Source organism: Pyrus communis, chromosome 12 (genome assembly GCF_041283825.1).
Source record: "Pyrus communis isolate YQ-2024b chromosome 12, ASM4128382v1, whole genome shotgun sequence".
NCBI classification, from domain to species: Eukaryota; Viridiplantae; Streptophyta; class Magnoliopsida; order Rosales; family Rosaceae; genus Pyrus; species Pyrus communis.
In genome coordinates, this window is record NC_142576.1 from 23235026 (window position 1) to 23305323 (window position 70298).

The window sequence follows — 70298 nt, forward strand, 5'->3', positions numbered from 1 at the left end:
TACTGCTCTCCTAATATCTCTCGAAGTAAGGCTATTGAAATTGCCAACATCTGTGGTTCTCCTCTCACTTCTGATCTAGGACACTACTTGGGTGTTCCGTTACTGCATTCTAGAGTCAATAAAGAGACGTATGGAAACATTGTGGAAAAAGTTCAACGACGACTTTCTGCGTGGAAGAGCAATACTCTCTCTATGGCAGGTAGGCTTGTCTACCTACAATCAGTTGCCTCAGCTATTCCAATCTACTCAATGCAATCTACTCGCCTCCCAGTTTCCATATGTGATAAAATTGATAAGTTGAACAGGAATTTCTTATGGGGTCACACTGAGGATAATTCCAAGGTTCACCTTGTTAAGTGGGAGGCAGTATCCACGCCTAAATTTATGGGTGGTTTAGGCTTGAAAGATACTCATTTTATGAACCAAGCCCTCCTTGCTAAAACTGGTTGGAAACTTATGCAAAGAGACCCGGGCCTCTGGGCTCAAGTTTTGAAAGGAAAATATCTCAAACACTACGACATGGTGGGTGCTTGCTCTGCTAAGTTCACTAATTGTTCTCATACTTGGCGTGGAATCCTCTTTGGTGCCCAAATCCTCCCTAATGGTATGAGATGGAGAGTCGGAACTGGAAACCAAATTCATTTTTGGACAGACAACTGGCTTGAGAGTGGCGTTCTTGAAAATTTTGCTACCATCCCTCTTTCAGCTGACATGCTTGAATGGACTGTTGAAGACTTTCTTACTGATGATGGTTGGAATGTAGACTTGTTATATTCCTGCCTTCCTCCTGATATTGTGGAACATATTTTCAGTTTACATGTTGGAACTGCGAATCATAGGGATGATAAGGTAATTTGGAGCCTCACTAAATCTGGAACCTTCTCCGTGAAAACTGCTTATCTCTCTCTCTTTGGCGATGATGATATCATTCCTTGGAATTGGAATTTCATTTGGAAACTCAAGCTCCCACCCAAATTAGTGACTTTTCTTTGGACTATCGGCCATGGGAAAATTCTCACCAATGTGCAGAGAGCTAGAAGAGGATTTACTAATAACCCGTGTTGCCCAATCTGCCCTAATATTGAGGAATCAATGGATCATATTTTCAGGTCTTGTAGGCATTCCCCTTCCTTTTGGAACGGTGTTGGAATCCCTTCTGAAGTTGCCCATTCCTTTGCTCTTGATTTCCAGAGTTGGATGGCCATAAACCTTAGGTCACACTGTTCTACCATTCATGGGTTACCCTGGAATCTAATCTTTGCTTCAACTCTCTGGTATTGCTGGAAAGGGAGGAACAATCTTGTCTTCAATGAGGGTCAACAACCGCCTGTCTCACCCCAGAAGTTCATTTTTCAATTTGCAAGGGATTGGTATAATGCCAACAAGTGCTCTTCTAGTAAGCCTCCTAGACAAATCATCTCAATCCATTGGATCCACCCGCCAATTGGTAGATATAAAATCAATACAGATGGGAGTTGTAAGGACCCATTTAGGCACATAAGTGCTGGAGGTTTGATTCGCAATTCTGAAGGGGATTGGATTAAGGGATTTGCTGCTAATTTGGGCAGAGGAACCATCATGGAAGCTGAGCTTTGGGGTGTTTTCATGGGCCTTTCTATAGCTTGGGATGAGGGATGCAGGGATGTAATCCTTGAATGTGATTCCTGGGATGCTGTTATTTTGATCCAAAAACCTATTTTGGATTCGCACCCGCTCTACAACCTCATTATTGACTGCAAAGAAGCCATCGGAAAAAATTGGAGATGTGAAGTCACTCATATCTATAGAGAAATGAATGCCTCAGCTGATCACATGGCTGACTTGGGTCATGGGCTATCTCTTGGCCTTCATGTTTTTGTTTCTCCTCCTACCACTGCTAGCAATTGTCTAGTTTCTGACTCTATTGGCAGGGCCCTCCCTAGGGCTGTTCTTGTCTGATTTTTTTCTGTTTTGTTTGCCGGGCTTTGCCCTCCCTTGTACCAAAAAAAAAAATAAGTGAACCTACACAATCCAATCAAATTGTGAATATATATTGGAACGTACTTTTTTTCTTTTCCAAGTGCTAATATTATATATACTATTTTATTTTATTTTTGAGTCATTAGGGAGACATGAAATCTGATTTAGTAATTAATTAATCTTGCTATGTTCCCTTGTTTTCTATAAGGTTCTTGGTCAGACGAGCATCTTTCACTGGAGTAAACCCAATCTTTGGAAGACGTTGACTTTCTCATCACGATTAATTAGACTTTGTAACTTAATGGCACGATGGTAGTAAAGAGAGATTAAAATGTTTCTGTGAGTCTTTTCGGCTCTCAAAGTGGTGGATTATCGTGACGAAACCACCAGCTGGTCCTCTATAAAAAATAAAATAAAATAAAATAAGAGACTTTGTAAGGTAATTGTTCTAACTGCATTCTCACCTTTAAAAATAACTCGAGGTTCTGAGTTCGGTTTTATCTTTCCCAACTATCACTTGTATAAAAAGTAAAATTTAAAATTTTCGAAGTAAAATTTAAAATTTTCAAAGAAAAAAAATCAAATTCGCCTAAAAGTAGTTTGAAGCATTGACCTCGATTAGCCAAGGCTCATCGACTGTGATGCATGGACACAATAGTATTCTCTTGTATCTCGTGTAGTGTCGTGTTGTGTTCTTTTGTGATCATACAACAATTTTTTTTATTAATTTGACATATCTCTGTGTCGTATCATGTCGCATTTCTGTATCTGTGACCATGCACCGTAGCTCTTCGGACTTGCGTACGCTTTAGGCTTCAGTCACTGCCTGCTGATGCTCAATTGCCTTGACGTTGGAATTGTTTACTTCTTGTTTGCTCTAGGGGCTTTTCCTTGTAAATGGCCAAACTCGCAGCGTCCAAAAGCCATTCTCTCCTAGTCCCATACGCCTACCCTGGAATTTTATCCTCTACCGCTTGTCTGAGCAAAGCAATGCCAGCACCAAAACCCAACGAACTAACAAATACAAGTAGAAAACCCCCACATAAAATAAGTTGAGCTCTCTCAATCAAAACTCACATCTCAACTAATCTCGAAAAATACTTGCTTTTTTACATATAAAGAGTTGTTCCTTATTGCACATATATTAGCGTTTAACCTTAGTGTGACATGAATTACGTTTGACTGTATATCATTAACTTAAAAGAATAAAGCTCGTTACATGTAAGAGCTTAGCATATAAAAATGAACTGATAAAATAAGGTAATAATTAAGCACAGTTCTTAAACTATTATAGCCGGTGTCAATTGACATCTGTTGTCTCCTTAATCTTATGTCGCGAGTTGATTATAGTAATTAAATTTAACAAATTCAGATCCTATCCAGATCTCGTAGTTCAATGTCGATGGACTGAGAAATCCGAACAGTTCAAGCGAAAGAGAAAGATCCGGACCTAGTTTGTGTGAAATGGGCCAAATGGGCTAATGGTGACCGTAGGATTTAAAATGAGTAGGTCTGAATTTCATGATGGAGAGAAATCATAATCAAGTGAGGAGATCCATTCAAATTTAACATAATTATTTTGTTCATGACGAAGAGGGGTCACAGTCAAGTGATTCATAATAAAGACGGCAGAGGTGGTGGTAGAGATGGTACCACCAACATATAACAAGGATATGTAAATCTCTATTAATTTGATAAACCACATGGATGGATATATAAATATGCACAAGTTTATTGACATTCAACCTGCACATGGATGTATCATATATTTACCACCGACCATAGCTGCGCTTATTATTTTCAGACACTTGACTGCCCACTTAATTAATTAATCATATGGGCGATACAAGTTCAATCCCAATTAATTCATGCCAATTTCATTGGAGGCACCTCAATCCCAAGTTGATTTGCTTAAAATAATAAGAGAAATGCTAAGAAGACTCTCAAAGTGGTATTTTTCGTTAACTCTCCATCATCTTATATTTTGTGTCAAAAATATGAGGTGACAGAGTGTAAGATCCTACATCGCCCAAGGGTGAGGATCCTGTAAGCCTTATATGTATATTCCTATCTCTAACCTAGCACGAGGCCTTTTGGGAGCTCATTGGCTTCAGGTTCCGTCGGAACTCCGAAGTTAAGCAAGTTCGTGTGAGAGCAATCCCATGATGGGTGATCCATTAGGAAGTTCTCGTGTGAGTTCCCATAAACAAAACCGTGAAGGCGTGGTCGGGGTCCAAAGCGGACAATATCGTGCTACGGTGGAGTTGAGCCCGGGATATGGTGGGGGCCCGGGCCGGGATGTGACAATTTGGTATCAGAGCCACTCTGCCGTATGGTGCGAGTGTGCTGACGAGCACGTCGGGCTCCTAAGGGGGGGTGGATTGTAAGATCCCACATCGCCCAGGGGTGAGGATCTTGTAAGCCTTATATGTATATTCCCATCTCTACCTAGCACGAAGCCTTTTGGGAGCTCACTGGCTTCGGGTTCCGTCAGAACTCCGAAGTTAAGCGAGTTCATGCGAGTGCAATCCCATGATGGGTGACCCACTGGGAAGTTCTCGTGTGAATTCCTAGAAACAAAATCGTGAGGGTGTGGTTGGGGCCCAAAGTGGATAATATCGTGCTATAGTGGAGTCAAGCCTGGGATGTGACACAGAGAGTTCCTAAAGTGTCCCACTTTTAGAAGTCTCCTTAGCATTTCTCAAATAATAATACACTTGATTTATAGAAGCAACGTTCCTTTTGAAAAAATGAAAATGAAGCGTCACTGTAAACACGAAATTTTATGCAATGAATAACATAAAAATACATTTATAAGAATAATATTTATATTGATGGATTGAGGGTTACAATATCTTTGGTTTATTCTTTTATACGAATATTCCTCTTATTTCGATCTCCAATACTGAGTTTGATCCAAGAGTGGTGAGCACTTGATCTTGAACCAGGATATAATTTGGTAAAGCGTTATCGAGGTTTGATCTTGAACAAATTGGGACGACAAGTAGTGTCGCGTGGGGGGTGATCTTCAGCTTTGGTGGTGGATGAATCGACCTGTATCTGTTACGTTTGTTGATTCTCCACGAGCTTGATGAAGAACAAAATAGTGTTTGTGTGTTTGGTGTTAGTTTTGGCTAGGGAGCTTTATGGTTTCTATTGAGCTTACTTTGTTTCTCCTCCCCCCTCCCTATGAATAAGTGCCTAGTATTTATAGGCAAAAAATTGAGCTTAGTTTGGAAGAACAAATTTCAATCCCATAATTTGTAGAATTAGATTTTTTTTTATTTGATTTAATTTGGACTAATTGATTTAATTTAGCTCTTAACTGAATTAGAATTTAGGAAATAAACCTACTTGATATAGTTTGATCGAATTAGGACTAATTTGTCACGTTTTGTACTTGATTTGGCCTGATATAATTTGATCAAATTGGTTGCAAATGTTCACACATGTCATTCTTGATAACTCATCCAGTTTTGATGAGTCACATGTTATGTGTGCAATTCTTGAAATTATTCTTGATAACTCATCCAGTTTTGATGAGTCACATATTATGTGTGCAATTCTTGAAATTCATAAAGTGCACCACATAAATTTTGTCAAGTCAAAATTTAATTTATCAGTAAACATTTATTTATGGAAATTTCAATGTCCACCTTTGTTGTTAAGACGTAAGAAAATTATACTTTGCATACAATCCTTAAACAAAATAACCTGAATAAAGTCAGAAAGTTCTTGAAACCTAATGTAAATTGAGTTTGCCATACTAATGTAGTTCAATTTCGCTTTTGGTAAGAATCAAAATAAAGACATCTTACTTACAAAAAAAATTATCGTTAAAATGTAGTACTAAATAATAAAGCCGATAAATTCTTGAAACCAAATGTAAATTGAGCTAGCATGTGACCAACAAGTAGGGTTAACACTCAGGATGTGACTAACGCCATCTCCATAGCAGTAAAGTGTGGTCATGATCAACTCACTCGGAAACATATTTCCACAGCCAATATGTCTCTTCATTTATATTAAGAGTTGTTGACTACGGAATAGTCTGGCTTTAGCAGGCACTCGATGTATTAACCAACTAATGCTTGACGACCGATAAAATTTGAAATTAAACAAAAAATTTGGTTTTAAAGTCCACTTTATCAAACAATCTCTAACCCTACACTCATGGGCAGATCCATATAGGGATCTGGGAGGTCCCAGGACCCTCCGAAAGTCCAAAGAAGTACTTGTGATCGACCTTCGAGACCCTCCAACAATTTGGGCAGGTGTAGCAGAGAGGCTTGTTGCCTCCATGGATGTGCATGCAGCAGTGCTTATAACGAAGAAGAAGAGGTTTCTAATTTTTGTTTTAATCCTCCAAACCGTCGCAACCTCCCAACTTTAAACTCAAGTTACCCCATCCCCTAGCACCATTTGTTGTTCCACTACCTCTAGATGCCTAATTTTATTTCTTCCAAATTCATTTAAGTTTTTTAATCCTAGACTCTAGTCTCAACTCCCAATTGTAATATATATGTTACATTAATAAATTTGATCTTTGTAGATTCATTAATTGATGCGTTATGTTGCCAAGGAGAATTTGTTGGTTTTATTACTTTTGAGATTAATCTTGATTATTATTATTTTTTTAAAGCAGGACAATTAGTGGCAAGTCACGGTTATCCACGCCTTCTAAGGGCCTAGAAGACTCATAGAGGCATTTCAGCTTTCTCCTGGTCACAATCAAGCAGCTCACAAGTTTGGAGCCTCGAATCCGGAACCTCCTTGTTTTTTGTATTTTGAGAGCCGAAATCTGCGCCCTTACCACTGGGCCACTTGATGTAGTTGATTAATTTTGATTATTCAATGAAATAAATTCAATAAAAAATAGTGATATGAAACCAAACTAGTCTAATTTTTTTTTTTTTTTAACTTTTATCTTGAGATCCCCCGATCTTGAAATCCTGGATTCGCCACTACACTACCGTGGAAAATGACTTGTTCATATATTTTAATGCAGAATGAATGATCAAGTTTGAACGTTCTGCTGCCTTTGTTCGACAACTCCCCGAAAGCGTGCTTCTTACCTATTGTCAATTAAGTATAAATATTAAAAAGTTACCACCAAAATGGAGCGATTACTTATAAAAATAAAGACGTGTTACTGACAATCTAAAAAAAAAATGTTATTCACTCTTATTTAGTAAAAATACAAAGAAGAAAACGAACACAAAAAAATACAAATTGATCATTTTGAAATGTCAATAACATCCTTTATTTATTTATTATTATTATTACAAACAAATAAATTAACTACAATATTTGTGTTCACCGTATGGTTGCATCCCTTTGTTTCCCCAAGTGTGTTTCACATATTAAAGCGTGGAAATGTCGCAAGCAAAACCGTTTATTCATTTCTTAATCATCTTTTAAAAATAATTTGAGCAAAAAGTTAATTAAAATATTGTTTAGTAATCCATATATGTATGGTACAAATGTAGAATTCTTTATGAGAATTTCAATTGTTATAAAACTCGCTTTATTTAATTTACACTAGCATATAGGCACACACAAAGTGCGTGAGAAATTTTTTTATCTTTGTTTTTGAAATAGAAGGAGAGAGGAAGTGAGTGATAGAGAATGGAGGAGTGAGAAGTGTTTTTTTTTATTATTTATTTTTATTTAGTTATTATAATTAGAGATATATTATGATCACATGTAGGTGAAATTTTGAAAAAAAAAAAACAGCAAAATTTAATTGTGTGGAATTATATTTTTGCCCCACATTTCTTATTCATGTTATGTTTTGATTAGAGGGTTAAACTGGTAATTTCATAGGGTTTTGGTTGACAATGCTTGTTTTATTAATTAATAGAGATATATAAATGAATAAACAATTGCTATTTTTTTTTTAACAATGTTACACTAAGGAGTGGAGGAACGGTTTAAGCCTCACAATAGACGAACCGTAATAAAGTGGTTTAAATTCACCTTTGGAGAGAATTGAACTTAAGACTTTTAGTTACAAGTAAAGAAAATTACTACTAAATCGTATTATTAAATTACAATAATCGTTAATTAATTTGGACAAAAAAAATACAATCGTTAATTAATTAGATTTTTGGGGAGAATTTTAAAATGATGAAGAAAATGATAGGGTGATTAAAGGCATAAACCATTCGTAGCTAAAAAAAAAAAAAAAAGTGTATTTGAATTAGATAAAGGTAATACGATGATAGGGTGATGTAGCCAGCCAACAATTATCAAATTATTATATTGTATTATTCAATATAATTGAATATACAAATCAATCAACCTCAGGAATTAATGGGGAGAATTTTAAAATGATGAAGAAAATGATAGGGTGATTAAAGGCATAAACCGTTCGTAGCTAAAAAAAAAAAAAAAGTGTATTTGAATTAGATAAGGGTAATACGATGATAGGGTGATGTAGCCAGCCTGCCAACAATTATCAAATTATTATATTGTATTATTCAATATAGTTGAATATACAAATCAATCAACCTCAGGAATTAAAAATCAATCTTACGTGCTTCTCAACCTATCCACTTATAAGAAGGATTAAATTAGGGAATTGCTATTAAGGCTTTAAATTTTTCATTTTGAATTTCCATTATAGCCTAACCACCGCAAGGTGCCTTAATTGTTGGGAATAAATTCTAGGCATGTATTACACATGACACGTCATGAGCTTGATTTTTGATGCTGAGAATCATACGATAGTGGCCAGAAGAAGTTGAAATGTCTCTGTGAATCTTCATGGTCCTCAAAAAATATGAAATGCTGTGGTGGAGCCACTAGTTGGTTCTTAAAAAAAAAAAAAAAAAAAAAAATTATGATTTATGATTTATGACATTGATAGAAAAAAATTAGTGTATAATAAAAAGATTGGTGGGGTTATCGGTGACGTAAGGGATGATTTATCTGATTAAAATAAGCTAAGTATGTGTCATCATCTCGATCTCATTGGCTTGGACCCTCGACCCTTTGAAAGCTACCCTAAACCTTTTCAGTTTGGGTAAGATTCCACTTGGAACTTGTGAGTAAGCCAGATTCAAATTCTTTTGTATTCATTAAGGTTCCAACCATGAAATGTTCACCGTACCATTAGATGCTCTATAGGATTTCATGTATACTTTTTTCATGTTAGTTGGAACTTGGAAGGAATCTAGTTGGGGAGAAAATTTTTATTGTGCTCCGAACATTAGTAGTATATCACGTGTCATTATATAAGTGATAAAGCTAAGGTTTTTTTTTTTATTTTTTATTTTTTATTTTTTATTTTTATTTTTTATTTGTGGGAAGGCCCCTCAAATACGTAAGTACTTTGAGCTCGGAACATGAGAAAATGGAGTAATTTGCATAAAATTTGAAAAACACTAAATTCAACAGGAAGAACTAAAAATGTTGCATAAAGTCAGAAGTCCGAATATGAGGTAAAAAGTAAGCAAGAAAATTTTTAAAATATAAGTTAAAACCAAAGAAAAGTTGACAGAATAATGAGGAGAAGTGAAGATTGCACCTCAATAAAGAGGGATGAAGAGAAAAAAATGAGGCTCGCCTGGAACGAATAAAGTTTAAACTGAGAATACACTTAAATTTTAAATATATTAGATTGATATGTTCAGGGACGGAGTTAGAAATTTCTTCTAGTGGGGGCATCTGAAAACAATTAAGAAAACATTATTATAGTATGGTTATACTCAATATGATATTAAGGATGGTTTCAAATGATGATGTATCACAATTCCAATGTTACAAAAATTTCAATATAGTAGTGGAAAGTGGCAAAGTGATGAGAAAAATATAAGTGTATGATAGGCGGGAGAGGGTTTTTTTGGTTTAAATGACATAACAAGAGCACTATTGCTCATATAATATTTGATATGGAGTATAAGTAGAATGAATGTATGTTGGATATTAGATACATATATTTTCTTTAAAGATAACATGTATATATTATATAATTGTAGTCTACGACTAAACAAACAAATTACTTAAGTGGTGGCATCTGCCCCCAGTGAGCCTTCATTGGTTCCGTCTATGGATATGTTACAGTAGCAAGAAGAAAAAAGAAAAAAAGAAAAAAACAGAATGGGTCAGGGACTATAATTCCGACCTAGCAAGGGCGTAGAAGCGATTAATTTGGATCAAGTACAGGTTTTGCATTTTACAAGTCAAAGCTAAGTGTAGTATAATGTGTCAATAAGTCGATTAATTCCGACCGAGCGGTCAAGTCAAACATCAGGCAACCCGGAGAGAAAAAGGAAATGGCATTCTCGTTATGAACTCCCAAAATGAAGGGCAATAACCAACGAGCTTCACTTCAGAACTTGTGTCTTCATTGCGTTCCTATATAAACCCCAAAATACAAACCTCTTTTCTTCAGTCTTGAGTGTACCCCCAAACTAATTGGAAAAAGCTGTCAGTCCGCAAATGGCTTGCTCCTCCCACCTACCACCGTTCACTGCCGCCGACGACGCCAGCTCCGCCTCAATCTCCGCCGTCCATCCGGACATAATCCAAACCCACATCCTCACCCGCCTCGACGCCCCCACGCTAGCCTCCGCCGCCTGCACCTCCTCCGAACTCCACGCTCTGGCCTCGCACCAGCTCCTCTGGGCCAACATCTGCCACTCCACATGGCCCTCCACCACCACGCCACGTGTCCACCAGGTCATCTCCACGTTCCCCGACGGGCCCATCTCCTTCTTCTCCGACTCCTTCCCGCTCCTCGGCGATCTGAACCCCACCACCACAACCGCAACCTCCTCTGGTCTCGCGCCAAAACACCATCAGGACCCTCCGTACGAATTAATCTCTGCGGTCGATATCTACCACCGCGGGAAGCTGATCCTGAGCAAAGTCATCGAGACGGAGACCGTGACCGGGTGGTTCCGGTACTCGCCGTTCCGGATTGACCTGCTGGACCCCAAGGACGTGGTCCCCACCCATATCAAGTACCCGGAGGGGCAGGAAGCCGACACGTGTCGCGAACTCGGGGACGATCTCACGCTGAGCTGGATCCTTATCGACCCTACCGGACGTCGGGCGTTGAACCTCTCGAGTCACGCGCCGGTGTCGGTGCAGCGGCACTGGCTGAGCGGTGAGTTGCACGCACAGTTCGCGTCGATTCTGGCCGGGGAGAAGGGGACGGCGTCGGAGGATGTGCAGTGCGGGATATTGGTCACGTGCGGGGGTTCGGTGGGAGGGGAGATGCAGGTGAGGGAGGTGAGCTTGCAGGTGGAGGACATGGATGGAATGCATCTGAATGGGAGGGAGGGTTTGGTAATTCTGGATAGGGCGTTGGAGGGCAGAAAGGGAAGAAAGGGGAGGAGGAGGGTGGGGGAAGGAAAGAAGAGGTACGAAGAGTATTTGCAGAGGACGAAGGAAAGGAAGGAAAGGAAGCTGAGGAATGAAGGGACATTAGATACTTTGTGTGTGGCTTTTGGGGTATTTGGATTTTTCATTTTTTGGTCATTTATTTTGTGCGGATGATCATTGTTTTTTCTCTTTTCAGCTATTTTCTTCCAATAAGTTAGGAAAAAAATAGAGAAACCGAAAAACGGTTTTGTTATATCGAAACGTAAATTAATCTCAAAAGAAACACGTACTGAATTATGTTTTTTTTTTTTTTTAATCACAAGAAATAATGTTACTGTCTTAACTTAAGCGAGAAACTTGCACGAAACGAAAATATCTTTTTGGTAACCATCTTTCTTCAAGTATAAACACATTAAGGTCGGGTTAGAAAAATGAGTTATTCAACCAATTGTCTCATAGGGTGGCTTAGATGAGAAAAATTAAGATTCAAATCTTATCCCATTCCCCTATATGATAGCCGACGACTCTATGGCTTTGTAGATGCCATGCACATTTTGTCCAAATTAGTCCAAATTATACTTGTCCAAAAAAAAATCCAAATTATAACAATAGCTCAATCTTCTTACAAGTAACAAAGGAAAGTGCTATCCACACATTTCTTTTTACATCTCACACACTCCTTGTTAATTTTTATTATTGATCCTATTTAATTCATTCGATCTAACATTTGAAAATTAAAAGATGTGTATAAAAAATGAAAAAGATTATATAGATAGCATCATCCATAAGAAATTAGAAGAAAATAAGATGCATAAGAAAAATCCGTCATTACACCAATATTTCCATGAAAATATCTGTTTTTAAAACCACCAATATTGACAAACTAATTCACTTCCCATGCACCCCAAGTACAGCTACATGAGACGGTTCGCATTAGGATTAAAATTTCAAGAACATGCATGCAATCGTGTGAGTGACACAAAATGTCCCATTTATAAGTTTGACATGGATATGCAACTCTACCAAACATGTATGGTTAATTTATGAATGCTTTAATTCTTATTTTATTTCTTTTGAACAAACGATATTATCTACATTAAGGAAGATGGATGATTTAGCCTCACAATGAGCTAACAATAATATGATTCAAACTCGCATTTGGTGAGAATCGAACCTAACATATCTCATTTACAAGTGAAGAGGAATATTACTAGATCGTAGTACTAAGTAGCTGCTTTAATCATTTTAAATATCTATCAACACCAATATTTCCCCCCAAAACCGATATTTTTGTTACTAAATGTAGATTGTAGGGGATGAATGCAAGTAGCTGAGTTATGAAGAAAGGCATCTTAATCAAACATAAAAAGGCAAAAAAAAGAGTCATTACTTCACCTAATTCAGCCTGCAATTAAGAATTGAGGGAATGGTTGGACTGTCGATCGAGGGCCTTGATTTGCCCATTTTGTGACTTGACAGAGAATGAATCGCCAACAAAGCTGGTGGGCAGTGATGCGGTGTTAAACTTAGATTTTGCTTGTCCTCAAGCAAAACAAAAGAAAATAAAACGTAACAAATTTTTAACTAAATTCCCAAATTTTAATTTTAGAGAAAACACAAACCATGTGATAACTTTCAAGAAATAAGCAACAGTAGTTCAAGACATTATCCAAGAGTTAACCAAATTTGAATCGAACCAACTTGGAGTGTAGTGTGTGTGTGTGTGTGTGTGTGTGTGTGTGTAATAGCCATGCCAATACACTTTCAAGCTTCTTAAAATCATCATATGCAAACAAGTAAACTTCTCACAAGGCATACACTCATTCACTCATATATGTGGGTTAACGTGTTTCACTTAAATGATCTCACAAAACATGCCGTCATATGCTTGCTTGTCCGCCTAACTCGGTATCAATATCGAGTAACTTCTTGGATCAAAAGGACTTTTATCACGTTGGAATGGGGTACAAGGATGATAGGCTAATGAAAGAAAGGTTATGGAAAAACAAAGATCTAAGGAACTTGTAGAGCGCTCCAAATGTTCCTTTTAGAGAGTAATTCAAATAACTTGAAAGCAATTAGAACTAAAGCACAACTTTACAATTTTTTTTTTTCTTCTTCTTTTCTTCTTGCCGCATATAGCTTCTTTTTTTTTACAGCACTACTTTCTTTTTCAACTTTTTTTTTCTTTTTTTTTTTTTTACTTTTCACTTCACTATTTTTGCTTCATTAACCAATAACAATGAACAATGTTGAACTCCCTTTCTTTATAAAATTGGTGTACAAAATCCTTAGAAAACGGTAAGAAAATTTTACATGAGACTAGGTAGGGAATATTTAGGTTTAAGAACAAAAAGGCTTATATAAAGGCTCAACGGGGCCAACTAGGGAAAATAATAACAAGGGTTGGCTAGAAAGGCTCAAATGAAAGAAAAAAAAAAGCCTAAATCACTTCCAAGTTTGTTACGTACGTGAATTGGTGAATGTAACGAGAGATATAAAGCAAGTTCTAGAGATACATATAAAATGAGATCATACGCACAAGAATAATGAGATTGATGCATAATGGTTCAATCATAAAATAGGCTCAAAAAAGCTCACAAGGATTACATATGAAGCTTTAAATCATGCTCTAGTTTCACATCAACAAGGCTATGTGCATTTGTTTTTCCAAGTCATGATCATAAAAAAAATATGGTTAAAACAAAAATAATGTAAAGAACTAATGCCAAGCTTAAATTTCTTGAAAGTTATGAGAAAATAAAGACCAAATCTCATAATTGAATTGGAAAGTAGCCAATAAAATCAAGACTCAAAGAAAAAGAAAATGTTTTTGGATTTTTCAGAAATTTATATTTTTTTTATGAATTTATTTATTTTATTTTTCTACAACTAAAATGAAGAAGACTAAAAAAAAATGAAGAGAAGAGTAAAGAAAATAGACAACAAAGGTACATAAAGAAAAATTAATTAACAAAGCTCTTGGACAAAGAAACTTCCCGGGTTTAGAGGAGACATGCAAGCGAAGATGTAGAAGGCAATCTAACCCCAAACTTGAATTTTGTATTGGCAACAAGGTAAAGAGGCTCTATTTTTCTGCAAAAACAATAAAACAACGGGTAAGCTAACAAGAGACTTAGGAGAATAATTTTTTTATTGACAAAAAACTAAAAATAAACACTAGAGCTAAACCAACTAAAAAAAAATGTAACAATCCAATTAAGTAAGGAATAGAGTCAAATTCGATCCCCGGCAACGGCACCAGAAACTTGTTGCATAAATTAGATAACAAAAGTTAATCTTATTAAGTCTTGAATTTAAGTGCTCGCAAGTATACGAATCGGATGATTGTATAGCATATAAGCACATATATCGTTCCACAGAGATCGAATTGATTCTAAAAGTCTTACTAACTAAATTGGAACAAATTATAATTGGGAAGCTTTAACGGAAAAGATAGAAGATTTGAATTAAACTAAAAATGAAATATGACTTTAAAATAAAATACATGAAATAATAAAATTATAAATATAAGAAAATAAAACCTAGGGCATCCGAATTCACCGTAACCAATTCTACTTAATTCCCTTAATATGTTATGCTCAAGTAGTTCTCCAATATTGTTGATCGATTTTCCCTAAATTATTCAACGGCCATGGCATTTGGTTGCGTCAAAAGTATCCTTATATGTTAACCCTATATATATGACATCTAGATGAATTTAAACTAGTAAGAACCCATTAAGCTCTATGGAAATCGTTGGAAAATCACACAAACCCTAATTGTATGGCATCTACAAATAGGTGGTTATGGTATCAATTGCAAGAAGCTAAACCCAAGTTAAGTATGGCATCTACTCTAACTTGCATCAAATCAACCTAATTTAAACCTAGATGGTGATCAAGCATCTAAATAAAAATCAAGTGCATTATGAATAACAAAAGATACTCAATAAAGATGAAAAACTTGATAATAACAATGCCACAAGGCAATTAAGTATTCATGATTAGGCAAAATCGTAGCCCTAGCAAAGAAAAACTCCAAAGTAGCTCTTCCTCTTGGCCTTCCTTGCCGCAGCCCCCTATGTAGAATAGATGATTTTTGGTTTTGTTTTAGTGGCTGACTTTTCACAAGGAGAATGGATCTCCTTAATATAAAACCCACGACAAGGGTATTAAAGGCTAATTGAAATCCATTTAAAACGCCACTAAAATCCTATCACTAATGGACTTGAAGTCCTTACTAAAGAAGATGAAAAATAAATGGAAATAATAAAAACTAGAGATTAATTTCTCTCCTAAATTCCATTGAATAGCATTCCCATCTTTATTTGATTCCAAAACTGCTCAGTTTCATCTTCTTGTTGTAATGCACATGTCTTTGCGCAGCTAGTTAACCTCTTGTTCCACTGAAATTACTGTAGACACCTGAAATCTCCAATTTTCACTTCTTTTTCACATAACTGCCGTATTGAATACCTATAAATTAAAACAATATAAATTAGTGCATTTAAACCATTCATATAGACAAATCCAAAGGAAATCTATGATAATAATATATGAAAATATGCACCCATCAATTAACTTGCAACGAAAGCCATTTACAAATAGCCAACAACATCCTCTCCTGATCCTCTTTATAGGATTCCGAAAATTCATGAATCGTGTATGTTCATCGTATATTGTGTAGTTAGTTTTCGTTAGGTACTGTTTATGTTCAATTTAAAAAAAAAAATTAAAATGATTTATGACCGCACGATGTACGATGAACGAACATGATTCATGGATCCCCGAAATTCGGATTAAAAAAAAAGGAAGGGTGATGTGTTTTGTTTTCTTGAGAGGGTGTGGAGCGGAAATGGCTCATCTTCGGATCCCTTCCACCTAATCCTCCTCATCAAACAATCTGGGCACTTGAAATTTGATCCAACGATTAAAAATAGGAGCCCACTTTAAAAGTTATAATAACTTTAGCCGTTGAATCAAATTTCAAAAACCCGAATTATTTTATGAAAAGAATTAGATGAAAGAGATACGAAGATGATACATTTCTGTATGGAGCCACTTTGCAGTGGTTCTTTTCATTTGTCTACGTCAAATTATTTTTCTATTAATTAGTTAGAATGGTGCAATGTTTAATATTTCTGTCCGGATCCCTTTCCCTATGGAGCCACTTTCCAATATTTCTTTTCATTTGTCTTATATTTTCAACGACACTCCAAATTATTTTTCTATTAATTAGTTAGAATAGTGCAATGTTTAAAATTTCTTCGGATATTTTCATGAAAATATTCAAACAATTAGAGAAATATAGGAGGTAAAGTCTAAACTTCATCTTATATCGGAGAAACTCTTAAATTTAGGCTGAAATTGGCATATATCGTCGATATTTCTTACACATTTTAAATATCAGATAAACTCTTATATTTCATAAACAAATATTTGATAACCTCTGAAGTTTAATTCTAAATTTCCATTATTTTCATCGAAAGCAACCAATATTGATGTTCGATATATCCGTCCATATTTTCATTAATTTTCATATCGAAATTTCCACCGATACCGATATTTTAAACATTGGAGTAGTGATAGTTATATCATTTTAGAACATCTCCAACACCATTGGTTGTTGCATGTTTTTCTTTTCTTTTTTTCTTTTCCAAAAACGATAGAGATATTTCATTGATCAACCGACAACAAAAATAACTATACAAATCTAGTCCGAGAAAGAATGAAACCACTAATCAGCTCCATCATCAGATTCATCACAACGAATGACAAACGGGCATCGTCGCCACTCCTGGAGAGATCTGCATAAATCACATGCCAAACAAGGTGTATAATAGGTAGGCTGGACCCAAGTGAAAAAGAATATGAAATCAAGGGTCTTATCTTCCCTCGATCCAACGATACTAGGGTTTAGGGTTGAGCTAAACCGCATAATGAGTCAATACTGTTTTCGTATCAAACCCACCGTGTAGTAGAAGTTGAGCCACAGACCTCAAATAGGGGCCCATGGGGGCCAATTTGATCAATACACCCAACATTTAAATCGGTTGTCTCAAAGAAAATGACACTTCAATGTCTGGTTCACTTGGTCTCCACTTTATTAGACGAGGTTTATGAGAGATTTTACAATGTACCAAGAACATTGAACATTGCCATACCAAAGAACTTTGCATATGTCAGTATATGCGAGAGAACATCGCATGGAAGGTCTCTCTCCCGGTTTAAGGTAGGGCGCATGAAAACAAAACAAACCAAAAAAGTTTATGTTGGAGTATATCAGAGGTGTCTTACACAAGTTTGAATACTACTAATACAACCAAACCACCTAACGAACCAAAATTACTCATCCAAATTAAACATTGGAAATGTAATTAATTGAAGAAATAAACCTCAAATAAGTGTTACAAACATCAAAGTCCAGGGGGAGATACATACGGATTAACAAACCGGCCCAGTGAGTGCCACCCTTGCAACCCCCCCCGAGTCTGTAAATTCCTCATGAACGTTGACCAGCTCGGAGCGGAGAGAAGTTTTAAACGGATGTTACACCTTATGCTGCTGTGCTGCCATTATTCTTGAGGAGCAAAGTAGAATAACTATATACACAACTTATTCTACACGATTTTGTACTCGATTGAATTAGCAGAGGATGACCGCACTGGTTCCACTATGTTATCATGTATGGTGCACTTTCAGCAATGCTTGGCATATCATGTCGATGAATTGATCGTCCTAGACAATAACAATACACTGAGTCAGTCATGAGAACTTTAGATTGAGGATGCTTAAAACATCAGAGGGCAAATGCTCTACTGTCAACAACCAAGAGACAGGTACACTCCACGGAAAACATAGTAAGATGCATCTATAGTTGATACACCGGCTTCTTTTCTTTCTACATATCAATACATACATAAGCAGACTAATGCCGCTAACATATGTACACAAATTCATAAAAATGTAAATACAATTTAAAAAAAAAAATGATTTTTATGAAGTAGCCGTGCTTTGGACCCAAAAATAGGTTAACTCTGCTCACTGTATGTTGTGTAATTATTTAATGAAATACAGGAGGTAAATCCAAGTATGAAAAAGAGACAAAACATGAAAATACCTGAACAAGCATTACAAGTGCTTCTCGCACTTTTTCTCTGCTAACAAGAGGCCCGTCACTGGGAGCAGGAGGAACAGAATTGGGTGTTAAAGATGGTGGGGGCGTTGGTGGCGGAAAGGGTTGAAGCATTGGGGTGCCATAAGGGCGTTGCAGGTTCAGGGGTGGATGAAGTGCAGCAGCAGAGGGCACAGATGAAGAGGTAGGTGGTACGACCAAAGGAGGCGAGGAAGCAGGGAGAGGGAAGAAAGAAGAGGGCTTTATAAGATTAGCGACCCGATTGTTGCTGGTGGTTTGGTCAGAGGAGCCATGTAGGGGGGTTGGCGTAGATGGGACTGAATGGGAAAGTGGTGGTATTTGTGGAGTTGGTGCAGGAGGTGAAACAGCACTGGGTGCATAAGAAGGTGCAGGAACAGTTCCAGTAGACTGATAGGGCAGTCTTGAATTTGTTGCGTCTGAAGCATTATTTCCAATATTCATTGCTGCCTGCAGTAAAGATGAGAGGACAATATGATTAGCCATCAGTGGAGACAAGCTACAATGAGTAAGGAGATAAGGAGTAAAGACAACACGCCAGAAGAGAATGACATGCTAACATCCAGATACATCATTCTCTTGGGGTCTAAGCAAATACATCATTCAAGTTTTTCAGAATGCTTATATCCCAAAAAAAAAAAAAAAAAAAAAAAAAAAAAGTTTCTTTAGACCAATTTGGCTGAAACAATATGATTTGTAATAATTAGATCATCATCATGAACCGTAAACTCTACTTCAGTAAAGACAGTTTCTTATCATTCAAGTTTTTCAGAATGCTTATATCCCAAAAAAAAAAAAAAAAAAAAAAAAATTTCTTTAGACCAATTTGGCTGAAACAATATGATTTGTAATAATTAGATCATCATCATGAACCGTAAACTCTACTTCAGTAAAGACAGTTTCTTAATTTTAAAAGAAATAAGCTTTTATTCATTTCACATGGGCATTCACTATGAAACATCCCTTACGATTTCAATGTCGTTCGAGTACTTAATCTCACACCCAAACTCTTTCTGTCATCAGTATAGCGTCTGAATCAGATTTTCGTTATTCAGGAATCCGACGGACAAAAACAACCGCCTTTGTTATCCCAAAATTTCCTCAACTAACTTCTCTGAGGAATAGGATTGAAATAAAGTCCACTCAACTTCGGCACCTCCAAATACTTTAGAGAGGAAAACGCTTAGGAACCGGGTGCAATTCATTCAAACAACCCAAACAGTGAGTTCTTCAAGTATGCCTATGACTTAAAGAATTTGCACCACAAAAGATTAGAGGGAGGGATTTAAAATGATTGGATGCAATACATTGAGAGGGATTTGCAAATGACAACTTGAAAGGATTCATTTCTAGATCCCTTTATCTAATGTTATGTAGTTCATACCTAACTAATTTATCCTACATCACTTGGTACTTTCAAATCCCTCATCCATAGGGAACATTTCCTACACGACAAAGTAAGCAGATCGGAAAACCACCATGCATGAAATCATACCAGGTAGTTTATAAAGGAAGAATCTTCAGGTGCATCAGTGACAGCAGGGGCATTCAATGATGGCTCCAACGGCCCTTCCATGACCAACATGGATGGGACTGCTTCAAGTTCTTCAAACTCACTACAATTTAATAAGCAGAAAGTAAACTAGATGCAATAATGAAGACACAATTTACTCAATAAATAAACCCAAGATAATGATGCGACTCATGATATGCAGAAAAAAATGGTATTATATTGATATAAGAGAAGATGAAATATAGAAATATTAGAAATTACTTGAACTTGAGAAGACAAATCATACCAATGATAGTATCAAACTTAAGAGGCCCTTGCCACCAATTATTTCTTTTTTGCAGAAATATATTATATAAGTTATCTAACATTGCAACAATCCATGATGAAGTTAATTTTATGTGGCTAAGATTGAAGAACAAATTCTAAATCTGAATACAGAAAGTAATATAATATAACACAATTGGAGCAACAATGGAGAAAGGGGGTAAAAACCTTTTGGTTGAAGATATTTTGGACTTGGGAGGAGCCTTTGAGTATGCATTCAGGATCCTGTAAAAAGGAAAGGCATTAGAATACAAATGCGTAAATGTAGCATATCTACATCCACATAGCTTAATGTGGACATGAAACTAAGGTATCCAGTAATTCCAAATCACCATTTTACTGCTTTAGATCCCATGCTATGCTCTCTGTTTGCATGCGTATCCATATGTATCTTATGCATGGATCTGGGTCACACTGTTGTTGATAACTTCAACATTTAACATCATATACTTTCCTTTTGTGTTACACATATATGTATTGCATTTGCATAACTTATAAAATTTTCTAAAGTCAAACTCTTCTAAGTGAAAATCTATTGTGCAACTATATACCCCTAAAAAAATCTGTAATGTGATATTACCATCCTGCAAATATGTGCTATGCTATTAAATGTCTATAACTCTTTATTAGAAACTAACAAACAATTTGTGCACAAATGGGAAGCATAAGAATTATAAGAAAAATATTGTACCTAGTAAAGAGATTCGCAACTTCCTCACATTCACGAGCATTATAAAACCAAATGCCATTAACTTCTTGGGCAGCATTTCTATACAATAAATATGGAACTTGAACTTCATACTCAAAATCTCCCAAGAGATTCTCCACTAGGTTATCTGTATTATAAAAGCATAAAATTAAAAATATAAGAAAAACCTAGAGGGACATATGCATAGTTGTATGTAAACATATGTACAACATATATTACCAAATAATTAGAGGAGTTCATTTTTATAGATGATCAAATCAGATATTCTAGGAAGACTGTGTACACGACTTCCTAATAAGAATTCTATGCAAAAAAGAATGACCTTATACAAAAGTATAACAAAATAACACACTTTTACAATTCCAAGATCCTCTTTTCCTGAGAAAGGAAACAAATTTTACATTGTGTTCTCAAATCATGTGGGTCGCACAAATTTTATGTGTCATTGGGGAAACAAGTTCCATTTTGATCAACTTTATAACACTTCAGAGTTTAGACTTTAGATTTATCTATTTCTCAACTTTGCACGAACATGAATATTATGTCAATCTGAAAGGATTGAACATTCCAAGCTTCTCATCAATAGATATAAGCAAATCTTGAGAATAATTTGCAGATCAGTGGCATGCTTGAATGATAAGTTTAGATGCCTTATTTATTTTTGTGGAAGACCAGTAAATCATTTATGTTTATCTTTGCTTACAAGCTGTCCAAACAATTATTTAAACACTGCAGATAGATGGTAATGTAGATTGATACAAACAGTAGCAAACCATTAAGTCAAAAAACAAGAATTTACTTTAGTGGTAAATCGAGCAACAATCTATACCATCATACCAAATGGAAACCAACTGCTCTAATCAGCATTAAAAGAGCATGTCTTTCAGCATAAAATTACATCGACAATAAAGGATTTGTACCTGTATTGCGCCGATTCATAACGATGAACTGGAACCGCGGTTGAGTATTCCTTAACAATACAACAGTAATAAGATTAGGAAACCCAACTATCAGTATAACTAACCCAAAAAAAAAGTAAAAAGTAAAAAAAATTACCTTTTAACAACAAAGAGAGAGCCTTCAACATCCTTGCGACTCTGCAAAAACCCAGAACGTAATTAATTAAAAAAGTCAACATTAATTTGGATTAATTCTAAAAACCCTTGAATCTTCATATAATTTTCTGGGCAACCAAACACTGAAGTGGAAAATACGATTTGGAAAACGAACCCATTGATTGCTCTCGATGTTGAATTCATAGAAGGTAACGTGGGCGGCCGTAATCAGAATCTCTTCGATGAAGGGGTCGATTCTCTGCAGCACCGTGAGATTGAGCATTTTGGTGCTCTGCTGATCGAGATTCGGCATCAATTTCCCCGTCTGAGACATTTCTGATTGGCTCCGGAGAAACTTAAACCCTAGGTCCGGTGATTTTCCTTTGAATTTTTCGTATATTTTCCCGGGAAAGTTACAGCAGCTAGGAGAGCGGAGGGAGAGGGGAGAGAGAGAAGAGGTAAGCGTGTGATGGAAGACCTCTGTTAGTTGCACAGGTTTAGCTTTGCTTGCTTAATTCTCTGAATTTACAATTATGCCCTCGCCTTCTTTGGTTGTCCTATGGGCTCTAGGCCCATTTTGTCAAGTTCATGCGGATCATAGTCTAGTTTCTCAAAAACAAAGAAAAATTAACTGAAAAAAAAATAAAAAAAAATAAAAAAAAATAAAAAAAATCTAGTGATGTAGGGTGACGACGAATTTGTCGTGTTTGTGTAGTGTTAGTTTTTGTTCATTTTAGATGTTCAGTCGATTTTCGCAAGATTTATTCTTGGTATAAATGATATTGGAGATAGAAGATTCTAATACGAGATCTCAGATGCAAAGATAAACACTCTTAATTACTTGAGCTATAAACTCTTATACATTTGGATATTTGTTTTGATTGGGGAAGAAAAAGGCTTACTCCTTGATACCAAAGAAATAGGCTGCCTTGTATAATTCAAAGTTACAAGAAAGAATGAAATGAACGAGAGCAATGGAAATCTGCAACTTTTTTCTTGATAAATTTCTAGTGATTTTATTTTATGTTCACTGGTTGTTTACATTTATGAAGCTTTTGATTCTCTATTTACCATTCGTTGCTTAAACACAAGTACCACGTGATTGTCTTTCGGTACTAAGCAATGCATCGATCCGATGTTTACTGGTTTCTTCTTGTGAATTGTGAGTAATTGAGGTTAAGATTATTGGTTTCAACTTGAGATATTATAGGGTAAAGAGGGGAAGAAGTTGCATAATTTCTGAATTATCGAAGAAATTAAGAAACTGAAAATGCCTTTCGATGCACGGGGGAGGAGAGGGGTATGTGAGTTTTTAACTCTCGACAACATATTCAAGAAGTCTTAAGTAAGTAAAGAAACCTCTAACATATTCAAGAAGGCTGTATCTTCTTCAGCTGACTGTCGACGGCCATAGACATAAGCATAGTCATCAGCATCACTGCATGCATACATTCAAGTCTGAAGTAAGTAATAACCATTTATTAAATTCTGCATATTACAGTAATACATAATCTAAGTACTTGGTAGTTCATGTAACTTATGGGTACGTATGAGTCAAGTACATATGGTTATCAACTTACCTAATCTATTAATTAAATCAAGTTTTGGTTGAGTTTTATTTTGGTGCTGTCTTAAATCTTGTCATCTAAAAAGGTGAAGAAACTCGAGAATTGTTATTGACAGTTCAAAGATGTCATTATGCACACATCCATGATCGATGGTAAGAAAAACTAAGAGAGAGAGAGAGAGAGAGAGAGAGAGACTACATCAAACTCAAAAGGCGACTATTTCAGAATCCTAGTAATCCCCAAACTAGAGTAAGAGATGACTGAATAGTGCACATAGAGAATAACAATAACTTCAATTACGATATTTCTCCATTGGACAAAGTAAATTACATGCAATAAAACCAAATTCACAAGACAATTAACAAGTACAGTTTTGTAGAAAAAAACACCAAAACAGAATCACAACAACGTTTACAATTAATTGTTTGAAGAGCTTTAATTAGTTTCTTCCATCTTCTTCTTCTTCTTGTCAGTGATGCTTTCAGAGAGCCAAAGCAGAGAGCAGAATCAAGAACATGAAGGTGACGACAGTAACGAAGGAAGCCACCACAGCCCCACTCACGTTCCGGCAGAAATCACCAAACTGGTTGCAGATGGCTAGCCAGTTGGAGCTTGCATTGCCATTGTGGGCTAGGTAGACTATGGATGTTGCAGCCCCAGCAGCAGAAGTGGCTAGAGTCAGTGCCACCTGTCGTGATCATAAACAAGTATTATGCGCAAATTAGGAAAGCCACTTTTGTGAGTTTTCAAATTTTGACTTGATTTTGAAATCAGTTTTCGAAAAAAAAAAACAAAAAAAAAAAAATAAATAAATAATAATAAAATGAAATGGTTAGCGTATAAGCTTTAAATTAATGAAGTTAGAGAGGTTAGAATTATAATTACAAGGTCAAGGATGAGGAGCAAGAGCCTTGGTCCACGTGCATGGGGGCGAACAATGGAGACTATGGAGAAGGGAACTGAGAGCACCAAGTATCCCGCTACAAGTGACATTGCTATCAGGAAAAACCTGCATGCATGGATATTTGTATCAACGTTTCGTACAATATACAAGGGTAGTGTCGTCTTTCTCAGATATTTAGAATGTTACGTAGTTAAATTGTTAATCTGGCTTCCTCTTCTGATCAATTATTCAAATTGACTGTTTGACAACAAAATATGTCAAATTGTCAGTCTTACATCATATACAATAGTTCATTTATTCGATGATCTAGAGGCATTCTAACAATGTAACATACCAAATATCGAGAAAAAAAAAAGAAAGAGAAGGAAGATTGAAACATACTGAAAACTAGGCATGTCATCATAGCTAGCTTCAAACTGGAAGAACTGGGTGAAGAAGGGAAGGTTTTGATCACTGGTTCCCATGGTCGCAGCAGCAGCAAGAGCAGACACTATAGCACCACTCCTCAAAACCAAGTCAATTATGGCCATCCCTCTCTTCATTCCTCCTTTTCCTTCCTTTACAGGAACCGTCAGAATGGGCCCTTTTCCTTTGGATGTACCACTTCCCTCGTGAGCAACAACATCAATGGTGGTCGAGTCGGGGCCGCTCTTCATTTTCGTACACAGAGAGAGAGAGAGAGAGAGAGAGAGAGAGAGAATTAAAGAGGAATGAGGAAGAAAACTAAAGCTTTGTAGCTAGATGAGTAGAAATTGCTGAAGAGAAGAGATTCAAAAGCTTGTGATGAAAATGGTTAAATATGAGAACCTTTATATAGTGCAGCAAATAAGAAGATAGTTTATTTAAACTTGTCATAGAACAAATTTTAATTGTAAATTAATCAGTTAATGGGAAGCAAGAAGAGTTGCTAATGTTAGACTTTTTCTATAGAGCAAATGACGAGGTTTTATCTGGCAAATGGATCAAGTAGTAACCACTTCAATATTATATGCAAACTACGTACACAAAGTTCTAAATAATATGATTTTAATTAAGGAGGATGGATTATAGGAAACTTTGTGGCATTCCATGAAAGATCAAATGGGCGTAATGGAGTGGTTTATTTGGTCGTTTTTATTATATCATAGGGCACTTTAGCTTTTCAAGATAAAATGCAGAAGAGGGAAGTTGGATTTTATCAAATAGTATTATAATTCAGGTCAAAGGTTTAATTGCATGACGAGATTTTTCAGTGTGATCGAAACACAGGATTAGGGGTGGTTCGGTATGGGATACCATACCGAAACTAGTATCCCGAATCCCAAACCAAATTTTCGGGAATCCCGAATTATTTTCGAGATTTTGGGACAAATCGGGAATCCCAAATTGAAATATGAAATTATGAATTGTTCTTCAAATATATAATTCAAGAACACATTCATGAATTAGGAATTTCATTTCATTCACACTACTATTTAATTGAACACTGACATGCCTGACTGTTTTTATTATAGTCAAAATTCAAATTAATTAAACCCTTTTTGCAATATGTTGAGAGACAAACTAATCAAGCCTTCTAAAATTATCAGTCATGGCAGCAGCAATAATAAAATCCACATGAATATCAAACAAAACATGAAAAATATGCAAGGTGTAGGGCATTCCAGGTTGCAGAGCATGAATTAGAAACTACTAGCATCAATTATAAAAGAATAATATATATATAATAATTAATATTATATATTTTCGGTTTGGTATGGGATTCCCAAATATCGAGAAGCCAATCCCAAATCCCATACCGAAATTTTGGGATCGGTTCGGGATAGCATCCCAAAAATTTCGGGAATTTCGGTTTGGGAAATTTTTGGTTTGGGATCGGGATTTTTTCGGTTCAGTTCAGGATTTTCGGGATTTTTTTCCACCCCTACACAGGATGATACACCACGTGTCATTATACAAATAGTGGGATATGTGTGTTAAAAAATTAATAACTTAAAAAATAAAGTTTCTTATCACTTTCATAAAAACACGTGATGTATCCCTCTCGCACCAATGGTCTTTGAATTCTACTTCGAGTGTAATTTTAGTCCTGAACTCCTATATTAATTGCTTTATTACTTAATTTAATTCTGTCTTCTACTCAGGGTCGGAACCAAGATCTCACCTGTGGGTGGACCAATATACAAAGCCTGAAAAATGTATGATAAAACGTAAAAGGCCGAAATTAAGTATATATTTAATTTTGTATGTAGACCTGGTAATTTCTTACGCGATCCGTTAACACGACATATAAATGATATAAAAATAACCGGTTTCGGGTCAACATGATAACTAATCTGGTCGTTATCGGGTCACACGATAAGAACCAGTTAATAACGAATCCTTAACATATTTACACGAAAGTGACACACGGAAACCCGTTTTGACACTATATGAAAAAAATTATTTTGATTATTTTAAAATTTTAAACTACTAAAAAACCTTACTATATATATTATTGTATTATTATTCTATACAAATTTAAAAAATTTAAGTTTTGTTTATTTATTTTTATAGTGTGCTATAAGCAAAGAGTGAGATTAAAAAATTATAAAACACATTAAAAATAAAAATATCAAGTAATTTAAAAATACAAAACACATTAAAAATTATAATAATTAATTTACAAGTGCAAAAAATGTAAAAAGATATGCAAATGCTCATGAATAGTATTTTTAAGGGAGTTCAAAATAAATAAAATTCATAATCATTAATGTACAAGTGTGAAAATTAATATGAAAGCATATATAAACGCGCAAGGTTCCTCAACCTTAAAACGCAACTCTCTTCACTTTGTTAACATTTGGTATTTTGTAGTAATGAACTAATATTTTTTCATTAGACTCTTATTTTGGAGTACGTAATACTTCACAGATAAATGTTTTTTTTTTTTAATGTTTTGAAATAATATTTATGTGACAATGTGGTGTGCATATACTAATTTAGTATTATCTTTTTTTTTTTTTTGTCAAATTATGTTTTTCATTTTCATTATTTATTGATTAAAATGTATTTTCTTTAACGGGTAATGGGTTGAGTCATATTACCTAATAATGTTAACAGATCAATTTCGAGTCGGGTCATATTACCCATTTACTTTAACGGATGTTACACAACACGACCTGTTAAGATATCGGATATATCACGAAAACAACGAACATGAAAAATATGACACGAATGTCAGGTCTACCTGTATAAAAATTAGAATTTCATCTCAACCCCTACAAAATGTGTACATATCATCTTTCACAAACTTATATTTTATGCAAAGAAAAAAACAATCATATTGTTGGACAAAACACAATGAAACAAAATATGGGGCTTTTAGATCCAAGTCCAAAAATGTAGAGTGTTTTTAGGAGTGAGTCCAGTTATCTAATTATATGTTTTCATTTCTTTTATACTCATTTTATATTTTCTAAAAATATTAAAAATCAATTAAAATCTTCTAATATTATGCATTTTCCAACTCCAAAATAATATATTTAATATCTTATAACAAAAAAACTAATATACTAACATAAATTTATCTGCAAAACATTCTACCCTAACTCAAGTAACAAATATATGAATGTATATAATACCTATACGTGAGATATGAAACCTAATTAAAAGGTAGAAAAAACATAACATACCTACAAGCAAGACACATTAATCTATGATAGGTTGATTATAAAAAAGGAATATGTCATATAGGTAGATAAATATAATTAACATGTGATATAGGTTGATTATAAAAATTAAAAATAAAATCTATAAATGGGGTTTAAAGTAGGAGGAAGAACGAGAAGTAACAAAAAGATAAATAAAAAGAAATGAGGAAAGAGATAATTGGGAAGAAATTTGATTTTTTATAATAAATCTTATCATTGAACAGATAACTATTGATAATTAAATAATTAAATATAACAAATTGGACTTATTTTAATAAACTGGACTATTCCTACTATTGGCTCAAAAAATTGAACTTATATCAAGTTTCCCCAAAAAATATCCATAAACCATGAAATAAACATATTATGTTGTTAATCTAGGAGTTTGTTAGTTGCTAAACCCTAAACACTAAAGATTAGAATTGTGGTTTGTTAGTTGCTAAAGTCTAACCACAATTCGATCTCATACCAACTTCAAAGTTCGTTGCATAGTATTTTAATGTTGCAAAAGTCCAACCATTTTCATTTTGTTTTCTTATGGTCCATTTTCATATTGTTTTAATTTTCATTTTGTTTGTTAATGTTCTAGATTCCTCTTCCGTTGAGGGATCCTCAAATAATATTTATTTGAGCGACATTTTGCGGTCCTCGTTTCGTAATTTTTTTTCAACAATTCAGATCGTTTGTATTTTTATACATCATTCAAATATCATTCTTAAAAAAATAGACAATTCAAAACCATTAATATGTATTAGTTTTTGTGAAAAAAAAAATAAATGAATACAATTGTTTAAAGAAACCCTAATATGACTACCATTTAATCTAACGGTAAATAATTTCAGATTCGAATGATTTTGTTGAAATTACCTATGAGGGAAGATATGGGGTGGGGCCTACCCATGATCTCTCAAATAACCTTATTTGAGAGATCCCTCAACGAAATGGGACTGTTACTTTTATATTGTTTTATTTATTTATTTTAACTCTTAAGTTGAAATTCCTAATTGAACTCTAGATTTATGGAAAAATAGTCGGTGTTAGTGAAAATAACTAATGGCACAATAGATGGTTAATTTGGAGGACTGAAACAACTAATATGGAAGTTCATGAACTAAACTAAAAATTAGGATAAGTTCAGAGACCATTGATACAATTAAGCCTAAGTAAAAAGATAAATGTTCTTCAAATGCACGAGTGCTCTTTGGCCCTTTTTAAAACTATGTTTACAATAACTAAAAACGCTTCCAATCATGTTTGGTGACAAAAACTTAAAAGTGATTTTATTTTTTATATGTTTCTTATAGAGGAATAAAAATGCTTCTAAGCCTAAGTTGTTTTTAATAAAACATTTGGAAACAGGCCTTTGTCACTTGAGCTATAAGCTTATGTTTCCTGTAGCATGTTTTAGTTAATTAAGAACTTATGACAAGTTGTCATTATATTTCTAAATCAAATTAACAGTCATAACAAAAAAGGTGGTTAAATGGGTCATCGTGTCAAAATCGAATAATTCTTGTATTAGTATTTAGTAGGTCATGTTACTTATGGGTATGAGTCTAAGTACCGTATCTAATCAACTTACCTAATCCACTCGTTCATGTTAAGTTCGAGTTTTATTTCATGTTGTGTAAAGATTGTCATTCAAAAAAGTAAAAACTTCGAAAATTATTATCGACACTCTTCAAAAAAAATCATTCTGCATACATCTATTCGGAGGAGAGTAAGGTTAAGGTAAACTAGAGTAAGAAATTATAATAGCAATAAATTTCATTACGAAATCTTCCATGGGTTACATGAACTATAACCAAATTCTCGCAACAGTTAAAGGAGTAGTTTTCAGAAAACACCAAAACAAAATCACAAACAGCGTTACAACAATAACAAATTTGAAGAGATCTTTAATTAATCCCTTCCATCTTCTTCTTCTTGTCAGTGATGCTTTCGGAGAGCCAAAGCAGAGAGCAGAATCAAGAACATGAAGGTGACGACAGTAACGAAGGAAGCCACCACAGCCCCACTCACGTTCCGGCAGAAATCACCAAACTGGTTGCAGATGGCTAGCCAGTTGGAGCTTGCATTGCCATTGTGGGCTAGGTAGACTATGGATGTTGCAGCCCCAGCAGCAGAAGTGACTAGAGTCAGTGCCACCTGTCATGATATATATCACAATTTCAATTAAGTTAATTATAATCAGATTAACAATGTATGACTACTACGAGCTAATCATGAATCATAGAGAGGTTAGGAATGTAATTACAAGGTCAAGGATGAGAAGCAAGAGCCTTGGTCCACTTGCATGGGGGCGAACGATGGAGACGATGGAGAAGGGAAGTGAGAGCACCAAGTAGCCAGCTACAATTGACATTGCTATTAGGAAAAACCTGCATGCATGCATGGATATCAGAATATTGTAAAACATTTTCTTTTGTGAAATTATCACCAAACGGAAAAAGAAGGGGAAGGAAAATGAGAACATACTGAAAGCTAGGCATGTCATCATAGCTAGCTTCAAACTGGAAGAACTGGGTGAAGAAAGGAAGGTTTTGATCACTGGTTCCCATGGTGGCAGCAGCAGCAAGAGCAGCCACTATAGCACCAATCCTCAAAACCAAGTCGATTATGGCCATCCCTCTCTTCATTCCTCCCTTTTCTTCCTTCACATGATGAACTGCCAGAACAGGCCCTTTTCCTTTGGATGCACTTCTTGCCTCAACATCAATGGTGGTCGAGTCGCCGCCGCTCTTCATTTTCAGAGAGAGAGAGAGAGAGAGAGAGATGATAAAACAGAACACTGAAGCTTTGGAAATGGGAATTGTTGAGGAGAAGAGACTCAAAAGCTTGTGATGAAAATGGTTCACACATGAGAAGCTTTATGTAGTGCACCAAATAATAAGAGTTTAATTAGTTTATTAATTAAAATTAGTCAATTTCAATTTTCAATTACAAATTATAATTTATTTATTTATTTTTTGTTGATAGAAGAGCAGGTGAAGAGATTTTACCGGGCAAATGGATCAAGGCGTAACCACTTCAAAGAATATAATATTATATAAATAATACGTTGTTCAGGAGGAGTGGATAGGAGACTTTATGCACTTTTATCCTTTGATGAATATTATACAGAAGGAAGTTGGATTTTATTTAAGATTAGTATAATTTTATTTAAGATTAGTATAATTATAGTCAAAAGGGCAATCAACTAACTAAGCAAGTTTTATTCTCTTTAATCACTCAATTAAACCACAGCTAGCCCTCCCTAACCCAACAATGTAATGTACGGTTTCTGCAATTGTTCAGTGTAAAACCACATTATTATTTGCATCACTTTAAGGTTGTCTCCTTTAATGGCTAGGGTAATCGAGAGAAATTTCTGTAAAGGTGATACGTGATTTGGTATTAGGGATGACAATTCTAACCGTTAAACCCGATAACCGTAGATAACCGTCCAAATGGATTGGATTTGGATATGAAAATTTGGGTATGGTATGGATATAGGGAAAAACCGTGAACTTTATTTGGTTATGATTTTGGATATGGTTATAGGGGGTCCCCAATCTGTATCCGTCCTCGAATCCGACCCGAATATATATATTTGATATATAATATAATTTTATTCAATTTACCGAACCCTCCCTATAATAATTCATTATGCATGCATCAAACCCTATACTATCTTTATTATGCACCAAACATCATGCATGGGGCATACCAACAACCTCATCAATTCAGTAGTCTTATTGTTATACTCAACCAAATTAATTCATTGAATCATTTTATATATCAATTATCAAATATTACAAGTTTATCAGATTCATCTCTCTTCAAGAGTTCCACCGTCAAGAAATTGGTGCATGTTATCATGAACAACTTCAAATATATTGTTAGTTTTTTGTAATTAGATGTTGCTACTTAATGATGGAATTAGTATCTACTAAAATTTATAATGCGTCAATTGGATAAATATAATTTTTTTTATTTTTTATTTTTTGTTTTTTGATGAAGATGGATATAACCGATAACCGATTGAAAATCCGTTACCCGATTGATATGGTTATGGATAATCCCCGATGGTTAATTTGCTTTTATGGATATGGTAAATTTTTGTGGTTATGGGGATGGATATAGCATTTCCGTCCCCAAACCAAACCGTTGCTATTCCTATTTGGCATATAGAGTAAGTTATTAAGAAATTGTCACGTTGACACGAATAATGTTGAAATAACCGTATCAAACTTTAATATCTTGGTAATGCAAGTGTCCATGATCTTTCTTCTTTCAATTTTTTCATTTTACATTGAAGGAGATGAAGCGATACGAAAGGAAGTGCCTTCCCTTAACAACTCGGGTGTCACTAGGGAACGAAACAGCCAAATATAAATAAGAAATGTGTACAATTCTTTTGTTGGTAAAGATAAATTACGCAAAATTGGATAGACTGCGGACGAAAAACTTCTATAAACATGGAAATCTGACAGTAGACTAAATCAATCACATGCAGCTATGTTGTAACTGAAAACTAAACTACTCTACTTCAATGGGTTTGACATTTGGCAAAGCTCTTTTTTATTTTAATACATTCAATATTATCTACACTAAGGAGTGGGGGAGTGAGCTAAATCTTGAATTCGTCTTTGACGAGAATCGTATCTAAGACCGCTCACTTATAAATGAAAAAGAATATCATTGGACCGTAGTATTAAATGACTTGGCAAAGCTCATTTAGGTAAGTTGTATACTCCACCCACGCTCAGCAAGTGTCTTGTTCACCCGCCTAGCAGCCTCGGCAGTGTATATCTCCAACGCTGGGACATCTACTCAAAAAAAAAAAAAAGAGGAATTTCGAAAACCTCATATTAGAGAGCTGCTTAGATCCCTTCTTTTCTCATTTACTAACTGAAAAAGGTAAGGAACTGATGTTTGGTGACTTAAATATTCTTTACGGGTGAATGGTCGAACAGCTCCTCGTTCCCGCAGAGAGTTCTGGAAGTCTGCGAACTTCCATGTAAAGTGTTCCCCACCAATCACATGAACAGGTTTGCTGAAGCGAACATGACAAACTCTTGGAACACATGAATTGACTACAGGAATTATTTATTACACAGCTATGAATAATTAAGTTGGCCCTCGTCATTCATCATACTTAGAACATACTGGTACTAAAAGCCTCACTCAACATACTGACTGAATCAGCGGTAATGACAAAAGCATCGGCGCAGGCTAGATGGCCCATATGTGGATTGCGACCTAGCAGTATTACATATAACATAACATTTCACTTTCGAGCATTTATAGGTGCATAAGATCCGAAGAATATGATAACTAAGTACCTTCACCATCCCAAATGTAGACTTTGGGATTAGTACTGAGTTCTTTCCTCAAAACTCTGGACACCTGTTCGGTAGTTCTCCCAGAGAAGATATTCTCACACTTCCGCAGCTCCAAAGAACATTCTAAAGATCTGCATCATATGAACAGTTTCCTATGAAAAGAATATGGATGCAGGACTATTTGATTATCTCCTCAATGCAAAACTAGAAGGGAGAAACAACTTTGAACAATGCAAAAGAAGAGGGGACCAATATGTAATTCCAACAAACAAATTAACTCTGGCATGTAATAGAACACAGTAAAAGATAATGACATAGCAAAACCAGCACCTTATAAGTCTGCAATGTCAGGATTTATGATTATCGATTCCTGCATCAACAATAATGAAAATTACAGAAATGCATCAAAAGCATTTCATCATAAAAACGACAATATTAAATCATAGCAGTTTTTTAGCTGCATAAACTTACCTTAAGGGCCTCCGGTATTAACCACAAGCAAAGGTTTGGGAAGTGGTGCCAATGCAGCATGCCAGACAGAAGCAGCACTCGTAAGTGCAGCAAAATCAGGAATGGTATCCCGACGAGATGCAACCACCAGCAACGGGCCATCTCTAGACAGACAAGAAAGCATGCATATAAATCTTTTACCAAAAAAGAAATTACTGAACAAAAATAAAAATTACCCTGCATTTGAAATAATATCATACATGTTGTATGAGCTTGTGAGGATGATGAAGCGCAAGCAACGTACCACCGTTGGCAACTAATAGAACTTGACAAAAGGTTCAAATTTCTAGATTCAATTACGAAAACCCGGAAAAGAAGTAGCCACACACATACTTGTCGAATGTTCGACGAGCCATTTCTGCAATCTGCTTTGCATCAGCTTCCGGCATATCAGATGAGAGGCCTGAGCTAGCACCATTTTCAGCAGAAACAGCCATCAGTTCAACTATTTTTCCTTCAACCTATCAATGCACGTGGGGCTTACTTGAAATCCACCAGGACCCCAACATGCATGACAGAAATGACAGTAGAAATGAAATCCTCAACTTACATGAAAGCCACTCGTTAATTCCTCCTTTTGGTCGACTAACACGCTGCATAATCATCATTAATCAACCATTAAAGTTAAAAACCAACCAAAAAATCCTCAATTAATATGCTCAAAACCAGATTAAAATTAAATAAGAACAGAAACCCAGTACCAATATCAACAGATTTTTCAAATTTTCACAAAAAGATTGAAACTTTGATTAAAATTAAACAAGAACAGAAACCCAAGGCTTAAACCACAAATTCGAAAAGTACAACGCCGTAAATGTAAAAGGGCAAAATGGGAAATTTAATGTAGAAATGTGGCAGAATCTGAACCATTGATTTGTTTGAACGGTGTCGATCAAAAGTTTTGCAGGAAATATCTGGCAGAGGATCTAATCCGCTTGATTTCCCAAAGGGATTTATTTGAAGCCTTCCGCTCAGAGTCTCTGAGAATCTTCGAGTCAGAAAGATGTGGGCAAGCAAAGAGGGAGGGCCGCCGGAGGTCACTCTAGAAACCACCATTGGCAACTTCACCGTCGAGGTAAATTCTCTTTCTTCCCAAGCTTTCTCTTCAACTTTCTTTCACTTTCTCAGTAACCAAACAGAAAATTCAATCCATAAAGTTTGCATCTTTGACATTAATTGTGTATTCTAATCGTTAAAAATCATAGCTTTACTACAAGCACGCGCCAAGGACTTGCAGAAACTTCATCGAGCTCGCTCGCAGGGGGTATTACGACAATGTCAAATTCCACAGAATCATCAAGGTTTCATATGTTCTGCTTTTGTATTTTATATAAATATTGTTTATATATATATATATATATATATATATAGAATTTAGTGATGATTGAATTGGAATTGGTGTAGGATTTCATAGTGCAAGGTGGTGATCCCACTGGGACAGGAAGGGGTGGAGAATCCATTTATGGGTAAAAAAAATTTCCCCTTGAATTTATCCATTGTGTATTGAGTTTTGTTTTGTTTTTTTTTTTTTTTTTTTTTTTTTTTTTTAACCTCCCAATTTTAATTATATTTGAGAAACATAGTGAAGAACTTGTTTTGTATAATGGATTTCAGGGGAAAGTTTGAGGATGAGATAAAACAAGAGTTGAAGCATACTGGAGCTGGCATCTTATCGATGGCGAATGCTGGTCCAAATACAAATGGAAGCCAGTTCTTTATCACGTTGGCACCGTGCCCGTCACTGGACGGTAATATAATGTTTACTCATAATGTTTGGACTGTTTTATGATTTATCAAACTAGTTGGAATCGTTTTTTCTTATTATGTACTATCTATGCAGTATTTGACCTTTCGTTTTACTTAATCTGCATAAAACTGATCCTTAGCAGTAAACGTTTTTGGCGTTCTCATGGGTACATATCTTTGCATACAATGTCATTAGGTGCACATGTAAGTGGGATAAGAAACAAGACTTCAGTTCATTGCTCTGTGACCTATGGAAATGTCTGGAGACTGAAAAACAGTTCTTGCCATAATATTATTTCTTTGTGATATTTCTATGAGCATTTTACGATCTGACATGCACACACAATCTGGAGATAGTTATGTGTATTGGGCTGTTTTTGTGTACAGGAACCTTTAAGCAACAGATGACTTTGATAATCTATACCATCACTGTTAGGATTCTGTTTGAGCTATAAATTGACCTCTTTATGACAGTATTCCATCCTTTTAGCATAAATACTGTTTACTTGGATTTATTTGTTTGTTCCCGTTGAGTTATCTTTAACAAAACTTAATGACCAGTGTGAGAGCAGGGAAGGCTCTCTTTCATCAGTACAATTTCATGCAGTGAAAATTTGCCTTCCACTGATGGTAATTTGCCTGATGTTTCTGCTTTCATTCAGGAAAGCACACAATATTTGGAAGGATCTGCACAGGAATGGAGTTCATCAAAAGACTTGGCAGTGTCCAAACTGATAATACTGATAGGTATGCCTTCTCTCAGTTGTATTTCTTGATATTTGACACAGATAAATGGCCTTCCACTGTTCGCAGTTTTCCTGCTAATGGTTGGTCACACTGCCGGATCCTCTACCAAACCGAAAAAATTAAGATTCTGAGTTTGAAACTTTAGACTGTAACTTGGTAACTATTTTGGTCTTGGAGAAGCAAATTATCATGATGACGTCCTAAGATTATCTTCTGATATGAATTTCAATATTTTTTTAATAAATGTTTCCGGCTCATGTGACATAGTAAGCTAAGCTACAATGTCTCATAAAATCTGCGAGAGGAATCTCTTATGGTATGAGTTAAACTTCTTTTGGAACTGAAGGAAGAAAAAGAGATGTCAAGCAATGATGTCTTATGTTTGAGCAAGTTAAGCCGTTGACTATTTTCTTTTTTGGATACATAAATGTGGACTCAAATTTGTTATACTATGTTTTCAGTCATAGGAGCATGTGGTAAATCTGGTTGTGATTTTGGATATAGGCAATCATAGGTAGATATGTCGAACAGTTTAAATCGATTGCCTCAATTCTCCAGATAGTTTGGAAATGATGCTAAATTATTGAATATTGTCAATTTTTAACAGTACCAATTGTAAGAGTGTCTTTTTCACTTGGAAAAATGTTGTGGAGAAGTGATAAATAAGTGATTAGTTAGAAACTTAGATTATCTTCCCGAATGTGATCTAACATATTAAGAGATTTTAGGTTTAGTTTTGTAAGTGATTATAGCACCTTGTCATACTTAGATTTGTAACTTTTGCAATTAATCGCCTATGATCACCGGTCTGTAAGTTTTATTTCATCGTTGTGCCCTTGTAATACACTTCTTTAGGAGACTTAAGTTTGCATGATTTGTTCAAAACCTGATCTGACGTGATTTTGTTCGTAATACAGGCCGGTGCATGATGTGAAGATACTACGAACATCTGTCAAAGATTAGACATCTTCTTTGTTCGAGAGCTTGATGAAGACGTGCCTTGGATCTACCAGGGTGATCAAATTGCAAAGCTTCTGTTAACGATAAAGTCATAGAGCTTCAACAAGTTGGATATTTTGTATCGACGGATAACAATGTTGGCTGGTCGGTGTATTTCAGTCATGCAGGGATACTAATGGTGAAAAGGGGGAGTGATTGTTCACTAGACTGAACCCTTATATTTGGCACCTAACACAATTTGATTAGTAGTTCTTCTCTTTTAAGAATTCTCTCCCCCGACTTGTACAAGGCGGGAGCGCTCAAATAAACATCGTCATCACCAACTAGCATTTTTCTCTTCTCAATGTTGAAAGATGTCCCAAAATTCGTATCCTCGATTCCCCCATTGATGAAATGATTCACTTTCTTCCAATCCCATGCTCGAAATATAAATAACAATCCTTACGGTAATTGCATTGATTTAGAGAAGTGATTTTCTCGCTTCCCTTTTCAGCCTCGCAGTCCATTTTTCTAGCCTTCGAACGGAATAATAAAATGAGAATCAAAGAACATAAACAAGAGAGTGAATGGAGAGGGACAAGGAGAAAGCAGAAGTGTAAGCGTTAATATGCATCATTTGTGACACACACACAGGTAGTGCAGGTGTTTGCACAATGCAAATGGAACTACGTATTTTGTTTCAAGACTCCCTTACTCTTGAGTCTATCAGAAGATTATACTAGTATCAGAAGAGCGGGTAAATCTTATTACACGAAGAACAAACATTCTGCGAATCATAGCGTCGAGACATGCTAAGCTTTACACACAAAATCCATCTATAAACTGGTTGATTAAATCGTAGAACTATGAGAGAGAAGGCACGATTCAACTGTTAACCAAACCAGGAAATGACTAGGTAATCTGACATGCCAACTATGCTGTTTAAAAATCATACAAGCAAAACCTACAAAATTAGGAAAAAGGTTCTCTTACAATTTACAAACCACAATTATATAGTCGGGAAAATTTGCAGACAGCTAACTAAGAAGCTCATAGCATCACCTCTTTCTTTCATGGGTCAAGCATAGAAAGACGTATTTCTTGCGCAGAATAATATCGACTCCGAATGCTGCCAAGCAGTTGTTTCCCAAAAAAATGTGATCCTGGGCAGGTAAACATAGTGCTTCCACCGTTACAACCGGACTCAATTCCACTATAGGCAGATCAAATCACCCAGAACAGCAATATGGCTTTGTACTCCGTACCAACGCCTCAGGTATGTACCCATCAGACTCCATTCTCTTCACAACTGGAGGGGTTAAGCACAGGCGGTGGAAGAGGACCAAATCCATTAGTCTTGATAGATACAGGAGGGCCTTCTCTTGGTGTTGTAATACTTGTTGGATCACAGACTCCAGCAGCTGGATCTTCAGCGATTACTTCCTCTTGTAGCATTTCCATTTGCCGTTGTGATGGCACATCACCTTTGCAGTAACTGTGCCACATGCTCCTGTATGCCGACTCCAGCCCTAAGGTAAACTTTGGTCCGTCACAGACAGGCGACCCGGCCATAAGGTCCCGGAGACCCATTCTCAAATTCGAAAGCGCTGTGATGTCAGAGGCCAGCTGCACTGCCAACTGGACATATTCATCCTCACTTTGAGCAATCAGATTTCCCAACCCTGTATTTAGTCCACTTTAATCGGTTAGGTTCTATCAGCGGTAAAACAATGATCAATCATTAACAAGAACACACATGCAGAATGACTGTAAGATGTGCACATCTAGGAAATATTATTGGGGGTCAGCAAGAATAGCACGCAGCGTGCAAATTTTTTTTGAACTGAATAGCATACAAATTGGCATTGCATAGAGCTTTAGTAGGCCTGACGTCATTTGCCAAGTCATATTGCATGCAATTCAGAGCATGTCCACTGATGTCAATAGCTTTTGAGCGAGCATGCCGACAGATGCCAACAAGTGCCAACAAATGCCAAGAGCATGTCAACTGATGTCAATAGCTTTTAAGTAAGCATGCCGACATATGCAAACGAGTGCCAACAAATGCCAAGTGAGCCTATCGATAGATGCCCATGGCAACGCATACAAAAGGCATGATGGTAGCAGCTACCCTGCCCAAGGCCCATAAAGACAATTCGAAGTGCAGTTGGAGGGGCAGCGCCCAGCTCTTCCATGGAGGATTTCTGAGCTTGTGGGGGTCAGCAGACCCACCTTGCCCCAAGGTGGATCCGCCCCTGTGCACATCCATCAAAAGTCCAATATTGAAGGAATTTATTTTTAAACTGGTGCATCTCTACCTAGTCAAGTTTGGAGAATGTTTACGAAGATTGTGCCTGTCACAGTGAGAATTGATCTCAGGTGTCCTAGAGTTTGTGACACATATTCTCTCTTCTTAGTCATATAGGAGATATAAACCAAAATATGCAACCAACAATAAGGCAAATAAAGAAAAAGGTCTCTTCAGAGCAACCATGCATGGTACTTGGTACACCAGAAAGACATTGATTAAAAAAGGAGGAAAAGAAACACTTACCAACTTTGCTGAGAATACTAACACCAACGTTGTGTGCATGTACTGAACCAGCCATAGTAACACACGGGACTCCCATGTATAAGGATTCACATGTTGTGGTTGTTCCAGCATATGGAAAAGTATCCAAACTACATATAGAGAATATAAATTCGGTTAGAACCTCGAAACAAGATCTAACAGTAACAAGTGAAACCCCTCCTAAAATGTGCTGCCAACAGGTCAGAATCCAGTAAAACTTTATTGCATGCATATTAGAAGTTCTGGAATGGTTCTCTAATTTCTACAAAGCATCACAAGTTGCTCTATTCACATTATGGTCAGGTCAACTTAATTGTTTTTTGTTCTTTCTTTAACTTATTTTCAGATTGACTATAAAAAAATAGATTAATTGATCTTTACTAGTCAAGATCAAGTTTCTTGTTTGCCTGAGTAAAATTACTTCATACGCTCATTTTTGTTTGACTACACAATAATTCAAGAATCCAGAGGAAATGAGCCCACACATGGGAAAATTGCTCCCCTTGATCATCCAAGCGAGATAAATAGACAAGAAATATAAACAAACTTTGACAGTAGTAACACTATTGTCCTTCCAAATGTAAGAAAAAATATCTCCAATTTACCTAATGTCCATGAGAGAATAGGCTTGCATATGATCGTAGTTGAGTAAAATTAGAGGCAGCAGATCAACACGTAGAGGTTCCAACCCCAGCTGCTCCAATGTTGAAAGAAATCTCTCTCTCACACTATCACAACTAAAAGGCTTACACTTCACCACAAGGCGAGAATTCGGAATTGCAGAAAGAATTCTTGCCCAAACTTGTAGCACTTTTGGAGTGATCTAATAAGAGAGGAGAAAAGAGTAGTGAGAAAAAACATTATACAAATGTAATCCTTTTTCCAGTAAGAAACAAGATTTTTATAATATGATACGTAATAAGATTGCTTATAGCTTTAGCTATATGCTTGATTACCAAGAGAAAAAAAGAAACCTAAATAATACCTTCGCCAGATTATTAAAGCTACCAAAAGTAACAAAGCCATTGGAAAGAGCAGGAGTGGGCATAACAGGCCCTGCCTCAGGGGAGGGTGTGTAACAAAGAAAGCAATCGGGTAATCGAACCAACTCCTCAACATGCCTGACCAAAAACAAAAAGACAGTTACTAAAAATGTACCAGTACTACCTACTCTCTATCAGATACTCATCCTTGAATCCAGAAGAAAAAGAGCAATTATCATAGGAGTAAATAGTACTAGACTTACTTCTGCTTTGAATCAGGAGGATCGGCCAGAGAATCTGTGATTCTATAATCAATTGCCGGCAAACCAGTTGTGTTTGGGTAGCCAATCCAGGTCACCTGTAAATCCAGCAATAGAAGGTTAGCCACTTAAAGAAAACAATACCGTAAACAGTGAGTGAGGCACATGAAAATGAAAGGAACAAATTTAACGGGAGGCGTCATTTTCAGACTGAAAAGGAATATATTAGGCTTCAATATATAAAGCATCTCACAATGCTTTGAAAGTTGCCCAATAAACAGGAAAATCACAAATGCCTGTTCTAGGATAAAGATTTATCTTGAACTTCCTCAACTTTCAGATTTGCTGAAACCAAAAGGAAAAAAAATCTAGATTTGCAACATATTATAAAATATATTGTATATTATACTGTAAGACTATAAGATTAAAAGTCAACAAAGAAAGAAACACAGAAAACAAGAACACGTTTAAAGCCAACTGCCTGAGAAAAGATAGAACACCTTTCAACATACCTGAACAGGTGAGGGCCTGCATGCCATTGTTCCCAATTTATTGTTTGCTGTATGGCCAGTAAGTTCCACCAAGATATCAACCTTATCTTCTCTAATAATGCTTGCAACCTTCTTTTCATCAATCCCATATATATCTCTCCAAATCCCACCCTTTTTCAAGACTTTCTCCCGAAACCTAATAGTCTTGGCATCTGCCTGTGACATTATATAAAAGTCAATTCCAAATTGTGTGTGGGATAAAATATCTCATACAGTATTTGATCTTAAAGACAACTACAAGTTATTAACTTTATAACAGCATGAAATTAAATATATAAAAAAAATACTTTCGAGAGAACATGTGACTTACAACCAACTGAGAATTAACTAAGCAATTTTTGACAAATCCTAGGATAGTGGGTCTATTTGGTTAGGCAACAGCCAGACAGGGAAGAAATGAAGACAGGAGACGAGGAAAACAAAAATAAGTATATGTTACGATGACAAGTTCTCATTAAACATATGGTTTTAGAAAATATGTTATAACGAGAACTGAAAGCAGAGAGTATAATTCTGGCCAAAGCTGCAAATGAAAAAGTTAAGACACGGTCTATAGGAAGCACAACTTTAAACGTAAAATGGACAACGAACATGGATGAAAGTAAAAATAAAATGAAGAAAATCAATACCTTCACTACTGCAGAATACACAACCACCTTGTACTTTGTGTATTCATGGTGGGCAAGCGGAGCTTCTATGAAATATGAAACAGAATGAGTAAAATAATCAGGAGACACATATCCAATCACGAGGGGTCGTTCTGGATCTTTTGGATTGTCCCATGAAGTGTACTGTGGATATAACCTCATAAAGCGCCTACCCCAGTCCCTGCATGTAAATAAATTCAACTGAGCATCAACAAATCTATAACTCCCGATTTCAAGGTTAAACACTGCCGTGAAATTGGCAAGAAGAACATAAAAAAGAATATATAAACACCAATAAGAAGACTGCAATGGTCACTAACACTAGACAAAACATTTATAAAGTATCTTTATTATAAAGGTAATGTTAATTTAAAAAAAAAAAATAGCTATAAAACTATGAGACTAGGCTATAGCTTCAAAATGTATCAATGTTTTTATTTATAGTCAATTTCTTTTCTTTTTATATGAAGCTTATTACATTCACTGAATAAGAGAGGAGGCAAAGTAATCATGTAAAGTTAAAGAGGAATTAGTTGAGACCTGTGAGCGACAAAAAGTTTATCATCATGTCCTTCATTTATGTAGTTCATCGCAAGCAATCGATTCTGCAAGAAAAATGGTCAGGCATGTAGAGATTAAAACAAATACTTCCAAAGACTTTCTTTAGTAGGAGACATCAGGAAGCAGCTACAATTAAAAAGTAAACACTCATTTAGCTGCTTCCTCAAACTACAACCAAGATATCTTTATATGTTACAGAATTTCATTGATGATCGCTTTAAAAAGAAAGTTCTTGTAAGAAACCATGGAAGAAGAAATGACGGTGCAGGAGCTCAGGGGAAAATCAATATACCATAACCTTCAAGGAATTGGCAAGAAAAAGTGACATGTTCAATGAAAATCTTAAGATAAGAACAACTTTCCACACGTGGTACTCATGCAAGTTCTAATAAATTAATAATCATAAAAGATATGTCAAATATCAAGTGATGAACAAGAGCTAAGGTTTCAAATTCACCAACTAGCAGCTCTAACAAATACAAACCCTACTTAGCTACAGGAAATATATTAGCCAAGCTATCAAGTTTAGGCACCACCAGTCGTTATAAAGAATAAAAAATCAACATGCTAGATGTTACAGGTATAACCCACAACAGCATGAAAAAAAAAAAAAAAAAAAGCTTTGCACTCTTGTGAGTAAATCCCATGAGAGTCTAGAGTATTAATACCTGGCCTGCGTTTCGGGAATCAGGATCTATTTTGAGGCATTCCTCATATGCACCAATAGCGAGCGTAATATTTCCAGCATCTCGGTATAGTACCCCTGTACTTAAATGATAAAGAAAAATGAATATAGAAAAAAATTCAAACAAAAAATAATTATAGCAAAATGAAACATAATCCACCACAACGGAACAAGTAGTTCTAGATTCTGTTTATGAAATATCACTTGCAGTCACAGGACCTTTCCCCATTTCCTTAAATTAGATGAGTAGGAAACATTGATTTCAATATGGGCTCTCTCAAAATAGGAATTTGGCATTATCTCTTAAGTATAAGAATTCTTACTTTCATAGACTGCACCTTTTGAAAGATCATGTGCTCTTTAACAAAATAAATACATATAGTATTTATTCGAATTTTATATTAAGATGTACTTGAATTCCATCAATCACTTCAAAACATAAGATCCAAAGACTACAGTAAGAGAAAAAAAGAGAGCGACCTAAGTTGTTGTATGCTTCTGCATATGTGGGATTTGCAATTATAGCTTTGTCAATCATGTTTGCAGCAGCATCCATTTTACCCTGCCAATAGCAAAGAGGGCAGTCAGCAACTGCTTGATGTATAGACATTCTAGAGTCTGACACATTAAAGGGTTTGAAATTCAACCTGAACAGTGTAGACAACACCAAGATTGTTCAGCGATTGTGAGAAGTTTGGTTTGATTGACAAAGCCATCTGCAAATTGATAATAAATGGGATGATGGTAATGTCATTCAATCAGTATTTTAGAAGGGATAAAAGAAAGAATGTTTTTGTACAAGTATCAAAAATTGCCTGATAACACTCTACTGCTTTATCAAGGTTGTCTCGATCTTTGTATATCACTCCCAAATTATTGCATGCTTCTGCACAATGGGGATTGAAGTGGAAAGCAAGTTCATAGAACACAATTGCCTGCATAAATAAAAATTGATTACCCAAACAATGTAGAACTGACTAAACCATAAAGAAAACACATCCAAATACGAGTTCCCCCTTACAGAAAAACACTCACCATGTCAAACTTAAGCATTTCACCATAAGCAACCCCAAGATTGTACATAGCATCAGCATAATGCCAGTTATAATACAAAGCCTTCTTGTAATAGGATATGCCTTGATCAATGTCTCCTTCCAATTTAACCTAAATAGACATGTTGCTGAATCCAAAATCAGATGTAGAAAATTGGAAATTCATAATGAGAAAATAGAAATATAAAAATTTCAAGAAAATAAGCTAGTGGTGTTATCATCTTCACAAAACAAAAATAGATAGACCGAACAGATGACAAAAGATTCTAGAGAACAAAAACATTTGGGCTCATTGCAGCCAATACTTAGCACATCATGTTTATCTCACACAAAGTAACTCCAACTCAGGTTTGACCACAAATATTTCTTCATGGATGTTACTGATTAAGTTAATTTAGTAAAAAGAGAGTCAATTAAAAATGTTTAAGGAAATGTATGACGAGATCACCAGAGTCTAGACACCCTTTTCAGTCATGGAAATTTAAGCAACCACAACTATGGATAAATGAAATTTATGAGCAACAAATAAAGCATTTCTGCATTTTAAACAGTATTCTCTTTAAATAGAAACACTAAAAGGTTAGGACTTCTATACACTCTGTTGAAAAAATGCTTCAATGATTTTCACCATTTAATATCTCTTTTATCTATGTCAGATACGGATAATTAGTGCTCATCGAGAAAATAATATGCATAGTTAAAAGTTTACAACCTATGTCCATGGTGTGAGTATATCTTGGGATTGGCAAACCTAATTTGTCTTACCGAACGGATTTATCATTCAGGATTGATTAAATTCATTTCGGTGCACATTTCTTTTGGTGTAATCATAGCACAAAAATGTCAGGGAGCACCTAGTGACAAGGAAAGTGCAACGAATTCGACACTGCCTCTAGGACACAAATTTTCTTTGGACCAAAGCACAATAAACAAAATCGTCCACTTCTTAATCAAACCCCCCGACAAAACAATGATGAACACAGAGTAAAAATTAGGTAGCAAAACCAAAATGGAAGTTTTATAGGAAAACATGTAAGAGTAATGTAGTCGATTATAACAAACCAACATATCAATAAGGGAAGAATCCAAAATGAAAAAAGAGAACAAAATATCACCTTTGTTCCTAAATCTGTCAATGCTATTGCCATATTATTCTTTGCAATCTCAAAGTTTGGCGAAACAGCAAGACACCTGGTAAAGCATAGCAACCAACCAAGAAACGCATCAGCATAGATCATCAAACAGATTTACAGTTATATATATGCAAGCCCCAACTTAGTTATATATATGCAAGCCCCAACTTAGACTGACAAGAAGAATGCAAACAGTGGACTACCTCTCGTAGCAAGCAATAGCAGACTCCAAGTCACCACGATTCTTGTAAATGACACCCATGTTGCAATATGCTTCAGCATACATCGGCCTCTCCAATGCAGCCCTCTCATAGCAAGTAAGGGCCATGTCAAATTGCATCATTTCGGAGTAGACAACACCAAGGTTATAATATGCAGGCTGCATTTCCAGAGTGAGGTAAGAAAGAATACAAATTTGTAAGAACAGTAAACAAGAAAAATAAAGGTTAAAAAGGGGGAAGGAGAATATTAAATTACAGCATAGTGCGGATCTGTCTTCAAAGCTTCATAATACTTCTGCAGTCCCTCTTGAGTATTTCCGGAAAGCTTTAAGCTTGTTCCAAGATCGGTTAATACAATGGCTTGGCATTCCGCAGCGGGTTTATAGGATTGATCTGCTTTTAGAGCTTTTTGATAAGACTGTTCCAAGAAAAATTGAATAGTAACTGGTAAAATTTCATAACTTCAATCATAAATAATCAATCATCTAAGCACAAAAAAGTAGTAGAAAACAGATCAAGAGAAATACTGTTTCTTTTCTTTTCCATAAAAATAGAAAGTTAAGTAACAGGATCATGCCTCGGCAGCTTCCCTTAGACGGCCCTCGTCTTTGTACAAAATTCCACAATGTGTGTGAGCGCATGCATTCTGCGGGTCCAACCTGATGGCTTCTGCGAAACTGTCAAAAGCAAGCCTTCCCATATTCTTCATCTGCAAGCATATTCCTTTTCCAATATGAGCCTCCACGTTTCCGGGATCTTTCTCCAACACAGTCTCGTAAAGACTTAGAGCATCAGAAAACTTGTTCCTCGAACGAAGAATGTTGGCATAAGAATGAGCATCTTTCACTTCAAACACTTTCCCTGCCGGAACTCCAACAACCATAGAACCACTGGTACTAGGAGAAGGCTGCGAACTATCCAAGAATCCATTCTCTCCAGCCGGCTCTCCATTTGTCACATTATCAACATCTTTCTCCGTCCATGCCATTTGCGTATCGATAAAAGCTCCCTCTTTTTTGGAACAAAACCAACCTACAAAAAAATTCGACATAAACATTCAGTTCTAACAGCAAACTTGAAATTCAAAATTTCACATAAGCCAATCAAAAACCCAAAACATTGAAAATTCAGTACAATTCTGACTTGGACAAAGGCTCGAGAAATTGACTCTCACAACTAAGTTAGATAGCCATGTAGCAGCATTACCATCAAAACAAGTCCCTGCAAAACCTAATTACCTATTCTAAACACCCCCATTAATCACAATTCCAAACCCTAGTTAAATTAGGTCGATCACAGTCAGCCACTCCACTGAAACCACACGATCATTGACTAATCAACCAAACCCCAACACACCGAGATCACGTACCGATAAAAAGACATGATTTTTTACAACATAAACACGATATTAAACTGAAAACAGGGGATTAAGGAAGAAGTAAAACGAGAGGGAAAAATAAATAAATGGAAAACTGGGAAATTTGAAGCGTACAGTTGGAGCCGGAGGAGCTCCCTGCTGTGCCGAAACAGAGCGAGAAATGGCAGGGATCAACGGCTGAGATTAGGCCACGGCTATGGCGTCCGCCGAAGCCAACTCAGAGCTCCATGGTAAATGGCCACTTGTAGCTAGAGAGAGAGAGAGAGGAGAGAGAGAAAGAGAGTGGGGTTTTTACCGTTTTACGGTAAAAAGTAGAGAGACCCTGCGTCGGCCTCTCGGGCTCTCTTCAGACACAGAGGTCGAATTGACTGTGTCTCAGAAAACCCAGGAGGAGGAGGAGGAGGGAGAGGGGGGAGAGAGAGTGTGTGTGCCGTTAATCACAACGTTTGTGAGTGTCTTTGCATTTAACCCTGTTTTTTCTCGGTATTTGCATTTATGCCACTGCGCTAAAAGCGAGTCTTGAGACCGCGCAAAACGCAAGCGACTCGGCGACTCGGCGACTCGGCGTGTGAATTACGGGCAGTGTCATTGTCGGCAAGCCCCAAAAAGCCCTGGACGGAATGAGATCTTTGGCTTTCTTCCATTGTGGCCAATGTGATCTGGCTCCACAGGGCATATTTGGTGTTTTACATATTAATTCTGATAAAGTATTTATAAAGAAAAATGAAACATGAGCGGATAAAGAAAATAAAAGAAAGTTACGTTACAAGATATATTTGTCTTAAAAATAAGTAAAATTCATTGAAACAATGTATCAAACAATCGACACTCGCTTCTGTTAGCAATGTGATTAGTAATACAACACACAAATTAGGATCATAATGGTTTTGTTTGAAAAAAAAAAATCAAAAAATTCTTCAAAATCTTGTTAAGGTGGATTGGGTGAGCTTGACTACTCTTGTCCACTGTGGGCAATGTGCTCCGGGTGTAGGGGTATAATTGCCTATTGGTATTTTCCCCTTTACTCCACCAAATATTATCATAAATAAAGAAAAAAAGAAATCTTAGTGAATAAAGAAAACAAACGTTACGTGTGAATGAAAAAAACGATAAGTGACGTAGATTGTCAAACACATATTTATCTTTAAAAAAACGAAATCAGATGAAATGAAACAGTAACGTATGCATATCACGTTTGTGTACGAGACATTAAATCATTGTAATAGAAGTGTGGTATGCATGCATGTCAGTAACGTGATTCATAATGTGATGTACGAGTAAAGGTTGAATGGTATTATTCGGAGAAAAAAAAAATGAAAGAAACAAATCTTCTAAATGTTTCACATGCAACTATACTGTTCAGTCGCTATTTTTCTCCTAATCAATATCCTTTGCGGTGATAGAATTGATAGCGGAGTAAGTGACCTTCGGTAAAATGGGAATCATGTGATGATGTTACTACAAATTGCATACCTCTCGACTAGACTCAAGCCTAATATATCGATATTGTCATCTCGATGGATCGTGACCATTACGGGTTTAGAAATGTTAAACGTGTGTTGACGGCTATCGCTGGTACAACTCTTCAAAACTTTGCCATTTTATATAAGCATGTGCCTAATTCGTTGTGTATATGTTTGATCTCACATTTAAAACTTAGTCAAAGAAATTGAATTGTTAGGTCGTTCTTAGATATTTTACAGGCACTTCGGAATATAAAACATTGAGAATCAGATCAAGGTGGATGATGCCAATATGCTGTAGGGTCATGCAAAATCAATGTGTGTCTCAATATCAAACAGTCGTCAGCAAGCAAATTCAATCAATCTTAATGTTGAAAGTTGGGTGCTGAGGAAAAGAAAACATGCATCAATGTGCTTCTCCCGACCCACCAGGTTCTCTTCGCCAATGTGATTTCACATTATTGGGCATGTTGTATGGAACCATTTGATTTGAGGAGTAGGAAAATGATATAATAGAGACACACCCCAAAAAGAAGAGAGAGAAGAAAAGGATGCCATTCAATGGGAAGTTGAGAGATTAAATAATAAGAGTTGTGTTTGTATTAGTCGCTCAAAAGAGATTGTTTTTTATCATTTCTCAAAATAGTGGGCAACTCCCAGCCAATGATGCAAGTGTGATTTGAATTATTCTATTTTTTTTTTTCATACTTTCATCGTTCACTAAATTATGACAACTCCCACCTCTTGTTTATATTTGCCTTTTGATCATTTTCAATTTGTTTGATCCAACAGTCAAAATTTGTGAGGTGTGCGTGGAACGTAAAAAGTGGTGTGTGAATAACACCACCCTAACAAAAAATGGGGCATCATTTTGCAAACGGACTGTTTAATTCTTTTGAGTTATAAAAAGAAGAATGATTTATGCACATTACAAGGCTTTCTTAAAACTAAAAAATTGAAGGTCTCGGGTTCGAAACCCGCTGCTGGTTTGGAAGCCAGACTTGTGGCCAGGGGGAGGCTGAAATGCCTCTGTAAGTCTCTCTGGAATGAGTGGATAACCGTGGCATACCACCATTGTTCTCTTTTTTAAAGATTTTTTTTTTATGCACATTAATTTTTCACTTCCGGCACATTTTCTCTTAGTTTTATTCTTTGATTCTCCTTTAATTTGATTAATAAAATGACTGGAAAAAAAGAAGAAAAAAAAAAGGTTTGCATGAGGTGAAAAAACATATGTAGAAATCGCTTCTCTTATAATATTTTCTAACTTCAAATGTTATTGATAGCTATTTTAACCCGATACAGAACAAAAAGGTTTCTTCATGAGTAGCAAACTAACTTGGTGAAGTCACTAGCTAATCTAGCACAGAGGGGAGAGAATTTAATATAAAACACAAAAAGATAGCTCTTACTATTATCGAACTCTTTATAATTCTTTCCTCAAAATTAATAAAATATTCAAAATTTATTAAAATAGTCAATGTTCTTGGAGATACTAAATTAAACTCATTAACCAAAATAATTTTCAAAGTCTATTCACTAGCAAGTTATAAATAAATAAAAAAATGAAAGGGTTACTTAGAAATACTAGTTTGGAAGTGTCTTTAAATGATAAAAGTACTTTTGGAATTAATCCTTAATGAAAATGAAAGTGAATCTTGGAAAAATATAAAGTGTTTATTGTCTGAATAAGGAATCGTTCATTCTCTTTATCATGAACAATAAATCTTGTAAGCAAAAAATAATTCAATTTGGTGATTGTTTAGTCATCTATATGTGTTAAACCAAATTAATCAATCGATAACAAATAACATCTCATGATGAACCATCTATTTGTTTGATGCATATGAATGGCTAAAAAATCACCAAGTTGAATAATTTTTTGCATAATGATATTCAGATGATAATAAAGAGAATGAACGGTTCAAATTATGATGTTCGGATAGTAAAAGTTCGTTAATCGTGAGTGGGGGGATCAGGGTGGATACAAGCATTATCCTTGTATATATTGTCTAAGACCATCACTAGTGGTTGGGATAAAGCTTAAAATTAAGCTCTAGACATCCCTAAACCATCTCTAATAATTGGGCTAAAATAAACTTTGGATTGAAAATAATTCTTTGGGCTAGATTCTCTCAAGAATTAAGTGGGTTAATTATGGAACACACCAAACCATCCGTAATGCGTGTGGGCTACGCGACTAAAGCCTAAGGTCCCAAACAATTCACCACAAGCCAGATAGAAGAAGCATGGCGGGTCCTATGCAAACAGGCTCGTCAGCCACATGCCAACGGCTCTTTGTGAGCTGGGGTTGGGGGGTTTATCCGACCGTCGAAATAATATGACTGTTGGTTGATCCAATGATCATGGTTTAAATATTTTTTTTATTTTTATTTATAATTCAAGGTTATGATCAAACGGAATCAAATTTAACGGCAAAATTAGACTTGACGGTCCAAAATTAAGTCTAACAACTAAACAATTTAAAAAAAAAATTATTTGAATCAAATTTTACTCAAAAACTCTATAAATACCTATGTATTTATTCAAACATCTAAAAAAATTCACTTTCCCAACTTAACCACTTTTACAATCTAATCGGTGCTGTGAAGAATTTTTTTTTGCAGTGAATTTATCAGATTGTTCAATAACGAATGATTACATGAGTATACTATTCATATTACATGAACACACTACTAAGATAAGAAGCATTAGTGGCAATCAAATTTGCCCCTAAAACTTCAATTAGTGGTGGAAAATTAGCTACAAGCACCTCTAAAAGAATGAGGGGCGGATGATATTTTTGCCCCTTCAAATTGCGTCACAAATGCTAATTAGGGATGGAAAAGACCTTGCACCGCCCTAATATCACTCAAGGCACGTCAGCTTGCTGATTGACAATTAATTAATTCTTAATGAATAATATTAGGTAGATTAACTTTTTAGACTAATTTTTTAAGAGAAATTTTATTTGAATCCATTTAACCACTTTCCACATCCAGCTTACTCTTTGCACCTATATTATTTTTAATTAAACTATTAATATCTCTTTAAACTTAAATTTATTACCTAAACTACCCTCACAAACCCAATTCAATATGTAATTTATCTTTACACCCATTTGAAAATAAAAAACCAAAAGCAAAGCATTCTCTCCTCTAGGGCTGGAAAAAAAAAATCCCAAAAATCCTGAACCGTATTAAAAAAATCCTGATCCCAAACCAAAAAAATCCCGAAAATTTTGGTACCAATCCCAAACCGATATATATATATATATAATTTAATCAGCCAAGCCGTTCCTCTGGGCAATAACCATCTTTCTTCACTACCTTTTCCATTGTTTATTCTTTCTTTGTCTGCCATCTTCACAGATTTCACTAACCATTCATTTCTTTATTTTTTATTTCTTGATAACATTAGCACTCCCATAGAGGTGCAGACAACCACCTTCTCTCTTTCCCTCCACCGACTCCCTCAAATGCAGGAGCAAGCCCAAGACCTCTAAATGTTTTCTCGATCTTCAAAAGCAGCCACACCCACAACCTACTTTTCCCAAAACATCATACCTATTCCAGCCTTCTTTTGAGGAACCCAATCGTTCTTCCAAGACATTAGATCCATCGCTGCAAAGTAGAGTAGCCCCTATGGAGATTTCGTTCGGCAATACATGGAAAAGCTCACACATCGACGAAGATCGGTAGTTGATTCTGTTCAATGTATTAAGCGATAATATCTTGGAATATTATTGTTTCCTTTATTATAGGAATAGATTGATTTGTGTAATCCTTGTATAAGTAGACTTCCTAGAATAACCTATTGCGTATTGTATAAAGCTTGTACTTCTTGTGAAGAAAATCAATATATGAAAATATCTTCAATACTTCTCACGGCTTAAACCCTAGAACCCTGCAAACCCTAGCAGGTCCATATTTTAACATGGTATCAGAGCACCGTTTCTGGTGACTCTGAATACCCCACCTTCAACGCTTCCGCACCACAACCAACAACATCGTCATCATGAGTGATTCAGGAACCAACACAAAACCATTAGAGATGGCTGCTGATCTCTCGAACCCGTTCTTATTACACCCCTTTGATCAACCTGGGAACATCTTGGTCTCCAAAACCCTTCAAGGAGACAACTACAACACATGGAGCTGTGCTATGCGCATCAGTCTAAGTGCTAAGAACAAGCTAGGTTTGGTCGATGGCACCATTGACTCACCCGCTGAAACAGATAAACAATTTGCATTATGGCAACGATGCAATGACATGGTCCTCGCGTGGATCCTGAATTCTGTGCATGAAGACATTGCAAGCAGCGTCTCCTACTACACATCAGCAGTAGATGTGTGGGCTGACTTGCGTGATCATTTCTCTCAAGGGAACGATTCACGTGTTTATCAAATTAAGAGAGAAATTGTTGAACATAGACAGGAGCAACAATCGATCTCAATCTACTACACAAAACTAAAGACATTATGGGATGAATTGACGTCCTATCATGAGCCCTCAACATGCACTTGTGGGGGTTTGAAGAAGATCAATGAACTTGATGAAAAGGAAAGAGTGATGCAGTTCCTCATGGGATTAAACGAGTCCTATGCCGTAGTCCGGGGACAAATCTTGTTGATGCAGCCACTTCCCGACACTCGAAAGGCATACTCTCTTGTTTTACAACAAGAGAAGCAAGTGGAGGTATCTCTCACTCGTCATAACAACAGTTTGCATGCTATGCATTTGACAAGCCATAGGGAATCTGCTGCACAACGAGGTAATTCCTCTATTAAATGCTCATATTGTGATAAAAAATATCATACCGTAGATCGATGTTTTTATCTCCATGGCTTTCCACTGGGGCACAAATACCATGGCAAAAAGATGATCCCTCCTAACAAGAAGAAACATGCGGCTAATCAAATAAAGACTGGCAATGAAGTCGCCACAGTCACAGACCAACATCATCGTGAAACCAGCGGTGACAGCCCCAAGTTCACTCCTGAAGAGTACAACCAAATCATGGCCATGCTCAAGAAAAACAACTTGGATGGTAATCCTCCCCACCATTTTGCAAACGCCACAGGTACTCTCACACCTCTGTCTCATATGTCAGGAGCCTTACCACAGAAAACTCTATATTGGATCATTGATAGTGGGGCAACGGATCATATATCCCCTTCACCTCACTTGCTTCACAAGAAATCCATGTGTGATTATGTACAAATGCCGAATGGGGGAAAGGCCATTATAGAATCTGTTGGTTCCGTCCAAGCCACTCCTCTTATTAAACTTGATGATGTGTTACATGTTCCAAATTTTCAAGTTTATTTGTTATCCATTAGCAAACTCACTGAGTCTCTACAATGCATAGTGATCTTCTTTCCTACCTTTTGTGTGATACAGGACATGGCTACGAGGAGGACGATTGGCCTGGGCAAGCGATATAATGGGCTCTATTACTTGTCGTCAACACAAAATCCTCATCTAGCTCACAATGTCAACCGTCATTCAAACCTTTGGCACCGACGCTTAGGACATCCCTCCACCGGTCCCCTACAACTTTTGACCAAGCAAGTTCCAACTATTATGTTTGATTCTAGTCATTTGTGTGACATTTGTCCCCTTGCTAAACAAACTCGTTTGTCTTTTCCGTCAAGTTTTATTTCATCTCAAGCACCTTTTGATTTAATACATTGTGATATTTGGGGACCTCATCGAGTCAATTCTCATTCGGGGGCTAGATATTTTTTGACTATTGTTGATGATTATTCACGATTTACTTGGATCCATCTTATGCGTTTAAAATCTAAAACACAAGGGTTGTTACGTTCTTTTATTGCTTGGGTTCAAACACAATTCAATCGCATGATCAAAACGATTAGGGCAGATAATGGGGCTGAATTCCTTTCTTTACGTTCCTTTTTTGATAGCAAGGGTATTGTGTTTCACACTTCTTGTCCTTCTACTCCCCAACAAAATGGGGTCGTTGAAAGAAAACATCGCCATCTTTTAAATGTTGGGCGAGCACTTCGTTTTCAAGCCAATTTACCATTAATTTTTTGGGGGGAAAGTGTTCAAACGGCATGTTATTTAATCAATCGCTTACCAACACCACTCCTTCATCACAAAACCCCATTTGAACTTTTACATTGTACACTTCCAGATTTTCATCATTTGCGTGTGTTTGGTTGCTTATGCTATGCCACGAATCTTACTCCCACACACAAATTTGATCAACGTGCTCAGAAATGCATATTTGTTGGATATCCTCTTGGTCAAAAGGGGTACCGTGTGTATGACCTCACTACCCACAAATTTTCCACCTCCCGTGATGTGGTCTTTCATGAGGACACCTTTCCTTTTTCTTCCCAACCACCAGATCACCAACCTGATAGTATTGTTCTCCCCCTTCCCCTTGATACTACCCTTAACTCTCCTTTAACACCTCCACAAGACACACCACAAGACGCACCACCTACCCTTGCCACCACCCCTTCCCCGGACACTCTCATTACCAAGCCTGCCCCTTCACCTATTCCCCTTGCAACTCGCCACTCCAATCGTCCTTCCAAACCCTCTGTGCGACTTCAGGGCTACCATTTATATCATGTACACTCTCTTGCTCCCAGTGCCACCTCCTCTTCCATGTCAGGTACACATTACCCTTTATCTCATTATGTCTCTTATGCTCATCTTTCTTCTTCACACCGTTCCTTTGCTTGTGCCATTTCCACCATTGTCGAACCCACTACTTTTGAGCAAGCCAACAGTGATCCTGCCTGGCAAGCCGCCATGCAATCTGAACTTTTAGCCTTGGAACAAAATCAGACTTGGACTCTCACTCGTCTCCCTCCCGGTCATCGAGCTATTGGTTGCAAATGGGTTTACAAGGTCAAGTATCATTCAGATGGGTCTGTCGAGCGTTATAAAGCTCGCCTGGTTGCCAAGGGTTTTACACAACGTGAAGGTATCGATTACAAAGAGACTTTCGCCCCCGTTGCCAAACTTATTACCGTCCGCTGTCTTTTAGCCGTGGCGTCTATTCGTCGTTGGTCTCTCCACCAAATGGATGTTCAAAATGCCTTCCTCCATGGCGACCTTGGGGAAGAAGTCTATATGCAACTACCTCCCGGTCTTCGTCGTCAGGGGGAGCACAATGTATGCCGACTCAACAGTCACTTTACGGGCTTAAACAAGCCTCTCGAAGCTGGTTTCACAAATTTTCCACTGCCATACACCAAGCTGGATATCAACAATCCAAGGCTGATTATTCCTTGTTCACCAAGGTACGTGATCACTCATTCACAGCTATACTAATCTACGTCGATGACATGATCATCACAGGCAACGATGAAGAGGCCATTCGTGAACTCAAACAGTTCTTTCACACTCAGTTTCGAATCAAGGATCTGGGACCATTGAAATACTTTCTCGGCGTAGAGGTGGCTCGGTCTTCTCAAGGTATTTCTATCTCGCAACGGAAATACACGCTTGACATTCTTGATGAAGCCGGCTTACTGGGTGCCAAACCCGCAAAATTTCCCATGGAGGAAAATTTGAAGCTATCTCCAACGGAAGGGCAAGTTCTTCATGATGCCTCGAAGTATAGGAGGCTTATTGGTAAACTCATTTACCTCACGATCACTAGACTGGAAATTTCATATGCAGTTCATGTACTCAGCCAATACATGCAACAACCGAGAAAACCACATTTAGATGCAGTTCATCGTCTCTTGCGATACTTAAAAGGGGCACCTGGACAAGGACTTCTATTTCCTTCAAAGGGGGACCTAATCTTGGCTGGATATTGTGACGCTGATTGGGCTCGATGTTCAATTACAAGGAGATCTGTTACGGGTTATTGCATATTCCTTGGAGGAGCATTGGTATCTTGGAAGACTAAGAAACAAACCATCGTTTCTCGATCTTCAGCAGAAGCGGAGTATCGTGCCATGGCATCTGCGACGTGTGAGCTTACATGGATGAAATATTTGTTGGCTGACTTACGAGTTGATCATCGTGTGCTAGCAAAACTGCATTGTGACAATCAAGCGACTCTTCATATAGCAGCCAATCCCGTGTTCCACGAGCGTACCAAACATATAGAGATCGATTGCCATGTCGTTCGTGAATGTATTCAATCAGGGGTTATCACGACGGCTTACGTTCGTATTGGAGCACAGTTAGCTGATATATTTACCAAGCCGCTTGGACAAGGGATGTTTCACTCATTACTTGGCAAGATGGGTGTGATTGACATTCACATTCCACCTTGAGGGGGAGTATTAAGCGATAATATCTTGGAATATTATTGTTTCCTTTATTATAGGAATAGATTGATTTGTGTAATCCTTGTATAAGTAGACTTCCTAGAATAACCTATTGCGTATTGTATAAAGCTTGTACTTCTTGTGAAGAAAAGCAATATATGAAAATATCTTCAATACTTCTCACGGCTTAAACCCTAGAACCCTGCAAACCCTAGCAGGTCCATATTTTAACACAATGCACTTCTCAAAGCCCTCCAACTCCTGAAGGCAACAAAGTCAAGCCCAAGAATGAGGGGGATGGAGATAGGTTGGGGAGATTGACAAATATGGGATGTGTGGGCCGTGTGGCAGTGTAGGCTGGCAAGGAAGGTGGGAGGTCGATGAATCCCTAACCATACCAAAATTCTAAAAAAATTTCGTGAATCCCGAAATTTAGGAATATCGAAATTTCAAATCGGTTTTGGTTTCTAAAACTTTGTCCCGAAAAAAATCGGTTTGGAATTTAGGATCCCATTTTCAGTTTAGGATCCCATACCGAACCAGCCCTACTCCCCTCAGACGTTACTTCCTTCCAACAGTTGTTTTTGATAGAGTTTCCATCATCCTCTACAGTGTTGCTCTCGATAAATTCCAGGTTGCTTTGCGCCAAGTATGTGTGTGTGTGTTTGTGTATTTGCACTTTCCATTAAGAAATAACTGCAGGCAATCAAATAATTCATTTATGGGAAAACGTATATTTGACATTTGATGGCATGAAGTAATTTGCAGTAGCATGAAACAAAATAATAAGAGGTAGGAGAGAAGTAGCATTTCTAGCATTCTGGTCTTGAATCATGAGTTTTGGAGAAATAAGCTGCAAAGATTGTTCTTCTTCCATTATGCTGCGAAAGGTTTTGAAATCATAAAAATTAAATGCAATTCGGACTAAAACTATGAAAGATTGAATGATATGTACCTCAGTGGAATTGATACACTAAGTTAAACAAATTGTACTTGTTTGAAATAAAAAAAACTCGTAAGTAACAAAAATACATGACAAGCACTTCGAAGGAAGATAGAAAATCTAGTTAAGAGCAACTCTATTTGGTGAGAAAAATTATTGTTCATTTAGATATTGTCATTTTTGGTGAAAGAGAAAGAAGCATGAACATAAACATAAAAATTGTATTGCTGATCAATTTTTTAATAACATGATTTGTACTGTGTGGTATCATTTTCTGTTAGGGTTTGCTTATAGATGTAGGTTTATTGATAAATCCTATTTTTATTGTTAATTGTATCTTGTACTTAGTAGTAATTATGCAATAGGATAATATTGACATTTCATATTTAAAATTTAAGTTTGGTGTATAAAGATGTTATATCAGTTTAAATAAAATTTCTCATTTTTTAATCCATGTAATGCGTCATCGATAAGAAATAAACACGTTAATAAATACTTAAAATAATAATATAATCATTAACAACCATATCTAATGGTCTATAAAATTTGGTATAAATAGATGGTTTCACTATCATTTGATTCATTTCCCATTCTTAATTATGCTCCGCCCTTCCTATATGTCAAACAAGAAGGCTGTTACTTTCGCGCTTTCCTTGTTTTCCGTAATAAAACGAATAAGAATGAATATTCTTACCTGCCAGAGCCTCTGAGATGGAACGGAAGGATGAAGAAAGCATGGACGAAGAAATGGAAGCAAGGAAGTGAGAGAGAAGCTATGAGAAGTGGTGTTGGCAGTGAGGACAAGAAGAAGAGTTGCCGTTGACTTTAGTGGGTGGCTGCTGGCGTTACCTGGGTTGGGATTTTGGCACAATTAAGGACTAGCTAGTTTAGAATTGTTCTACTTTAAAAAAAAAAACTGTTTATGCTGTATTGTGAGAAGAAACAACTATAAAATAAAGCAGTCGAGTATTTGATAAACTATTTTGTAAAAATATTTTCAACAAAAAACAAAAAGCAGTGTTCAAGTGTTCGGTAAACTTTTATATTAAATTGCTGTAATTGTATTAAATGACTAAAAAAACAAACTTTTATATTAAATTTAAGCACTATCAAACTGATATTAATAGAGGAGATCCCACTTCGCCCCTACTGCTCACTATTTTGGTAGTGATATGTGTAACAGAGAGAAATATCTCACTAGCCAACCAACAGTACCATAACAATAAACCTAACTAACTTCATCTTTTAAAAAATAAAACTTCGTCCGTTGACTTGTAAAGTAGGAAAATCTAACGGCTTAGATTCCTTAGCACAATCTTGTGCAATAATTATACGGTGGTGCTATCCAATTAACATTCATCTTTATCTCTTAAATACCTTTTAATTTTTAATCGTTAGATTGAATGAATGGAAGAAGATTAATGAACAAATATTAATAAAGGTGTGAAAAGTAAAAAATGTATATGAATAACACTACCTAATTCTATCACAAAAAACTCCAATACTTGAAAGTGCAACAATTTAATATATTTTGTAATCTGTTTGATAAGATAATCGATGTAGAACTTTTCACACTATTCTGCACCATAATCATGAAAATAAAAATCACTTCATATAGCAAATGCACTATTTCAGTTTTTTTTTTTTTTTTTTTACCAACAAATTGTCGTTCATGCGATAAGTTTAAACTCATAATTTTTTTTTTCCATATAAAAACTGGTGCCAGTGTCACTACTGTGTGTGTGGACCAAAATGATCATGGAGCATTTGCAAATTGCATTAAACATTGGTGTATCTGGCATTCAGTCACCTCAAACAAATCTAGTACTAAAGATTCCAAAGAAAAAGAAAAAGAAAAACTAATAAAAATAACTTGAAAATTTTGAGTTTTAACGATAAGGACAAAATAAAAGATAAAATGAATAGTACTATAATTGATTTTTTAGTGTAAAAATGTGATTTTTCGTTAAAATTCCCAAAAAACAACCCTTAGTGAAACACAAAACACTAGCTTCAAACAACGTGGCTCTCAAAAAAAATCTAAGCATATAAAAACAATTAGGGCAACCTAAAAGTTTCTTCAAAATTTTTATATGACCTTTACTGCAGCATATGACTATCGTCGTTCTATGCACCTAACAAAAGTGAAATTTATTGTATTAATAGGCAATGAGGGTAAAGCAACCATAGTCTTTTATTATTACAAGCTAAATTTTAAAGGATCACATATAAAGAGTTATTACTTCTTATATGAAGACGTGATATCATCATTTTACCGTATAAATATCATAGTTTGAATAGCTCATTCTCTTTTTCATCATCTAATGATAATTTCTAAAAAAATTAATTTTAATTGGGAGAATGTTTAGTCTTACATATATCTCAAACAAATGAACAATTATGGTACCAACCACAAACTTGTTTGATTTATATGAATGACGAAACGGTTGCCATATTGAATAAAGTTTTCTAGAGATGATATTTAGAAGGTGAAAAAGACAATATACGTTTTAGATTATGTCAACGTTTTGAGCAATAAAATGATATTATGTCGTTGGATAAAGAGCTAAACAGTAACAAGTTTTAAATGAATATAGAACAGATGACAAACGTGATTGAAAGAGTCAGAATTAAGTAGTTGTAGCAGTACACACACATACATATATATATATATATATATATTATACAAATGCTATATAAAAAGGTTAATTAGAAAGAGTAAATGAAAACCAACCTTAATTCTATGCTTAAGTAGTCGTGCAGATTGATTGACTATTAGCTTTACCTTCACGCACTTACCTTCCCTTCTTCTGTTTTGTTTACTGCATGCTATCTGTCTATCTCCCACGACTTAAGGAACTGTTTCCCATATTTGTAAATATATATAAAAACCCCATACAGCTCTATTCCCCGTCTCCCTAACTTCCTCTCTTATGTACATATCTTGCTCTGGACATTAAGCAGCTCCCCATAACTGCCACTGAAACTTGTCTCGATCGAGCAATGTAAGTCTCTCTCTCTCTCTCTCTCTCTCTCTCTCTCTCTCTCTCTCTCTCTCTCTCTCTCTCTCTCTCCACCAAAAATATTATGAAGAGGAAGAATTAATTCTCATGCATGGTACGTAGGGGATTTCATTTGGAGTCAAAGAGTACTTATACGACTCCGCATGTTTTGGTGCAATATTGTTGCTAAGTGTTGTAGTTAATGATTAATTAGTTCATCCAGTAAATACATTAAGCTACCCAGAAAAGAAAGGTTCGTTGAACCCAGCAAATTAGCTTAATATATAATTTAGGATTTAGAGATTTTTATACTCAACTTGTTGATTAGGTAGAGAGAATATGTTGATTTTGTTGAGAGTTGTCCCACATTGGTGAGGGACAAGGTTTGCTATGTGCTTATATGATCTTGGGCTACTCCTCATATTGCCAATTGGTTTTATGGTGGAACCTCAATTTCATCATGGTATCAGAGCAAGGTTGTCCACGTGTGAAGCTCAACGGCCACACACGCTCCACGTCATCCAGTTGTTGTCCACGTGTAGGCTTGAAAATCCGCCACACGTGTGGGGGCGTGTTGAGAGTTGTCCCACATTGGTGAGGGACAAGGTTTGCTATGTGCTTATATGATCTTGGGCTACTCCTCATATTGCCAATTGGTTTTATGGTGGAACCTCAATTTCATCAGATTTATGCCTACCCTTCCATTTTTGTTTTAGGGAGAGAAGCCCACCCCCTGGTTATACTAGACATAAGACTTAGCAACAGTTCATTTTTTTTTGCTAGCTTATGTATACCAATATGTATGTGAATTTATTTATTTATGACTAGTTCATGTATCTACAAGTAATATTAGTTATTCAACATAAATTCAGACTCACTCATGAGCGAGCATATATATATAGTTAGATGTAATCTGTAGAGTATTAAATACATTACGGTATAACAAATAAAAAATTATTGTAGCAAAGGAAGAACTCTTTAGAAGTCCATACGCCCCGCATCATGTCAAACTTTAATAAGTAGTACTAACTCTTTGGTTCTAGAAAAAAAAATTATTAAGATTTATCTTAGGGAAAAATTAGATTAAATATTAAGTTTGACGCCTATCAAAATAAAAGTTTTGATGTTTATCAAAAAAAAAAAAAAGTTTTGACCTTTTTGACTAAATATTAGTTGACTTTTGTTTGGATTTATTACCAAGCAAATGCCCATTTGTTTAGAATATATCACAAATTTTTAAGTAAAATAATTTTATACCAAATTATCTCATTTTCCCACGATAGTCTTATTTTTTTTTCACCCATTTTTTAATGAAAATTTTAATACTAAATTTAACATTATATAAAATAACTTCAAAATCACTGTTAAAATTTAATCATTTTATATATTCTTTGTAGTCAAAGAAAAAATATTAAAAAACTTAAAATGACAAACGAATAATACCTCCCATTTTGTCTCTTTATCCCTCACTCCTTTCTAACTCTCTCGTTCTCCTCCATTTTCTATCTCTTCCGTCCACCTCACCCAGCCAAATTCTCTCTCTTCTTTTCTCTCTACTTTTCAACCCTTAATTCTAAATTTAAATTCGGGAATAAATATGAGTATGAATCTTAAATTCAGATCTAGTAGGGGAGAAAGAAGGAGACAGAGAGGAACAGAGAAAGGAGAAGAAAAAGAAAGGAAGGTAACCCTTTCAGCAACAGAGAAAAGGAGATGCCTTCGTCATAGGTGGTGCCTGGTTGTGGTTGCTTTCAGCTGGGTTGGGCGGGGACGTTGCTATTCCATTTTCCTAAATTTCAAGATTCAATCATTCTTTATATTTATTTTAGTTAGAACTTGAAGTTGTTAAGGATATTTTAGGAATATAAGTGGATGGGAAAGAGAGTGTTTGATTTTTTTTAACTTTTTATGTGGGTGAAAATATAAAGTGTGTGAAGAAATAAGACTATAGGGTGAGCATAATAACACTTTAACAGAAAGTAGCATTGAGAATATTAATTTAGTCTACTTGTACTATAGTAGGTTAAAGTTGGATCATTTAGAAGTAAAACTAGACATAGGCAAATTGGCAGCTTTCTTGGCTTTGTCAAGCAAGAGCGTGACAATAATCCAAAACTTTGAAAATGTATTGAAGGCTTCAAATAAATTAAAAAGTTGTTCAATATTCGACTTTAATTGACCCTCTAAAATTTAGATTTACTTCCCATGCAGCTATAGAGAATAAAAAACAAATTTCAATTCCAAGCATGCAAAGACCAGCAGAGAAAAAAGCAGGTGTCCACACCTACATAAGCCAATGGCCAATCTACTCCTTAGCATGGTCAGTCCGCCATGACAAGCCTTCACGACTAGCCATAGGTAGCTTCATTGAGGACTACAGCAACAAGGTTGAATTAGTCCAGTTCAACCAAGACACATCCGATTTCACCACCGATAACCGCCTCATGTTCGACCACCCTTACGCACCAACCAACCTCATGTTCTTCCCCTCTGAGGACACCACGAATCCTGACCTAATTGCCACGTCCGGCGACTACTTAAGGTTGTGGGAGATCCATGATGATAGGATTGAGCTCAAGTCTTTGCTGAATAGCAACATGAGTAGTGAGTTTAATTCGGCTATAACGTCTTTTGATTGGGCAGAGTGTGACACTAGGCGTGTGGCTATGTCTAGTGTGGACACTACCTGCACAATTTGGGACATTGAGAGGGAAGTTGTGGATACTCAACTGGTGGCTCATGATAAAGAAGTGTATGACATTTCTTGGGGAGGCTTCAATGTGTTTGCTTCAGCTTCTGGTGATGGCACTGTCAGGGTGTTTGATTTGAGAAACAAAGAGAGGTATGGGTTACTTCACTTTTTAATTTCTGTTTTTTAACGCAACTACTTATCAGAGCTACTATTGACACTTCAAAAGCGTAACCATGCAATCATCCATAATTACTAGCTAGCCATCATACAATCCTCTAGCATTAATTTGGTAACGTACTTGTGCTTCATGTGTCTTGTGACCCAAGGCCTATTTTCTTAATTTATATTTGCATTAAACTTAGTTTTATTGATTATTTTATAAACATTAATATAGAACACAAATTTTTCAACAGGTCTACCATAGTTTATGAAAACCCTACTCAAGACAGATCTTTGTTGAGGGTAGAATGGAACAAGCATGACCAAAGATTCATTGCCACAGTTGGAATGGACAGCAACAAAGTGGTAATATTGGACATCAGATTTCCCACTTCACCTCTAATGGAGCTCAAAAAACATGATGCCAGTGTGAATGCAATTTCATGGTCTCAAGGTAAGGGACACCAGATTTGTTCAGTGAGTGATGATTCAAGGGCTATGATTTGGGATGTGGGGAGGCCTGGATTTCAGTCGGAGAGTGGCGGCGATATGGAGCCGGAGATGTGGTATGGAACGACGGCTCAGATTAATCAAGTGCGTTGGTCTGCTGTGGAGTTGAATTGGATTGGTATTGGCTTTTTGAACAAGTTGCAGCTCTTGAAGGTTTAATTAGAATATTTATGGAAATTAATATTTAGGGTATCACTTGCAATTCCATGTGCTAAATGTAGAGTTTTGCAATTAAGAGAAAAGGGATTAGGGAGTTGACTGGGAGATGAATCCCAAATGCACGTGTCATCACTACTATTTGTCGTGTTATTGGGGTATATACATCATCATGTCATTATGAGATGAGTGTTGTAGGAACAAAAATATATTTTCTCATATTGTATGACATACATTTTTTTTTTAACAAATGATATTATCTACACTAAAAGGTGGGGGGAGTAGGTTAAGCCTCACAATTGGTTAACAATAATGTCGTTCAAATTCGCCTTTGGCGATAATCGAACTTAAGACCTCTCACTTATCAGTGAAGAAGAATATCACTAGACCATAGTACTGTGTATGACATACAATTGAACCTCTATAAATTAATAGCATTGAGACAAGAAAAATTAATTTAGTGAATATTAAATAGTCGATAAATTAATAATTTATTAACAATTATTAATTTATGATTAATTTAGAGAAGTGTTATTGACACTCCAAAAATCTCATTCTACACTCCTCACTAGTGTATTTTTCTTTCCTATTATAAAAAGTTTGGAGTGTAGAATGAGATTTTTGAAGTGCTAATAACAATTCCCTTAATTTATCATGGTATTCTTATTTTCTTAACATTGTACATTGTATTTAATTTTTCGTTTTACGAAGTTGCAATTTCATGTATCTGTTTAACTTAGTAAAATTCATGAATCCACTTATTTTTTTTCTTCCAAAAATAGATTGTTCATTGTTGAATGTACTATCATTTAATCAAGCAAACACGCTATCTAAATAAAAAAAAGCCATAGTAATAGGAAATTATTAATTTATATATTACGTGAGATTTATATGAATTTTTGTAATGTATTATCTTATAATTTTATGAATTGTTAATTTCAAATGTTATTTCCAAATTAGGACTAATAAAAAAATATTGGAATTGTTGTTGGCACTCCAAAAATATTGTTTTACAATCCAAACATTCTATAATTAGAAATAAAAATACACTTAAGAAAAATGCATAATGAGATTTTAGGAATGCTAATAACATTTCCCAAAAATATTAATTAATTGAGATTATTAATTCATCGGGTATTTAAAAAAAAACTCAAGCCAATAGGCAGTATTCACTTGGACTTTGGGTCAGCTTGGCATTGGTAAACAATTTTTAGTTTAATAACTTATAAACCTTCATTGATGTCAAATAGACAACATATGAGCGCAAACTTTGTATTAATTTTTTGTAAGTTTTGAGGTTTATAGATTCAACTTAAAATACAAACGTCCCAAGTAATCACTTGAGCTTATAAAGACAAAATCATCATAAAGTTGTACTTTGATCAAAACAAAGACTACTAACACCTATTATTGAATTTATCATCTCATACGTGCTTTGTATATATATACTATGTTCAACACTTAAAAATAGTAATATTTACAAGACTCAAATCCCCCAAAATAGTTATAAAAAAATAAATTGAATGGTATTTAGGAAACAAAATTGAATGACATTGCATCATATGCAATAGTAATTTATAAGTGTAACTCTCGTGTGTGATTTTTGATTATTATTTATCAAAATTTAATATGGTTGACAAATTATTTAAGTGTGTTAAAATATGTAGTATGTATTATGATATAAAAGTGTTAAGAGTTTACAATTATAATAAATTTTTATGGAGATATATAAGTGCAATTGCAATACATGACAGTAGTAACATTTATATGCAGGAACACTTCAGTGCAGTAACCCAATCAGGAAATTAATGGACACCATAGCCAATCACTGGATGATATTGTTGATCCTCAATGAATGTTCTAGATGTATGCAACAAAATGATGCTTGAAGTATTTTGAATTAAAATGCACTTCTTAAACTATATATAAACTAGAATGATGTCATATGCTATTTATGTGTTAAAATTTAAAAAATTGAGTAAAGAATTGAAAGATTTGTAATGAGATGAACGATTGAAAAAAAAATTGAAATAAAAGTGAAAACTATTCAAAAGTGAGATCCTAGGAACAAAGAAAACAAAAAACAAAATGTAAAATTTCACAATTCATATCATCCATCGATATTAAAGTTATTAACCACGTTGTAAATAAAATAAATGATATTTATAAGACATTTTGTTTTAAGCTTTGTAATATTTAATCAGACAATATATTTTTAATTAAGAAGTAATTTTAGGGAATTTTAACAAAAAATCCGCGGTAATTTTCACTTTAACGAAAAATCACATTTTTATATTAAAAAGTCAATTCTGATACTATTCACTTTACCCTTTATTTTGTTCTTATTATTAAAACTTAAAATTTTCAAATTATTTTCATTAGTTTTTCTGTAATTTTAATCTTTAGATATTTACGTTTGGCATTTGAATAACTATCCATCCCCATGTGCTATTCTACATTGTCAAAGTATCTTACTGCCGTTAAACTTTACCCGGCAAAAGGTACAAAGATTCCACTTATTTAACTTTTATTGTAATTTTGGGCCTGAAACCGAAGACCAATTGAAGACCGAGCCTTCAACTCTGCAAATTTTCGAGCTCATCGTTTTGCTTCTTTGGTCGCCAGTCACGAACACGAAGCTTCTTCCGTCACTAACCCCTCTTCTCTTCGATGGCGATGACCATTGAGGGTACAGTTCTTAGCCCACTCTGTTAATTTTTTTTCCTCGATTATTTACAATAATTTTGTTTTTGGCTGGACGACGAAAATTATGCACAATTTCGTTGAATAATGCTGAAATTTTACTTCTTTATTTCTTTTTATTGGTCCAATCCATTTCCCCCTAAAATTTGGAGAACTGTAATCGAGTGGGCTGGAGCTGAGCATTCTGGAATTGTGCTCGAATTAATTAGGGTTTCATATATTTGATCACTTTTATGATCCGAAAACACCAAAATTTGAGTTCCTCTCTTTTTCAGTAGAAGTTTTATGATTGTTAAGATTCTTCCAATTCTCTGAATTTTTCTCACTTGAATATTTGATATCTTATCAGAAGTGGTTACTAGTATCGATTAGAATTTAGCTTTAACTTATTAATGTGGAAGCGTAAATGGGGAGCTTGGATTTCGATCATGATCACCATATGAAAATTAGGGGATTTAGTTCACAAAATTTGAAGCAGTGCGTTGCTCGACTTCTCATATGCTACGAGCATGATGTCCTTCGAGTATATATGTCATGCAATTGTGTTTTTGGTTCAGTTTTCAGTCATGCTTTGATGGGATTGAGTCCTAACACTTTTCTGTTTTGGGCATTGTTCCTCCCCGTATTGCTGATGGTTCGTGTTCTTTGCAGTGTAAGTAGGAATCTAGTTATGTGAATTTATCTATGTTAATGAAGCTAGTAAACACATTTCTGAATTAAATTTCTTGGTGTACAGCCTTGCAGGACTTGCTTTTATGTTTTCAGCAAGCATCTTGTTACAAATCCTGGTATTTTTCTTTTATTTATATTTTAATGGCTTGACTGGTTGTGAGCTTGTGGTTGTTAAATGCTCTAAATTATTTTGAAAGGTGTTTGCCTTGTACTCCAAGGCCTACAGGTATATGTGTCTGTCCAATTGCAGTTATAACCTAGTATTCTATTATGTCATGCATACTCTTCCTTAAAAATATGCTGTTTGCATCAAGAATAAGGCCCATGCTCACACACACACGCTTTTATCTTCATGAATCATCCTACTTTTTGAATTCAGAAGCGGTGTGCTTTTTCTTAGCTCAACTTCTCTTTTAATGTGGGTCATTAAGCAGTTGGCATATCGCTGTTCACATTTTTTAGTAACCCTCTTTCGAAGAAAAGTTAAGCTAGAATCTGGGATAATTTCCTGGAAGAAAGTTAGGAACAAGAAGCAGATTGATGAGTATTCTCCTTGTTACCTGCTCACATTGGAGTTGGAAGGATTTTGTAGATTTGTTCCTCGGTTTGTTTAATGATGTCGAAGTAGTAAGAGGCCATTTGTGCATTGAAGTTTTATTACAGCAATCAATAATTCTTGTGTGGATTAGATTTTTTTTTCTCTTCTTTTTTTGATATAGATGGCCATGTAGCTTGTTACCATGAAAAAGTTATAGAACCCTAGTGGCACGGTGTTGTTGAAGTTGCCTTTCCTTCTGAAAAGGGCTATTGTTTCGCTTGCTCTACTGACAATAATGCTTGGTGATATGTCACCAGATTAAGGGAGGGAAAGGTTTTGAACTTAACTGCCAATTGGATCTCAAGTGTCTTATAGACTTATATGCTTACTCATTTACTGTATGTTATTATGATTATTTCCTTTAATGTGTGGCAGGCTTGTGCATTGTACAACAATTGGTGGCCGATGTTATCTGGTGAGAGTAATATAAGTAATGTAAGTTGTTTATTCTACTTGGTAGTTATGTTTCTTTGAGTATCAAGTGATGTGAATTTTGATTATTTTTGTAGCTCTGATGTACGTCGTGGTACCCATGCCTTGCTTATTCTTTGGTGGCGGTTCTACTCAGTTTTTGCTTACGAGGGAAAGTGATGGGTGAGTCTTTTTGAGATCTTACGTAACAAAAGTTTCTTCCTTAATGTAACCCTCATATCTAATATACCCTGTACTTGTAACATTGTTTAGCTTATAGATAGTGCATAGTATTTTTATAATGCCATGATACTGGTGTGCCATGACACTAGTGTGTCGTGGACCAATTTATTTGTCTGCCTGTGTGGTAGAACTCACAACTAGATCGAACCAGGTTTTTTTCGCTCATTGCCACGTGTGGATGATTCATGAAGATAAGGGCAAGGATAGCTCATTCTAGAAATCTGAGGGAAATATAGTTCATTCTAGAAATCGGGTTTATAGATAGAGTAGAACAAAGCATAAAAGTACACATTGAAATATTGCTGAAAGGGAGGGCCAATTTAAAAAGATCAATCCTTTTAACACACCACCACCACAACAACAAAGGCTTATTTCATTAAGTGGGGTTGGCTGCATGAGTCCTATAACGCCGTTGCGCTTAGTTTTGCGCCAAGTCTTCCGTTAGCTCCAAGTAATCTATGTCTTTTTCTTAAAGTCTATCCATGTCTTCCTTTACCTACACCACAACCACCCCCCCCCCCCCCCCCAAAAAAAAAAAAACAAGTACTCTTATGTCTTTTTCTTAAAGTCTATCCATGTCTTCCTTTACCTACACCACCACCACCACCACCACCACCTCCCCCACCCCACCCCACACCAACCCCCCCGCGCGGGGGTGCCACCACCTTAACAATCCTTTTAACACAGCAGTAAGTAATTATTTATGTAAGTAGTGATGTTTACCCTCCGAGTAAGCTATAACCAATAGCCCATGGAACTTGTGTCACTGGTAAACTGCTCTTACGAAGAATCTCTACCCTCCTTGTTTTTCTCTTTATTTTTGGGTGATAATCTTAAGTTACTTATCATAGTTGTTGGTTTCTTGTATTCTTTGTATTGCAGGTGGATAAATGCTGCTAAATTCCTGACTGGGGCATCAACTGTTGGGAGCATAGCCATTCCTATCATTCTTAGGCACGCTCATATGATTGAG

The 70298-nt window shown here is 35.8% G+C and overlaps 8 protein-coding genes and 1 pseudogene across 15 annotated transcripts in view; 5 read left to right on the forward strand and 4 right to left on the reverse strand.

The window, feature by feature from the left end:
- Positions 1-10184: 10184 nt before the first annotated feature.
- LOC137744223 (putative F-box protein At2g36090 pseudogene) lies at positions 10185-11581 on the forward strand (annotated as a pseudogene). Its single transcript, XR_015954053.1, has one exon. The product of XR_015954053.1 is annotated as a putative F-box protein At2g36090 pseudogene (transcript).
- Positions 11582-17543: 5962 nt separating this feature from the next.
- On the reverse strand, positions 17544-22566 carry LOC137745342 (mRNA-decapping enzyme-like protein). Its single transcript, XM_068485286.2, has 8 exons — positions 22224-22566; positions 22050-22090; positions 21914-21963; positions 20976-21120; positions 20453-20509; positions 19943-20063; positions 18415-18897; positions 17544-18032 (listed from the first exon to the last, which is right to left on the reverse strand). Exons 1-8 carry the CDS (start codon positions 22380-22382, stop codon positions 17976-17978), a joined length of 1113 nt encoding a protein of 370 aa, XP_068341387.2. The 5' UTR covers positions 22383-22566; the 3' UTR covers positions 17544-17975.
- A 1363-nt stretch (positions 22567-23929) lies between these two features.
- LOC137744033 (casparian strip membrane protein 2-like) lies at positions 23930-25237 on the reverse strand. Its single transcript, XM_068483895.2, has 3 exons — positions 24902-25237; positions 24502-24625; positions 23930-24304 (listed from the first exon to the last, which is right to left on the reverse strand). The coding sequence occupies exons 1-3, from the start codon at positions 25174-25176 to the stop codon at positions 24098-24100; spliced, it is 606 nt and encodes a 201-aa protein (XP_068339996.2). The 5' UTR covers positions 25177-25237; the 3' UTR covers positions 23930-24097.
- A 4793-nt stretch (positions 25238-30030) lies between these two features.
- LOC137744029 (casparian strip membrane protein 1-like) lies at positions 30031-30955 on the reverse strand. Its single transcript, XM_068483890.2, has 3 exons — positions 30670-30955; positions 30449-30572; positions 30031-30339 (listed from the first exon to the last, which is right to left on the reverse strand). The coding sequence occupies exons 1-3, from the start codon at positions 30936-30938 to the stop codon at positions 30121-30123; spliced, it is 612 nt and encodes a 203-aa protein (XP_068339991.1). The 5' UTR covers positions 30939-30955; the 3' UTR covers positions 30031-30120.
- Positions 30956-34958: 4003 nt separating this feature from the next.
- On the forward strand, positions 34959-37805 carry LOC137744081 (peptidyl-prolyl cis-trans isomerase CYP18-2). The gene is made up of 6 exons (XM_068483943.2): positions 34959-35103; positions 35234-35329; positions 35433-35494; positions 35643-35776; positions 36437-36521; positions 37439-37805. Exons 1-6 carry the CDS (start codon positions 35032-35034, stop codon positions 37482-37484), a joined length of 495 nt encoding a protein of 164 aa, XP_068340044.1. The 5' UTR covers positions 34959-35031; the 3' UTR covers positions 37485-37805.
- A 395-nt stretch (positions 37806-38200) lies between these two features.
- Positions 38201-47953, reverse strand: LOC137744080 (putative UDP-N-acetylglucosamine--peptide N-acetylglucosaminyltransferase SPINDLY). Its single transcript, XM_068483942.2, has 18 exons — positions 47618-47953; positions 46703-47157; positions 46382-46543; positions 46108-46283; positions 45887-45962; positions 44755-44883; positions 44535-44654; positions 44367-44435; positions 44200-44281; positions 43703-43797; positions 43014-43078; positions 42456-42654; positions 41788-41982; positions 41279-41373; positions 41018-41153; positions 40638-40855; positions 40015-40142; positions 38201-39142 (listed from the first exon to the last, which is right to left on the reverse strand). Exons 2-18 carry the CDS (start codon positions 47111-47113, stop codon positions 38748-38750), a joined length of 2751 nt encoding a protein of 916 aa, XP_068340043.2. The 5' UTR covers positions 47114-47157; positions 47618-47953; the 3' UTR covers positions 38201-38747.
- Positions 47954-53238: 5285 nt separating this feature from the next.
- Positions 53239-54426, forward strand: LOC148692532 (uncharacterized). The gene is made up of 2 exons (XM_088681440.1): positions 53239-54049; positions 54370-54426. The coding sequence occupies exons 1-2, from the start codon at positions 53239-53241 to the stop codon at positions 54411-54413; spliced, it is 855 nt and encodes a 284-aa protein (XP_088537566.1). The 3' UTR covers positions 54414-54426.
- Positions 54427-61064: 6638 nt separating this feature from the next.
- LOC137744096 (WD repeat-containing protein LWD2) lies at positions 61065-64949 on the forward strand. Its single transcript, XM_068483961.2, has 3 exons — positions 61065-61184; positions 63393-64023; positions 64287-64949. The coding sequence occupies exons 2-3, from the start codon at positions 63428-63430 to the stop codon at positions 64699-64701; spliced, it is 1011 nt and encodes a 336-aa protein (XP_068340062.2). The 5' UTR covers positions 61065-61184; positions 63393-63427; the 3' UTR covers positions 64702-64949.
- A 2198-nt stretch (positions 64950-67147) lies between these two features.
- The window catches only part of LOC137745389 (vacuolar protein sorting-associated protein 55 homolog), a 3459-nt gene continuing 308 nt past the window's right edge, over positions 67148-70298 (forward strand). The window contains exons 1-7 of one of the 7 annotated variants that reach the window (XM_088682129.1): positions 67148-67213; positions 67281-67387; positions 67959-68053; positions 68138-68189; positions 69047-69086; positions 69181-69265; positions 70208-70298. The exon at positions 70208-70298 is cut by the window's right edge and continues 308 nt beyond it. In XM_088682129.1, the coding sequence (XP_088538255.1) occupies positions 67369-67387; positions 67959-68053; positions 68138-68189; positions 69047-69086; positions 69181-69262 (288 nt within the window). In that variant the 5' untranslated portion in view covers positions 67148-67213; positions 67281-67368 and the 3' untranslated portion in view covers positions 69263-69265; positions 70208-70298. Of the gene's footprint in view, positions 67214-67244; positions 67388-67958; positions 68054-68137; positions 68945-69046; positions 69107-69180; positions 69266-70207 lie in introns of those variants that run through there. The other 6 variants (XM_068485338.2, XM_088682128.1, XM_068485340.2 and 3 more) reach the window with 6 other exon arrangements.

Coding starts and splice junctions, on each gene's coding strand:
- LOC137745342 (XM_068485286.2), bottom strand. CDS start 22,382: ATGTCTCAGACGGGGAAATTGATGCCGAATCTCGATCAGCAGAGCACC. Junction 20,064..20,452: donor AAAATATCTTCAACCAAAAG/GTTTTTACCCCC, acceptor ATTAAATTGTAG/TGAGTTTGAAGAACTTGAAG. Junction 18,033..18,414: donor CACTTGTAATGCTTGTTCAG/GTATTTTCATGT, acceptor GTTATTGTCTAG/GACGATCAATTCATCGACAT.
- LOC137744033 (XM_068483895.2), bottom strand. CDS start 25,176: ATGAAGAGCGGCCCCGACTCGACCACCATTGATGTTGTTGCTCACGAG. Junction 24,626..24,901: donor GATGACATGCCTAGTTTTCA/GTATGTTTCAAT, acceptor CCATGCATGCAG/GTTTTTCCTGATAGCAATGT. Junction 24,305..24,501: donor TGCTCCTCATCCTTGACCTT/GTAATTATAATT, acceptor TGATCACGACAG/GTGGCACTGACTCTAGCCAC.
- LOC137744029 (XM_068483890.2), bottom strand. CDS start 30,938: ATGAAGAGCGGCGGCGACTCGACCACCATTGATGTTGAGGCAAGAAGT. Junction 30,573..30,669: donor GATGACATGCCTAGCTTTCA/GTATGTTCTCAT, acceptor GCATGCATGCAG/GTTTTTCCTAATAGCAATGT. Junction 30,340..30,448: donor TGCTTCTCATCCTTGACCTT/GTAATTACATTC, acceptor ATATCATGACAG/GTGGCACTGACTCTAGTCAC.
- LOC137744081 (XM_068483943.2), top strand. CDS start 35,032: ATGTGGGCAAGCAAAGAGGGAGGGCCGCCGGAGGTCACTCTAGAAACC. Junction 35,777..36,436: donor ACCGTGCCCGTCACTGGACG/GTAATATAATGT, acceptor GCTTTCATTCAG/GAAAGCACACAATATTTGGA. Junction 36,522..37,438: donor CAAACTGATAATACTGATAG/GTATGCCTTCTC, acceptor TTCGTAATACAG/GCCGGTGCATGATGTGAAGA.
- LOC137744080 (XM_068483942.2), bottom strand. CDS start 47,113: ATGGCATGGACGGAGAAAGATGTTGATAATGTGACAAATGGAGAGCCG. Junction 43,079..43,702: donor ATTCCCGAAACGCAGGCCAG/GTATTAATACTC, acceptor TTTTTCTTGCAG/AATCGATTGCTTGCGATGAA. Junction 40,143..40,637: donor TATTCTCTCATGGACATTAG/GTAAATTGGAGA, acceptor CTCTATATGTAG/TTTGGATACTTTTCCATATG.
- LOC148692532 (XM_088681440.1), top strand. CDS start 53,239: ATGGTCCTCGCGTGGATCCTGAATTCTGTGCATGAAGACATTGCAAGC. Junction 54,050..54,369: donor CCATTTTGCAAACGCCACAG/GTACTCTCACAC, acceptor TGTGTGATACAG/GACATGGCTACGAGGAGGAC.
- LOC137744096 (XM_068483961.2), top strand. CDS start 63,428: ATGCAAAGACCAGCAGAGAAAAAAGCAGGTGTCCACACCTACATAAGC. Junction 64,024..64,286: donor GATTTGAGAAACAAAGAGAG/GTATGGGTTACT, acceptor ATTTTTCAACAG/GTCTACCATAGTTTATGAAA.